This window comes from Triticum aestivum, chromosome 6D (genome assembly GCF_018294505.1).
Source record: "Triticum aestivum cultivar Chinese Spring chromosome 6D, IWGSC CS RefSeq v2.1, whole genome shotgun sequence".
Lineage (NCBI taxonomy): Eukaryota > Viridiplantae > Streptophyta > Magnoliopsida > Poales > Poaceae > Triticum > Triticum aestivum.
Genome location: NC_057811.1, coordinates 488456957 through 488527608, shown reverse-complemented (window position 1 = coordinate 488527608; position 70652 = coordinate 488456957). Strand labels below are relative to the sequence as shown.

General features: G+C 47.1%; 6 protein-coding genes and 1 pseudogene across 8 annotated transcripts; 2 read left to right on the top strand and 5 right to left on the bottom strand.

Moving 5' to 3' along the window:
- Nucleotides 1-14726: 14726 nt before the first annotated feature.
- LOC123146287 (uncharacterized) lies at nt 14727-17105 on the bottom strand. Of its 2 annotated transcripts, none has more exons than XM_044565912.1 (3): nt 16712-17105; nt 15531-16058; nt 14727-15254 (listed from the first exon to the last, which is right to left on the bottom strand). In XM_044565912.1, exons 2-3 carry the CDS (start codon nt 16044-16046, stop codon nt 15102-15104), a joined length of 669 nt encoding a protein of 222 aa, XP_044421847.1. In that variant the 5' UTR covers nt 16047-16058; nt 16712-17105; the 3' UTR covers nt 14727-15101. The 2 variants fall into 2 exon arrangements, with proteins under 2 accessions (XP_044421847.1, XP_044421848.1); XM_044565913.1 differs by having other exon boundaries at nt 16864-17104.
- Nucleotides 17106-22382: 5277 nt separating this feature from the next.
- On the bottom strand, nt 22383-28195 carry LOC123146285 (methionine adenosyltransferase 2 subunit beta-like). The gene is given in 10 exon segments (XM_044565909.1): nt 22383-22797; nt 23986-24087; nt 24222-24254; nt 24398-24559; nt 25210-25353; nt 25596-25726; nt 25942-26065; nt 26188-26375; nt 26732-26891; nt 27829-28195. Coding segments are annotated over 10 exon segments (1308 nt in total). The 5' UTR covers nt 28054-28195; the 3' UTR covers nt 22383-22758.
- A 5-nt stretch (nt 28196-28200) lies between these two features.
- LOC123146284 (DEAD-box ATP-dependent RNA helicase 48) lies at nt 28201-33588 on the top strand. Of its 2 annotated transcripts, XM_044565908.1 has the most exons (12): nt 28201-28524; nt 28694-28760; nt 28846-30032; nt 30489-30595; nt 30829-30884; nt 30984-31208; nt 31299-31505; nt 31632-31718; nt 32292-32387; nt 32485-32700; nt 32874-33056; nt 33150-33588. In XM_044565908.1, the coding sequence occupies exons 3-12, from the start codon at nt 28912-28914 to the stop codon at nt 33378-33380; spliced, it is 2529 nt and encodes an 842-aa protein (XP_044421843.1). In that variant the 5' UTR covers nt 28201-28524; nt 28694-28760; nt 28846-28911; the 3' UTR covers nt 33381-33588. The 2 variants fall into 2 exon arrangements, with proteins under 2 accessions (XP_044421843.1, XP_044421842.1); XM_044565907.1 differs by lacking the exon at nt 28694-28760.
- Nucleotides 33589-42650: 9062 nt separating this feature from the next.
- On the bottom strand, nt 42651-44732 carry LOC123146282 (G-type lectin S-receptor-like serine/threonine-protein kinase B120). Its single transcript, XM_044565906.1, has 7 exons — nt 44575-44732; nt 44365-44457; nt 44100-44281; nt 43765-43975; nt 43430-43667; nt 43186-43336; nt 42651-43107 (listed from the first exon to the last, which is right to left on the bottom strand). Exons 1-7 carry the CDS (start codon nt 44678-44680, stop codon nt 42937-42939), a joined length of 1152 nt encoding a protein of 383 aa, XP_044421841.1. The 5' UTR covers nt 44681-44732; the 3' UTR covers nt 42651-42936.
- A 7-nt stretch (nt 44733-44739) lies between these two features.
- On the bottom strand, nt 44740-45466 carry LOC123142797 (S-locus-specific glycoprotein S6-like; the record flags this gene model as incomplete). The annotated part of the gene is made up of 1 exon (XM_044561546.1): nt 44740-45466. A coding segment is annotated over exon 1 (603 nt), but the record flags the coding sequence as incomplete, so codon positions are not given.
- A 4851-nt stretch (nt 45467-50317) lies between these two features.
- Nucleotides 50318-52740, bottom strand: LOC123146281 (L-type lectin-domain containing receptor kinase SIT2-like; annotated as a pseudogene).
- Nucleotides 52741-53043: 303 nt separating this feature from the next.
- LOC123142230 (L-type lectin-domain containing receptor kinase SIT2-like) lies at nt 53044-55370 on the top strand. The gene has a single exon (XM_044561222.1). It carries the CDS (start codon nt 53082-53084, stop codon nt 55110-55112), a length of 2031 nt encoding a protein of 676 aa, XP_044417157.1. The 5' UTR covers nt 53044-53081; the 3' UTR covers nt 55113-55370.
- The last annotated feature ends 15282 nt before the right edge of the window (nt 55371-70652 follow it).

The window sequence follows — 70652 nt, the reverse complement described above, 5'->3', positions numbered from 1 at the left end:
TCTCATAATCATAGTATGCGGCAATTGCTAACATGATTCAGACGGACTTCAGCTTCGCTACGGGTGAGAAAGTCTCATCGTAGTCAACCCCTTGAACTTGTCGATAACCCTTAGCGACGAGTCGAGCCTTATAGATGGTCACATTACCATCCGCGTCCGTCTTCTTCTTAAAGATCCATTTGTTTTCTATGGCTCGCCGATCATCGGGCAAGTCAGTCAAAGTCCATACTTCGTTTTCATACATGGATCCTATCTCGGCTTTCATGGCTTCTAGCCATTTGTCGGAATCCGGGCCCGCCATCGCTTCTTCATAGTTCGAAGGTTCACCGTTGTCTAACAACATGATTTCCAGGACAGGGTTGCCGTACCACTCTGGTGCAGAACGTGTCCTTGTGGACCTACGAAGTTCAGTAACTTGATCCGAAGCTTCATGATCATCATCATTAACTTCCTCCCCAGCCGGTGTAGGCACCACAGGAACATTTTCTCGCGCTGCGCTACTTTCCGGTTCAGAAGGGGTGACTATCACCTCATCAAGTTCCACTTTCCTCCCACTCAATTCTTTCGAGAGAAACTCCTTCTCCAGAAAGGACCCGTTCTTGGCAACGAAGATCTTGCCTTCGGATCTGAGGTAGAAGGTATACCCAATGGTTTCCTTAGGGTATGCTATGAAGACGCATTTCTCCGACTTGGGTTCGAGCTTTTCAGGTTGAAGTTTCTTGACATAAGCATCGCATCCCCAAACTTTTAGAAACGACAGCTTAGGTTTCTTCCCAAACCATAATTCATACGGTGTCGTCTCAACGGATTTCGACGGAGCCCTATTTAAAGTGAATGCGGCAGTCTCTAAAGCATAGCCCCAAAATGAGAGTGGTAAATCGGTAAGAGACATCATAGATCGCACCATATCCAATAGAGTGCGATTACGACGTTCGGACACACCGTTTCTCTGAGGTGTTCCAGGCGGCGTGAGTTGTGAAACTATTCCACATTTCCTTAAGTGTGTACCAAACTCGTGACTTAAATATTCTCCACCACGATCTGATCGTAAGAATTTTATTTTCCTGTCACGTTGATTCTCAACTTCACTCTGAAATTCCTTGAACTTTTCAAAGGTTTCAGACTTGTGTTTCATTAGGTAGACATACCCATATCTACTTAAGTCATCAGTGAGAGTGAGAACATAACGATATCCTCCGCGAGCCTCAACACTCATTGGACCGCACACATCGGTATGTATGATTTCCAATAAGTTGGTTGCTCGCTCCATTGTTCCGGAGAACGGAGTCTTGGTCATCTTACCCATGAGGCATGGTTCGCATGTGTCAAATGATTCGTAATCAAGAGACTCCAAAAGTCCATCTGCATGGAGCTTCTTCATGCGCTTGACACCAATGTGACCAAGGCGGCAGTGCCACAAGTATGTGGGACTATCGTTATCAACTTTACATCTTTTGGTATTCACACTATGAATATGTGTAACATCACGTTCGAGATTCATCAAGAATAAACCATTAACCAGCGGGGCATGACCATAAAACATATCTCTCATATAATTAGAACAACCATTATTCTCGGATTTAAATGAGTAGCCATCTCGAATTAAACGAGATCTAGATACAATGTTCATGCTCAAAGCTGGCACTAAATAACAATTATTGAGGTTTAAAACTAATCCCGTAGGTAGATGCAGAGGTAGCGTGCCGACGGCGATCACATCAACCTTGGAACCATTCCCGACGCGCATCGTCACCTCGTCCTTCGCCAGTCTCCGTTTATTCCGTAGTTCCTGTTTTGAGTTACAAATATGAGCAACCGCACCGGTATCAAATACCCAGGAGCTACTACGAGTACTGGTAAGGTACACATCAATTACATGTATATCACATATACCTTTGGCGTTGCCGGCCTTCTTGTCCGCTAAGTATTTGGGGCAGTTCCGCTTCCAGTGACCACTTCCCTTGCAATAAAAGCACTCAGTTTCAGGCTTGGGTCCATTCTTTGACTTCTTCCCAGTAACTGGCTTACCGGGCGCGGCAACTCCCTTGCCGTCCTTCTTGAAGTTCTTCTTACCCTTGCCCTTCTTGAACTTAGTGGTTTTATTCACCATCAACACTTGATGTTCTTTTCTGATCTCCACCTCCGCTGATTTCAGCATTGAATATACCTCAGGAATGGTCTTTTCCATCCCCTGCATATTGAAGTTCATCACAAAGCTCTTGTAGCTTGGTGGAAGCGACTGGAGGATTCTGTCAATGACCGCGTCATCCGGGAGATTAACTCCCAGCTGAGTCAAGCGGTTGTGCAACCCAGACATTCTGAGTATGTGCTCACTAACAGAACTATTTTCCTCCATTTTACAGCTGAAGAACTTGTCGGAGACTTCATATCTCTCGACCCGGGCATGAGGTTGGAAAACCATTTTCAGCTCCTCGAACATCTCATATGCTCCATGTTTCTCAAAACGCTTTTGGAGACCCGGTTCTAAGCTGTAAAGCATGCCGCACTGAACGAGGGAGTAATCATCAGCACGCTGCTGCCAAGCGTTCATAACGTCTTGGTTCTCTGGGATTGGTGCTTCACCTAGCGGTGCTTCTAGGACATTATCTTTCTTGGCTGCTATGAGGTGATCCTCAGGTTCCGGACCCAGTCCGTATAGTTGCTGCCATCATCTTTCAGCTTGGTTTTCTCTAGGAACGCGTTGAAATTGAGGACAACGTGGGCCATTTGATCTACAAGACATAGTGTAAAGATTTTAGACTAAGTTCATGATAATTAAGTTCATATAATTAAATTATTTAATGAACTCCCACTCAGATAGACATCCCTCTAGTCATCTAAGTGAAACATGATCCGAGTTTAACTAGGCCATGTCCGATCATCACGTGAGACGGACTAGTCAAGATCGGTGAACATCTCCATGTTGATCGTATCTTCTATACGACTCATGCTCGACCTTTCGGTCCTCCTTGTTCCGAGGCCATGTCTGTACATGCTAGGCTCGTCAAGTTAACCTAAGTGTATTGCGTGTGTTCCGAGGCCATGTCTGTACATGCTAGGCTCGTCAACACCCGTTGTATGCGAACGTTAGAATCTATCACACCCGATCATCACGTGGTGCTTCGAAACAACAAACCTTCGCAACGGTGCACAGTTAGGGGGAACACTTTCTTGAAATTATCATAAGGGATCATCTTACTTACTACCGTCGTTCTAAGCAAATAAGATGCAAAAACATGATAAACATCACATGCAATCAAATAGTGACATGATATGGCCAATATCATTTGCTCCTTTGATCTCCATCTTCGGGGCACCATGATCATCTTCGTCACCGGCATGACACCATGATCTCCATCATTGTGTCTTCATGAAGTTGTCACGCCAACGGTTACTTCTACTTCTATGGCTAACGCGTTTAGCAATAAAGTAAAGTAATTTACATGGCGTTTATTCAATGACACGCAGGTCATACAAAATAATAAAGACAACTCCTATGGCTCCTGCCGGTTGTCATACTCATCGACATGCAAGTCATGATTTCTATTACAAGAATATGATCAATCTCATACATCACATATATCATTCATCACATCTTCTGGCCATATCACATCACATAGCACATGCTGCAAAAACAAGTTAGACGTCCTCTAATTGTTGTTGCAAGTTTTTACGTGGCTTGTAGGTTTCTAGCAAGAACGTTTCTTACCTACGTATGACCACAACGTGATTTGCCAATTTCTATTTACCCTTCATAAGGACCCTTTTCATCGAATCCGTTCCGACTAAAGTAGGAGAGACAGACACCCGCTAGCCACCTTATGCAACTAGTGCATGTCAGTCAGTGGAACCTGTCTCACGTAAGCGTACGTGTAAGGTCGGTCCGGGCCGCTTCATCCTACAATACCGCCGAAACAAGATACGACTAGTAGCGGCAAGAAGAATTGGCAACATCAACGCCCACAACTGCTTTGTGTTCTACTCGTGCATAGTAACTACGCATAAACCTGGCTCATGATGCCACTGTTGGAAATCGTAGCATAATTTTAAAATTTTCCTACGCTCACCAAGATGCATCTATGGAGTATACTAGCAACGAGGGGAAAGGAGTGCATCTACATACCCTTGTAGATCGCGAGCGGAAGCGTTCCAATGAACGTGGATGACGGAGTCGTACTCGCCGTGATCCAAATCATCGATGACCGAGTGCCGAACGGACGGCACCTCCGCGTTCAACACACGTACGGTGCAGCGACGTCTCCTCCTTCTTGATCCAGCAAGGGGGAAGGAGAGGTTGATGGAGATCCAGCAGCACGACGGCGTGGTGGTGGATGCAGCGGGATGTCGGCAGGGCTTCGCCGAGCTTCTACGAGAGAGAGAGGTGTAGCAGGGGAGGAGGGAGGCGCCCAAGGCTGTGATGTTGCTGCCCTCCCTCCCCCCCCTTTATATAGGCCCCCTGGGAGGGGGGCACCCGCCAGGATCCCATCTGGATGGGGGGCGGCGGCCGGGGGGGATACTTGCCCCCCAAGGCAAGTGGGGCGCCCCCCACCCTAGGGTTTCCAAACCTAGGCGCAGGGGGGAGGCCCATGGGGGGGCGCCCAGCCCACTAGGGGCTGGTTCCCTTCCTACTTCAGCCCACGGGGCCCTCCGGGATAGGTGGCCCCACCCGGTGGACCCCCGGGACCCTTCCGGTGGTCCCGGTACAATACCGGTAACCCCCGAAACTTTCCCGGTGACCGAAACTTGACTTCCTATATATAATTCTTCACCTCCGGACCATTCCAGAACTCCTCGTGACGTCCGGGATCTCATCCGGGACTCCGAACAACTTTCGGATTTCCGCATACACATATCTCTACAACCCTAGCGTCACTGAACCTTAAGTGTGTAGACCCTACGGGTTCGGGAGACATGCAGACATGACCGAGACGCCTCTCCGGTCAATAACCAACAGCGGGATCTGGATACCCATGTTGGCTCCCACATGTTCCACGACGATCTCATCGGATGAACCACGATGTCGAGGATTCAATCAATCCCGTATGCAATTCCCTTTGTCAATCGGTATGTTACTTGCCCGAGATTCGATCGTCGGTATCCCAATACCTTGTTCAATCTCGTTACCGGCAAGTCTCTTTACTCGTACCGCAATGCATGACCCGTGACTAACGCCTTAGTCACATTGAGCTCATTATGATGATGCATTACCGAGTGGGCCCAGAGATACCTCTCCGTCACACGGAGTGACAAATCCCAGTCTCGATCCGTGCCAACCCAACAGACACTTTCAGAGATACCCGTAGTGCACCTTTATAGTCACCCAGTTACGTTGTGACGTTTGGCACACCCAAAGCACTCCTACGGTATCCGGGAGTTGCACGATCTCATGGTCTAAGGAAAAGATACTTGACATTGGAAAAGCTCTAGCAAACGAAACTACACGATCTTTTATGCTATGCTTAGGATTGGGTCTTGTCCATCACATCATTCTCCTAATGATGTGATCCCGTTATCAATGACATCCAATGTCCATAGTCAGGAAACCATGACTATCTGTTGATCAACGAGCTAGTCAACTAGAGGCTTACTAGGGACACGTTGTGGTCTATGTATTCACACATGTATTACGATTTCCGGACAATACAATTATAGCATGAACAATAGACAATTACCATGAACAAAGAGATATAATAATAACCATTTATTATAGCCTCTAGGGCATATTTCCAACAGTCTCCCACTTGCACTAGAGTCAATAATCTAGTTACATTGTGATGAATCGAACACCCATTGCGTCCTGGTGTTGATCATGTTTTGCCCTAGGGAGGGGTTTAGTCAACGGATCTGCTACATTCAGGTCCGTATGTACTTTACAAATATCTATGTCTCCATTTTGAACACTTTCACGAATGGAGTTGAAGCGACGCTTGATATGCCTGGTCTTCCTGTGAAATCTGGGCTCCTTCGCAAGGGCAATAGCTCCAGTGTTGTCACAGAAGAGAGTCATCGGGCCCGACGCATTGGGAATCACCCCTAGGTCGGTAATGAACTCCTTCATCCAGACTGCTTCCTGTGCTGCCCCCGAGGCTGCCATGTACTCCGCTTCACATGTAGATCCCGCCACGACGCTTTGCTTGCAACTGCACCAGCTTACTGCTCCTCCATTCAAAATATACACGTATCCGGTTTGTGACTTCGAGTCATCCAGATCTTTGTCGAAGCTAGCGTCGACGTAACCCTTTACGACGAGCTCTTCGTCACCTCCATAAACGAGAAACATGTCCTTAGTCCTCTTCAGGTACTTCAGGATATTCTTGACCGCTGTCCAGTGTTTCATGCCAGGATTACTTTGGTACCTTCCTACCAAACTTACGGCAAGGTTTACATCAGGTCTGGTACATAGCATGGCATACATAATAGACCCTATGGCCGAGGCATAGGGGATGACACTCATCTTTTCTCTATCTTCTGCCGTGGTCGGGCATTGAGCCGTGCTCAACTGCACACCTTGCAATACAGGCAAGAACCCCTTCTTGGACTGATCCATATTGAACTTCTTCAATATCTTGTCAAGGTATGTACTCTGTGAAAGACCAATGAGGCGTCTCGATCTATCTCTATAGATCTTGATGCCTAATATATAAGCAGCTTCTCCAAGGTCCTTCATTGAAAAACACTTATTCAAATAGGCCTTCATACTTTCCAAGAATTCTATATCATTTCCCATCAATAGTATGTCATCCACATATAATATGAGAAATGCTACAGAGCTCCCACTCACTTTCTTGTAAACACAGGCTTCTCCATAAGTCTGTGTAAACCCAAACGCTTTGATCATCTCATCAAAGCGAATGTTCCAACTCCGAGATGCTTGCACCAGCCCATAGATTGAGCGCTGGAGCTTGCATACTTTGTTAGCATTCTTAGGATCGACAAAACCTTCCGGCTGCATCATATACAACTCTTCCTTAAGGAAGCCGTTAAATAATGCCGTTTTGACGTCCATCTGCCATATCTCATAATCATAGTATGCGGCAATTGCTAACATGATTCGGACGGACTTCAGCTTCGCTACGGGTGAGAAAGTCTCATCGTAGTCAACCCCTTGAACTTGTCGATAACCCTTAGCGACGAGTCGAGCCTTATAGATGGTCACATTACCATCCGCGTCCGTCTTCTTCTTAAAGATCCATTTGTTTTCTATGGCTCGCCGATCATCGGGCAAGTCAGTCAAAGTCCATACTTCGTTTTCATACATGGATCCTATCTCGGATTTCATGGCTTCTAGCCATTTGTCGGAATCCGGGCCCGCCATCGCTTCTTCATAGTTCGAAGGTTCACCGTTGTCTAACAACATGATTTCCAGGACAGGGTTGCCGTACCACTCTGGTGCGGAACGTGTCCTTGTGGACCTACGAAGTTCAGTAACTTGATCCGAAGCTTCATGATCATCATCATTAACTTCCTCCCCAGCCGGTGTAGGCACCACAGGAACATTTTCTCGCGCTGCGCTACTTTCCGGTTCAGAAGGGGTGACTATCACCTCATCAAGTTCCACTTTCCTCCCACTCAATTCTTTCGAGAGAAACTCCTTCTCCAGAAAGGACCCGTTCTTGGCAACGAAGATCTTGCCTTCGGATCTGAGGTAGAAGCTATACCCGTCCGGAAGCGCGGTACGCAAGCAATCCGGCGGGCGCTTTTGTAGACCCGAAGCCCCACTTGCCCGGGAGGGACCCCGTCAGGGCTCGCGGCGGGTATGGCACTACTAGAAAACAAGGCTTTGGTCACAGCGCAATATACACATTAGTCCCGGTTGCATTATGAACCGAGACTAATGTGAGCATTAGTCCCGGTTCGAGCCGCTAAAGGCATTAGTCCTGGTTCAAATGGGCCCTTTAGTCCCGGTTTGAGAAACGAACTGGAACTAAAGGGTGCGATGCCCTTTAGTCCCGGTTCGTGTCTCAAACCGGGACTAAAGATTAGACCTTTAGACCCGGTTTGAGATACGAACCGGGATTAAAGGATGCGATGCCCTTTAGTCCCGGTTCCTGTCTCAAACCAGGACTAAAGGGGTTCGTGTCTCAAACTCTACCCCCCCGTATCGTCATTTCAGTTTTGAAAAAACAAAAGAAAATGGTAAAAACTTCAAAAAATAAAATCCTTCGAGATTTAGTTATATTACTTCATCTACTAGTTAGGAAAATTTAAAAACTTAAATTTGGACATGTTTTGCAAAAAGTGTAGGGAAAAAGTAAAACGGCTATAACTTTTGCATACGATGTCGGAAAAAATGTATAGTATATCAAAATGTTCAGCATGAAAATCCGCATCCGATTTTGACAGTCATAGGCCTGTTTGCAAATTTTTAGAATCCTCAAATTCTTAAAGGAAAAAAAGATATGCTCAGATTTCATTTTTTTATTTTGGTTAAATCTGGTCAAACTGTGGTCAAACTACTTATTCAAGAAGTATTAGTGTTACTAAATAATTATTCAAGAATATTAGTGTTACTAAATAATTATTTCAGTTTTTTTGAAGTTTGGTCAAATCTGGTCAAATTATGGTCAAACTACTTATTCAAGAAGTATTAGTGTTACTAAATAATTATTCAAGAATATTAGTGTTACTAAATAATTATTTCAGTTTTTTTGAATTTTGGTCAAATCTGGTCAAACTATGGTCAATCTGTGGTCAAACAATGGTCAAACTACTTATTTGAGAAATATTAGTGTTACTAAATAATTACTGTTTTTTAGAATAATAGTTTCAAACTCAAACAGTGAAACGTGTGACTTCATGCTCAAGGTAAACTCTTGAGGGTTAATAGGATTGACATCTTACTATTGTCAGGAAAACAACAAGTGCAACTTGGAAACGAGGGGGAATAGAATCCGGAAGTTAAGCGTGCTCAGGCTGGAGTAGTGAGAGGATGGGGGACCGGCCGGGAAGTTAGATGATTTGGAATGATGAGGGGTGATTAGAGATTACAGGTTAAATTGAGCAGTGATGAGGGGTGATTAGAGATTAGAGGTTAAATTGGGCAGTGATGAGGGGTGATTAGAGATTAGAGGTTAAATTGAGCAGTGATGAGGGGTGAAGGCCCTATGGAACCGGGACTAATGGGCCTTTTTCTACTAGTGTGGGCTGCCCTAGGTCGACCTGATTGCCCCTAGGGCCTCGTAGATCGCCGCCCTGCAAACGAAGAACGAGCAAAGAACGAGAAGAAGAAGAACTAGGGTTAAGGAGAAAAGATAAAAGATAAAAAGTGGTAGATGAATTTGATCGATTGTGTGTTGTTCAATCGGCCGTCGCCCCTTAGGTACATAAGAGGCGGATGGATGATACGTCCATTTTGCATCATGCTTTTATATCGATATTTATTGCATTATGGGTTGTTACTACACATAATGTCACAATACTTATGCCTTTTCTCTCTTATTTTACAAGGTTTACATGAAGAGGGAGAATGCCGGCAGCTGGAATTCTGGGCTAGAAAAGGAGCAAATATTATAGACCTATTATGCACAACTCCAAAAGTCCTGAAACTCCACGAAAGTCTGTTTTGAAATATATTAAAAATATTAGGCGAAGAAAGCACCAGAGGGGGGCCACCCACCGTCCACGAGGGTGGAGGGCGCGCCCCCTGCCTCATGGGCCACCTGGAAGCCCCCCGATGCCCATCTTTTGGTATAAGGTGTCTTTTGCCCTAGAAAAAATCATAAGAAAGCTTTCGGGACGAAGCGCCGCCGCCACGAGGCGGAACCAATCTAGGGCTCCGAGGGAGCTGTTCTGCCGCCCTCCGGGAGGGGGAAATCATCACCATCGATCCTCTCATCGGGAGGGGGTCAATCTCCATCAACATCTTCACCAGCACCATCTCCTCTCAAACCCTAGTGAAAGGATCGATATAGTTGACTAGAGGGGGGGTGAATAGGCAACTAACAATTTTTAGCTTTTCTTTACCAATTTAAACTTTGCATCAAAGTAGGTTGTCTAGATATGCAACTAGATGAGCAACCTATATGATGCAACAATAACAAACACACAAGAAAGCAAGGGATATAACTCAAATAAGCTTGCACAAGTAAAGGCACGAGATAACCAAGAGTGGAGCCGGTGAAGACGAGGATGTGTTACCGAAGTTCCTTCCTTTTGAGGGGAAGTACGTCTCCGTTGGAGCGGTGTGGAGGCACAATGCTCCCCAAGAAGCCACTAGGGCCACCGTATTCTCCTCACGCCCTCACACAATGCGAGATGTCGTGATTCCACTATTGGTGCCCTTGGAGGCGGCGACCGGACCTTTACAAACAAGGTTGGGGCAATCTCCACAACTTAATTGGAGACTCCCAATGACACCACGAAGCTTCACCACAATGGAATATGGCTCCGCAGTGACCTCAACCGTCTAGGGTGCTCAAACACCCAAGAGTAACAAGATCCACAAGGGATTAGTGGGGGAATCAAATTTATCTTGGTGGAAGTGTAGATCGGGGCCTTCTCAACCAATCCCTAGAAAATCAACAAGTTTGATTGGCTATGGAGAGAGATCGGGCAAAAATGGAGCTTGGAGCAACAATGGACCTTGGGGATAGAAGAGGTAGTCAACTCGGAGAAGAAGACACCCCTTTTATAGTGGAGGGACAAATCCAACCGTTATCCACCAACTCAGCCCGCGTGGCACGGTACTACCGCGCCGGGGACACGGTACTACCCCAAGGGCACACGGTACTACCCAGGGCCCCGCGGTACTACTGCTCGTACAGCAGAAACCAGAACCGCTCCAGATGAACTGAAGCAGAGGGCGGTAGAACCGCTGGCGCGGTACTACCGCTCCCCCTTGCGGTACAACCGCAAGGCAGGGATGGTCCAGATTATGGGAAGGCTCAGATATAAAAAAATTACATCCGTGGCAACTTCCGCTGAGTTGGGATCTATGCAAAAATCCGGCATGGTAGTACCGTAAGCCAGGAGCGGTACTACCACGCAGGGTGCGGATGTAAAAAATTACATCCGCCCCTACTGCCGCGCATGCTGCTGAGCCTGGCCAGAGCGCACGGTACTACCGCGCCCCTGGCACGGTACTACCACGTAGGGCGCGGATGTAAAAAATTACATCCGCCCCTACTACTGCAATAGCAGCAGCGCCTGGCCTGAGGCCACGGTACTACCGCTTCAAGGAAGTGGTACTACCGTGGGCACTTGCGGTACTACCCCGCCCGGGGCCGGTACTACCGCGCCCGAGGCCGGTACTACCGCAAGGGCCTGTGGTACTACCGCTCCTAGGAGCAGTACTACCGCATGCCCCAGTTCAGCAAACACGACATTTTGCATAGACAAGAAAAGACGGAGGATTCTCCAAAGAGCCAAAGGAAAGGCGGTGCAAATGAGGAAGACGTGTACGTGATGATTCCACCCAAAACTTTCCAAAGTGGACCTCCTCTTAATAGTACGGCTTTCCTACGACTCAAATCCACCGAAAAGAAACGTAGAAAACACCGCCTTCAATAGTCTTCGAGGGGCACCAAACCGTCTTGTGCCTAGTGATGAAATGTCTCAAATACTCAATGCACACGATTAGTCCATAAAAGCATTGTCATCAATCACCAAAACAACTAAGGGATAAATATGCCCTCACGCCTAGTTCATCTCTTGTATCCGATCTTTGTCTCAAAACCTCAGATTGGTACCTGTGGGTTGATAGTAGTGTTGATTACTCCTTGTAGTTGATGCTAGTTGGTTTATTCTGTGGAAGATTATATGTTCAGATCCTTTATGCATATTAATCCCTCTCTGATTATGAACATGAATATGATTTGTGAGTAGTTACGTTTGTTCCTGAGGACATGGGAGAAGTCTTGTTATAAGTAGTCATGTGAATTTGGTATTCGTTCGATATTTTGATGAGATGTATGTTGTCTTTCCTCTAGTGGTGTTATGTGAACGTCGACTACATGACACTTCACCATTGTTTGGGCCTAGGGGAAGGCATTGGGAAGTAATAAGTAGATGATGGGTTGCTAGAGTGACAGAAGCTTAAACCCTAGTTTATGCGTTGCTTCGTAAAGGGCTGATTTGGATCCATATGTTTCATATTATGGTTAGGTTTATCTTAATTCTTCTTTCGTAGTTGCGGATGCTTGCGAGAGGGGTTAATCATAAGTGGGATGCTTGTCCAAGGAAGGACAGTACCCAAGCACCGGTCCATCCACATATCAAATTATCAAAGTAACGAACGCGAATCATATGAGCATGCTGAAAACTAGCTTGACGATAATTTCCATGTGTCCTCGGGAGTGCTTTCCTTTATATAAGAGTTTGTCCAGCCTTGCCCTCTGCTACAAAAAGGGTTGGGCCACCTTGCTGCACCTTGTTTACTTTTGTTACTTGTTACCTGTTACGAATTACCTTATCACAAAACTATCTGTTACCGATAGTTTCAGTGCTTGCAGAGAATACCTTACTGAAAACTGCTTATCATTTTCTTCTGCTCCTTGTTGGGTTCGACACTCTTACTTATCGAAAGGACTACGATAGATCCCCTATACTTATGGGTCATCAATGGACTTCCCGTACAAGAAAAGAACTTCAAATCACGTCCAAATCTTTCCAAAATTAACCGAACTCGGATTTAGATAAGTCTGGAACATCAGTTTGGTTTTTAGGTCCCACAGACCACAAACGACCTTAGATGAAGATGGGCCCAAAACCAATTTTGACCGTTTCGACGAGATGAACAACTCTCTTGTTGAACGTTTTTTGATTCGTGGCCATCTTCAGGGCTGAATCGCTCGCGCAAAATAGGATGTTACTCGCGCTACCCATTAGACACCGTGTCTGATGGGGCGCGCCACTTTTGCCCCGTGACAGGGCCGCACTCAGGTGGCTGTAACTTTTACATACGATCCTGAATTGATACGATTTTTATATCAAAATCGACCGTTTCGACGAGACGAAAACAATTCATGTAGAATGTTTTTTCATTTGAGGCCTCCCTTGAGCGGTAATTGGCCGAACAGTGCTCTGGATACAAAATCTCAGTATTTCGAACACAACTTCGGCCTTCGAGATGAGATCGGATGGCGATGGCCCAAACTTCAAAGATGTTCATATCGACAATACAAAACATTTTTATGTAGATCACTTCTCTATTTGAGGCCATATTAATTAAGTTCTTGACCGTGCCAAAATCTGGTGTCAACAGACCGCAGCAACTCCGGCTCTGGCGGCGACGAGAGCGATGTCGATGAGGTTGCTCTCCGTTGAGTCGCTCGCATCTAGATCAGGGCGGCAGCAGCTTGCATAGCGACACGCGGTTCCCCTTTGTCTGCCGTCGCAGTGCGGGCGACGTTGCAGGGCCCTCCCATCCGGTCACGCGGCACCGATGGCTTTGTGAGTTACTAGCTTGATTGGCTTTGTGAGTTTCTTCCGAATCGTTCTTGTTTCAAAAACTCGGTATTATTTTCTGTGAATTACATATGCATGTGTCATGTTGGATCGTTTAATTTTACTGATGTACTATATGATTTTACAAGTTAATGAAAATGAAGTCTGAAAACCCTGATACTTGTCATGGTGTCATGATATGACCTGATAATGCCGTGGTGAAATTTTGAGATGGTTTGGAAATGTTTGCCATGCACTCACTTTAGACACTAAACCATCTCAGACGAGGGATCGTGGTTTGGAGAGGGGGTTTGTCAAGTTTGATATTTGGAACATTTCGCCGCATCAACTTGAATTTTTCTACGCTCTTCATACACAATATAATCCTTCAGATGAGTCGTGTCGAGTTTGATATTTGGAGAGAGGGCTTATACTCAGCTCATTTCTTTTTTGAGTCGAGCCAAAAGACAAGTTGGTCTCAATTGGCTCACGAGCCTTGAGCTTTTCTTGCAGCCCTACGCGCGCCTCATAACCCCTGTCACAGCGATAAAAAGTATGTTTTTTTTCCTTCTGTTCAGTTAATATAAACTGCGGCATCCGGAGCATGTTCTTTGCATCTTCATGGATAGCACAAGTAATCTGACAAATAGACAACTTCAGACAAACAATTTATGGCATTTGGCAGTGTATGGTAGGACTTTCCATTGAGTTTCAGTTTGACTTGACCTGACAGAATTTGAAACAAGGTAGGTGTACACTGCATTTGAAACAGAGTGTAAGAAAAATCTGGGAAGATGGAGGTGGGACAAGCAAGCATGGATGGAGACCAACTTGGCTGGTGATGATTCCAAAGCATATCATTCTATTCTACTCCCTCCGTTCGGAATTACTTGTCTCGGAAATGGATGTATCTAGAACTAAAATACGTCTATACATCCATGTCTGCGACAAGTAATTCCGAACGGAGGGAGTAGTAGCAGTCAGAAAACCTGACACAATATTACTCCTAGCAACAGCAGAAAGTGAGAGGAGGTGAAGAAATTTCCTTGTGAAGAGCACCTGATAAGAAGCAGAGGCAGAATCCTCCTTGGCCCTGGGGACCTACCTACCCATTGCAGATTCAGGTGCAGCAACAGCAGTGAAAAAGCTCTGGTGTTCCTCTTGCCAGGCAGAACCTCCTTCTCCTGTGTTGCAAGGTTTGGGAACATGGCACTTGTGACTGACATTGTGTCCATTCCTGGCAACACAAGGCAGACATGATTCCCTCCTGCTCCAAGCAACAACCCGCCTTCAGGACCAACATAAAACATCTCAAGCTAGCAGCACAACTGCCAGACAGGACGGAACCGAGGGCACCGACATAATATCCGATATCAAGCAAGTTTCAAGCAATACAAGAGATGGTACCAGACATCGTTGGATCATCTTGCCAACATGCTAAGCTTGAAGGTCATACAAAGATTGATATTACACCAAGCGTACCATCAACGGATCGGATCATATTGTATCTGACAGTTGTTACACTAAGGAACTGCTGCTTTGCAGCTGGCTACAACTAGAGCGCGGCGGCACCAAACAAATCGATGCTTTATGACTAGCCAATGGATGATTACTATCACACCATCACATCTACGAGTGGGATGCCCTGGGCAGAACAAGAATCTGCTTGCACTGGTGATCGCAGTCTCCGAGGGAGGTGCTTGTACGTCGACAACTCATCAGTCGTCTCCCAGCTTGACCTTGTAATGCTGAGCGAGTTTAGTAATGTCCCCGTCAGTCATGAGTTTCTCGAGCATGTCGTACTTGCTATTGCTTGCTTCCAGGGTTTCCTGCTGCTGCGCCGCCAGCTCCTTCTCCTCTTCCAACTGATTCTGAAACAAAAAGGAGAACAAAGTTTAATGAAATTATGGCTCGTATGCAAAACAAACGAGGTTTAAAGCAACTGTATCACATTTTAAAGAACAGCATCATCATCAAAATTCTCAAAATATTTCTCAAAATATGTCTGACACTTCCTGTTCCCTGAGCAAGTGTTTTTCTCATTTTAGACAAGTAAAGGAAGGCAGAAAGATTTGCAGCTTTTCTTAGTAGTGGGCATACAAGTACATAATAAGAAGAGTAAAGAAGTAAAGAAACAACCACTTCACCTTGATAAGTGCCATATTTTCTGCTTCTTGCCTCCTGGCGAGGCCCTTGAGCTTATTCATCCCATCATACCCTGGATCTCCTTGCTTGACCCAGCTGAACTCAATCTTCAAGCCAGGCTTCCTAGGGCGATCCGGAAACATGTCGGGCTTTGCAAAGACGGCCCTCACAGGCCTGGGCATCCCGCCGAGCATGAAAGGGAAGTTGTTCATCAGGTCCACAGCAGCCTGGGCCTGCGACACGTTGTCCACCTCGACCAACGCAGCGGCGGGGATCTCGTACTGGATCGTGTAGTTCTGAATGAACTCGGTGCTGACGACGTTGGCGCACTGGGCGAGAGACGCCTTGATGACCTGGGCGGTGATCAGGGGGGAGAGGTGATCGATGTATATCGTCCTCCTGACCCTCGCCTCGAAATCGGCGTACTCCTTCTCAGCCTGTTCGTCGTCCTTGTGAGCCAGTTGTTCGTCCTTGATATCCTGTCGGTCCTCGCGAGCCTGTTCGTCGGATGTCGCCATATATAGGAGCTCCTGCAGGAAATAACAACGCCTAGCAACAGTCACTCGTGATGGCTGAGAGAGATTTCCTCCGAACAATTAAGAATAAGCAGCACCGTGCAAGACGCATCTACAGGTTTTACATTTATAAACAAACAGAGCTGGCAAGCATCAAAGGCATTTATAAAAAGAGCTGGCAAACATCAAAGATGTATAAACAGAGCTGGCAAACATGAAAAACAACATCGTACGGGCATCATCTGAATAAGAACAAGCATTGTGTAGCGAAGGCGTCCACAGGTTTTAGACTCATAAAACTATCAAACATAAAAGACAACTATCAGCAGTGGAGGGTTGTTCATCTATCTATCTATCTATCTATCTCCTGGGTGTGTGGGTAGGGATATGGCTCCCACCCAGAATTTCAAGGCCTCATCCAGAAACAGAAACAGGGGCCGGCATGCGGGTTCAGTTTAGGATTTCCCTTTTGATGAAAGGGCAGTTGCCCCAATCTCCATTAATAGGAACCTAGAATTGTACCACCACCTCAAACAGAGCAAGCAGCCACCAGGCCAGCCGCAACTACTCAAGCAGCATCGGCAGGGAAAGTTAACAAAGCCATGCAAAAGTTCAAGAACATGGCTCGGCACATCGCTCAGACCAAGCAGGCAAAAATAAAATCTTGCCTTCGCAATCTAGAGTAGCTAGCAAGCCGTTCCCAGGTCGCCACAGCGGCTGCTGTAAGGGCGGATCTAGACGGCGCGCGCCCGGAAGCCGTGAGGTTCAGCGGGATTTGTGTTGAGCCTGACCGCCGGATGAAGATGGAGAAACCTGGTACCTCGAACCCAATGGGCGTGGGCGGACGGGGTGGAGACGGCGGCAGCGCGGCGCCCAGGCGAGGAAGAACAGGGCCGGCGGCGGCGCCGACGCCCGTGGGAAGCGGGGCCGGGGCGGGGAGAGGGAGCGAGGGGCGTCCGGCGGGGCGGCGGGGCGGCGGCGGCGGCTGTAGGGACTGGGCACGGGAGATTGCGGCGGTTCTAGCCTTTTCCGGTAAAGGTCGGGACTTTTTGGGCAATTTCCAACCCGCCGACCTTGTTTCTGTTTAGGTAGGCTCGCCTGAATCGAAAGTCCGGCTTCTTTTTAGACACAAAGTCCGGTTTAGGTGTGCCCAAAATTTTTTTTTAGAGAACGTCGGCCTTTATTAATCAAGCACACAGATTACACAGAGTCTCCCGGATGCAATCCAGAGCAAAATGAAAAACACAAGGACTCACAGAGTTCAGACTAGATCTAGCTAGAACATGAACTAAAATATTACTCCCTCCGTCCCAAATTACTCGTCGCTGAAATGGATGTATCTAAAACTAAAATACATCTAGATACATCCATACGTGCGACAAGTAATTCGGAACGGAGGGAGTACAATGCCGACGGACATGCATAAAGGAGACCGAAGACAAAGCTCGACAGGCCATCTTGATATCAGCGATGATCGAACCCACCATGGACCTGTCCCGGATCGGAGAGTGAATCCTTTGAACCACCGAGAGGCAATCAGACTGAAAGATCACTCGATCATAATTCATCTCGCCCGCGAGCAGCACCGCCCGATGGAGCGCCAAGGCCTCAACCAACTCTGGGGACGAGACACCGGGCAAGGGATCGGAGGCAGCCGCCACACACTGGCCAGAATGATCCTGAACCACCACCCCCGCCGCAGAAGAAGCACTGTCGGCGGAAACCGCAGCATCCGACGATACCAACAGCGTACCATGCGGTGGCGGGGTCCAACGAAAACCAGTCCTCGAAGATGCCCGTCCAGGGCCAGTAGCAGGTTTGAAGAGGTGCTGGAAAATCATATCCACATAAGCTCTCGACCTCGCAGCCGTCCGCTTTGGATGAGGGGGATCCGGATCATTGCGAGCAGCATTACGGGCTTCCCAGATGTGCCATAATGTGACCATGATGACGGAGATCTCCCTGTCAGAACACCAGCCAATCAGCTCGAAAAACCACTGCTTAGGAGAAGTGAATGAGGAGCAACACAGTTTGAGACCAAAAACCTCCTTGATCTCCTCCCGGACTAATCTTGCATGGCCACAAAAGAGCATCGCGTGCTCGATACCTTCAGCCCGGCCACAGAACACACAATCCGTCCTCGTTGGGACATGGCGCACTGCAGTTGTTCTCCCGTTGGCAAGCAATTGTGAACAAATCTCCACAGCAAGATTTTCATTTTGTTCGGGACCTTGAAGTTCCATATCTTCTTCCACAGCTTATCCTCCAAAGGCCAACCCGAGTGCTGACCCTCACCATTTCCACTTCGCGCCAGCAAAAACCTGTTCGTCCTGACCATATTGTATGCTGAGCGAACGGAATATTGACCATATTTTGTGAACGGCAAGCGCACAAAGTCCGGACCTCCTTCCAGACTCACATTAATATTGAGAATGTCCTAAGCCACATCATCAGGGAAGAAAGCACGCACAGATTCCTCGTTCCAGCCTCCGCTCTCCTCATCAAGCAAACAATGGACTGTAGCCGAGCTTGGGATGGGTGATAGAGTTCGAAGCATAGCCGGAGGAGTGGAAGGGATCCAGTGATCTTTGACAATGAGAGTACTCCTGCCATCCCCAATCCCCCATTGCACACCCTTCTTGAGCAGGTCCCGCCCATGCAGAATAGCACGCCAAGTGGCCGAGGCAGAACTAGGAGCATAAGCATTCCAAAAGTCACCAAACGGAAAATACCTTCCCTTTAGAACCCGAGCACACAAAGATCCAGGGTCAGTCAGAAGCCTCCAACCTTGTTTGCCCAACATAGCTTGGTTGAAGAGCGCCATATCCCTGAAGCCCATGCCCCCGAGGGATTTCGGTGTAGAAAGCCATTCCCAAGAGCACCAATGCATTTTCTTTTTGCCATCCTCGCGACCCCACCATTGATCAGACACGATTTGCCTGAACTTCTCGCAGATAGCCACAGGCAGATGGAAACAGCTTGAGATGAAGGTGGGGATAGCTTGAGTCTTTGATTTCAGTAAAGTTTCAGTGCCAGCCCTAGACATAGTCCGATCAGACCAACCAAATATGTTCTGCCACGCCTTATCAACAAGAAACTTGAAAGTACTAGTAGGAGAGTTACCAACCTCCGTCGACATAGCCAGATATGAGTCCTTAAAGGATTCGTTGCTAATGCCCAACTGAGCCTTAACCCTGTCCTTGACACTTGTGGGGCAGTGTCTGCCAAAGAAGAGCGCCGACTTGTCTTTGTTAATAGCTTGGCCTGATCCCGAACAATAGGAGTTGAGGGTAGATTCCAATGATGCCACACTCTGATAATCACTCTTCGCAAAGAAGATACTATCGTCCGCGAACAGGAGGTGTGAGATAGACAGGCCATGACAGCCGTTGCGAATCCCATGTAGCTCGCCACGAGCCTCTTTTTGAAATAGCAGACTAGACAAACCTTCAGAGCATAAGAGGAATAGATACGGGCTTATTGGATCCCCTTGACGAATCCCACAAGAAGGAACCACCGGTTCAGTTAACTCACCATTAACATGCACGGCATACCGGACATTAGTCACACACCTCATGACAGTCTCAATCCATGAGTTTGCAAAACCAAGCTTGGTCAGGCACTCATGCAGATAGCTCCACTCCACACGATCATAAGCCTTCATCATATCGATGTTTAGGGCAAAGAAGGGTTTCTTCACGCGTTGATTCCGGATGGTGTGAAGGCACTCATAAGCAATAAGGGTGTTATCCATGATCAATCTGCCAGGAACAAAGGCACTCTGACTCTCTGAAACCACCACAGGCAGAATAGATTTCAGACGGTTGGCTAGGACCTTGAAAGCAATCTTGTAGAGCACATTGCACAGACTGATAGGACGAAAGTTCTTCAACAGCTTCGGTTTGGTAGTCTTTGGAATCAAGACAATAACCGAATCACATAAACCTTCAGGAATTGGTCTTCCCTCCAAGAAACCACGAACCACATGACAAATGTCCTCGCCCAGGAACTCCCAGTTAATTGTGCAAGAAAGAAGCGGAAAAAGCTCCGTGGCTGAATGTTTAAGGCGCCCAACTCATCATATCTGTGAAACTAAATCTCATCATAGGGCTCATCATAGGGGAACTCCATCTTTATCAGCTCTCCTCGCTTACTTTTTAAAGTAAAAGCGGTCGAGATGCGAGCGAAAAACTGATAAATATTGGCTAGTAATTGTGAAGCCTCATTTCTTGATAGAAAGGGACACCGCGTCGTGAGGTATTTCAAAATTTGAACATCTTCTGAATTTAAAATATATACATTAATTAAAATAAGAAAAACATAATAAAACCTAGATCTAGTGGCCGTCGCCGTCCTCGTCGCTGAGGTCGATGAAGAACATAACTGTCTATGGAAACGACCATCATCAGATAAGCATCACCAGCTCGCAGCTCCCGGCCACCGCCACCACCACCACCACTCCTCCCGCTACTCGCAGATGGCGGCGCCCAACCACCATCACCGGGATTTGCGTGCTGCGCCGCCGCACTTGGACCGGAATCGCTGGATAGCGTGGAGAGCTGGAGCTCGCCAGAGAAGCGGATGAAGAGGAGCCGCTCGAGACGGCCGCGACAGAGATAAGTTGATGAAGGGAAGGGGTATTGGCTTGAGGCAGTTTCATATCGAGCCATTTTCCCCCTGACGTGGCAAAGCAACTGAGCAAGGTCCAACATTCGTGCGGTTAATCTAATGAAGACGTTGGCTCCAACCTGCTAGAAATCTGTCATCAGATTTCCTTTTTAGCTTCACATCATATTTACGTGCACAAACAAAACAAATATACCCTGGATTAATCGGAGCAAATTTCTGAAAATTATAAGAAGACAGTCAGCTCAGTCCAGTCCAGAGTTGAGACACCGCACTGCCTGACAATTTTAGGTAGTAGTATCTGGCTCGGATCTCGAGATGAGTTTGACCAGCAAAATCGCCTGCCCAGCTGCTCCGCTCCTCCACCCACCCACCCCAACTCACAGCATCAACCCGGAGACCGGCCGGAGCTTTGACCACCACTCCAGCTGCTAATCGCATGTGTCTGCGAGTCCACCACCGACCACCGTCACCTAATCACCTGTACGTCCTGCGGCTCCGGCTCCGGGGACATCGCTGACACGGCGACCCAACCCACGTACAGCCAGCCCAGCTGAATCACCCAAAAATTAAATATAAAATAAAATCGTACAGCCAGCTGCAGACATTTTATTTATTTATTTACTCTGCTTTGCTTCAGCCAGTCCATCTCTCGAAAAAGATTGCTCCCAAAATATTTACAAGAAAAAGGAGAGGAGGCGCCTTAATCAGCCCGTGATTAAGTAATTAACACCTGCTCCGCTCACGGGGTTGATTAAGCATTCACATGCGCCTCATGACTCTGCTTTATAGATCAGCAGATACCACTCTACTACTCCTAGATGGGAGCCCTCCAACAACCACAAGATATCACTGGCCAAAAAACAGCTTACTTAATTTCTTCAGATAAGGCAAAAAAGAAAAAGAAGAACAGCAACAACATCTCAGCATTTTAGATCCTACTCAACTACACGATTGTAAAGACACTGCTATTTAGTACTCCGTCCCTTCGATCCAAAATAAGTGTCGCGGTTCTGAACTAAGCTTAATCCAACCTTAGTTCAAAACCACGACACTTATTATGGATCGGAGGGAGTACGTACGTAAATGCTTAACCAACAAACTATCACGCCTTGGCCACATCAATCACTGCATATGTACACGAGGGCTGTAGCTAATCATGCAAGGAAGCAGGAATGGAGGGAGGGAGCCACACACACACACAGCCCACAGGTATTGATGAGCATACATACATACATCAATGGTGGTACTACGGCCTGTCTGTACCGTATTATCATCTTTCTAGGCTAGCCAGCTAAAAAAATAATGGGGGGAGGACAAAAAAAAAGGGTATAGTATATGTATCTGGTGGCCATGGTGCCTGCTGCAGAGATCCACCGGAGCTGATGCCGACGATCCTCGTGACCCTGCGTTGATCCTCGTCAGTTGTGCAGAGGGTTGGGCCCCTGAGGAACCGCTCTCCTCGAGACGGTGAACTTCCCGGCGCCGATGTCGTCGGCGGCGGCAACGTCGTCGCCGCCTGCTTCTTGAGTAGGGGAGATGGTCGGGGGGAGCTCATGCTGGCCTTTGATGAGCTCGCCGACCGCTTCTTCTTCCTCCCTCAGCGTTCTCAAGCCATGGCTCGAGCTCGGCAGGTGTGACATGGCGAGGAGCATGAGGAGGAGGATGCAGGGGAGCAAGGAGTGCTGCTGGGAGGATCTCCTCATGGCATGAGAGAGGGAGAGAGAGAGGAGCAGGGGAGGAGGAGGGTATTAATATGGATTTAGCTGGGGGAGAGAGGCCACTAATAAGAGGAGACACAGGTAACAAGAAATAGACACTGAGCGATCCTCCATCCTCCATCCTATATATGGCCTATAGTAGTAGTAGTACTCCACTGACTCTGACTACATGGTATGGTAATGTGTTCGGTTCACTAAAAGTTTGGCATGTGGGGCCCACCGATTCCCCCCAGCAAAGAAAATCCATGTTTCCTGAATTTCTTGGATATGGAGACCAGAGCCTGGGCATGGGACCTGCCTGCCATGGTTAGGAGAAAAGCATGCATGGGCATGGCTAATCCTACTGACCAGATATGGGATATCTCTCTTTAGTATCTTCCAAGTGTCTCGTCCATGGACTTGGTGATCTAGTAAGGGGAGCAGGTGCTAAGATTTCTGAGAATAAAAGCACTTTAGGCTACATGCATATATATAGAAAGTAAAGATATGTACATGAAACTCATGGTGCATAGAAAAATGGCTGGGCTGAGCAGGGGCCATTGACAACCTTGGCTGCTTGTGGCAGCAAGTCCTCCGTGCCGTCATGTTAGCCTGCTCAGCCAAGCAACCAAAGGAAACCAATGGCCCTGACAACAGGAACCCCATGCCCTTGGCCATAGGCACAAGTCATCTGTAGGGTGAATGGAGATGTCTCCCACCATTAGACTTTCAGAGCATGGCAGTAGCTCAAGGCTCAAGCTTGATTTCTTAATTAGCAGGAGCCCCATGCCTTAGGTTATAGACACAAGTTATCTGTTCATCCATCTATCTAATAGGGTGAAAGGAAATGTCCCCTACCATTGGACTCTCAGTGCATGCATGGTGGTAGCTCAAGCTTAATTAGCAGCAGCAGCAGATTCCCCAACAGCGTAGACCCCACACCTGGTGGGAATCCAGACACAAACAGGGTAGGTGCCCAGTAATCTAAATCTAAATAGTGCAAGGCTGGATCGAACAAGACACAAATGTCAATGTAAAGCACAGTCCCCCCTTCCCTCGATTAAACAAACAAATCATGCAAAGCGCAGTCTCCAAGTTTAGGAAGCATCCAGCAGCGTTAATGAAGAAGTAAAGGCGGTCATTTTCCTTGCACAAATCTTGCAGTCTACACGCGTCTTCCTTGCCAGCTTAGCACTTTTGGCAAGTCTGACAGATTCTAAGCTCCCAGCCAACCACCCTGGCTAAATTACCATCACAAATCTCACCGACAGTAGTGCTACTGCTTGATAGATTTTACTACTAGATCACAAATCTCACTGCCACTAGATCACAAATCTCACTGACAGTAGTACTACTGCTTGATAGATTTTGCGATGGACATGTTTACTAAATTGTTAATTGATGTGTGTCGGCGCCAGTGAGTGTTAACTGTGTGAGTGCCCTGGTTCATCAATGCTGCCCGCTCACTGCAAGCAGATCTGGCAGCGATTCAAAATCAAGCAACCAGACCACTGCGAGCAATGTTTGCCCTCCCACTTAATGCTGCTCTAGCTGGAGAATTGATGGAGTCGTACGAGCGATACACTGAGTTAGTACTGATATGCATGCATGCTTACCTGTGGAGAGGGCATCCAGTGGTGCTCGCTGCTCGGTGTTGACAGTGAATGAACGCCCATGAGCTGACTCACACAGATTGCCACAGGGGCAGGCAGGCTAATCTGGCATGATTAGCATAGTTGCAAAGCATAAGAATGCAGACATTCACTAACTGGCATGCTTTTTTTTTTTTTTTTGCTTCATATGAATGAGTGATACATATGGATCTAGCATCGCAGGAGCACATGAGTGTTACCTTGGAGGTGGGACCCCTGCCATCTGTGTTCCCCTGCAGTGTGGTCAAAAGCAACAGGGATTAGGGATAACACTCATGCTACAGCCTTCAGTAACAGGGCATTCCTTAAATTCATAGCTACTCTATATGACTTTCAATGCTTGATTAGCACTGGAGCAGCAGCAGTACTAGTTTACCTTTGTCCCCAGGCCACTCTGCAAGACAAGGGCATGAGTCAAATCATGTTGCTTCTGCCACAAGGCTACTGCCTCACGGTCTCCCCTCGTGGCCGCGTGAATCCCGCATCCAGTGTCTGCTTGGGTTTGATTGACAGACTTGCACACCAAGAACCTGCACTTCTGTTCAGTTTAATTTAGATGTATGCAAAACAGAGTGACTCACCGAGACTGCAAAAAAAAATTACCATTCACACAGAACAGGGTCAGTAAGATATCCTCCAGAGGAACAAAATTTCGGCCAACCTAACTTGGTCAGTAAGATATCCTACTTAAAATTATCAAACAGAGTATCATTCATCGGAGTGAAAAGATTCTTCATCGGTGATATATGGTAACGGTATATGTCGCAGACCAGAAGTACAGACTTCTGAAGAGCACACATGGATGCCATTTTTATTCAGAATGGTACAGACAGTAAAACCAAGGGCAAGTTGTTCGATGGTAGCAAAGTTACGTCTTTCACACATACAGATCCAACAAAATCTACCTCTGCTGCAATTTCGGCAAACTAGTACAGGTTCTTTGTCAGGTAAAAGAAAGGGGGTTCTTTGTGTCACACTTGGATATTTTGTGGAGGACTTGAACAAACAATTTATGAATATCATGTACTGGCTTCTTGAAACTTTTTTCAAATCCAAAAGTTCAGTACCTTCCTACAAATTAGTGAATTAGGAGAGGGGCTCTTTTGTGTAGAAAAATCGTCAAGTGTAGCTCTGACTCCATCCAGAAATTGTCACACTTCGATATTTTGTGGAGGAACTTGAACAAACAATTTATGAATATCATGTAGTGGCTTCTGCGTCAAGTGTGGCTCTGACTCCATCCAGGAATGTAATCGGCTGGATACCGAGTGTCTGAGTTAGCTTGGTGATATCCATGGATATGTCTGACGGTGAAGCTACACCCCGGTTAACCTGGATAATAATAAATGGATGGGGCCATTAGCCACTGATAAAGGGTCATATGACTACACAATACTTGACATGAACTCATTTCAGGCAGACAGGCTGGAAACCTAAGACATAAAGGAAGAGCAAAGAAGCTATCACAACTGCAAAATTTATTCAACCTGTAAAGTTCGTGACTGTTCTATAGTGCATTGTGAACTGCGACTATCACTGAAAACAGTTCACATGAGCAGAGGTAGAGTTCATACCGATGATGCAGGCACAGATTTGATCATCGACTTGCTATATCCACGAACTTCAGCAACAGACTCAGCCATCTGCAGTCTTGAAACCCTATCTGGTCCACCGACATTCAGAAGTAACTGAACTTTTTTGCCATCTGCAATATGTACTTTAGTGTCAGTGCAACTGATAAACGAATAATAAAGAATAAAACCACTTAAGATGCAGAGAACAATATTGAAGTTATTAAATGAAAAATGGAGTGCATTCTAGAAAGAGCAGATTTCATATAGTTAACCATTACGCCATGTACAAGGAGCATTCCTAATGACTGCACTCCATAAAATCACATTGAATTCACCTTTTTCATACCTGATAACCAACTTTTTGTCAAAGACAATATTACATCCACCATATCTTTTACATAAACTGGGCAGCGGTACTCATCATTAAAAAAATCAACTTGCTGGCCTTGTGAAAGGACAGCGTTCATCCACTGCAACCAAAGAGGCACGCAGTTTCTAATTAGATACTATATTCTGCAAGGGTTGTGCAGTCAAACAATTTTATTTTGTTTTAAATTTAGCAACAATGCTTTGGAGCGGTTGGTTATCTTACCTGGATAGGGAGCGATTTTTCAACAGGAGAGATTGTTTGTGGCCCGTAAATGATGCTGCTTCTCAAGATTGCATAGTTTGAGCATTTCTCAGTAATGAACTTCTCTGCAGCAACTTTTGATTTGCCATACATGTTCACCGGCAGTGTCTCATCCTCCTCTTTGTAGAAGGATTTCACCCCCTGATAAACTGTTGCACATGAGTTCTAGATTAGGTTTGGAGTTGGCACAGAAGATGGCATCTTAGTAAAAAATAACGTAAATATATAGTTACATACTACGTGCACCAGGCTTCCCTTTATACAGTTCTATAGTACTACGGATCAGGCAATCAGCAAGGTATAACTTTGGTAAGCTCTTCATTTGCCCTTGGCATTAAGCTCACCAAGATGATAAAGTAAACCTAAAGTAGGTCAAGTAGTAGTGCTAATTACCAACAAATATAAATGCAAGTGGACGCATGCTTGCTTGTAGATTCGGGCAAACGGCGGATGCCAAATATAACAGTACGAATGTATCACACATCAATTCACAAGAGTGCTCTACCTTGATCTGTGGAGAGATGGATCAAAAGAGTCTTGTCATTCCCAAAGCTCAGTGACCAATCGACAAGTGAAGAAGGCACATTAGTAGCCATGGCAGCAGCTGGGTCCGTTTCGCACGCCCGAGGAACCGAGATTGCAGCACAGTTCACAATCACATGTGGCTGAACAGGACAAGCATTAACACTCCCAGTTAGAGGACAGCAATGGGAGTTTACGAACTCGTGGATGAAAAGAGCAAGAGATGAGTAATACACAAGTGCGGATTCTGCCAGACTGGATAGTCCAAAGTGTTTCAACACTTTACAGTAAATAAATACACTGCATTCAAGTATGAAAGAAACAAGGAAAAATTATGCGAGCACAGAAATGATCTCCGGATATTACGCTCTGATGGTTGAGTACTAAACGGCGCGGGCATGTAAGAAGGAATCACTGTTGGCAGAGAAATCCACTGTGGAAGATTAACAGTGGCACCGTAGCTGGCACTGCAAGAAGCCATGTTCTTGGCATTCTGAATGCGCGGTTTACTCCCCTGAAAACCCAGGCGAAGTAGGGCAAATTTCAATCGTGCATCACAGTCAAACCGTTTCTCCCAGCTGCAGAATAGGCAACTACTCCTGTTTATATTAGGAACCTAAAGGCAACGTTTCTACAAGCTTAGCAAAGACAGAAGAATTCATGGCAACTGACTTTGGCATCCATGGTACAACGTTGTTTGTGTTGGTTGTTTGCAACCCTGCACCAGAGGTGCCGAGAAGTTGAGCCGTTGCTGGTCCGGGTCGAGATAACGCTGACAGTGCCAGACTGAATGTTAGTGCGCAGCTGAAGCGCGAAGAAGTGTGAATCAACAGCAGTGGATGCCAGCAGGCGCCGTCTCTAGCTACGGATTTGCTGAGGCGCCGTCTGGGCATGGACTGCACGCGCACTGACCGACGTGTTGAGAAACCAAGTGAGCAAGCACTCGCAGTGCCGGCCGGCTGCAGCTTGGCGGAAAAGGTGTTCGACGAAATGCCATTCATGGTCAGGCAGCACGCACGGCGGCAGCGCTGACCAGGACAGAATGGTGCGCTCGCGGAATGGGGAGGGGCCTGCGCGTACCTGGCCGAAGGACGCGGAGACGGCCTCGAGCCCGTCGCCGGAGCGGAGGTCGGCGCGGAAGGCGCGGACGCCAGGGAGCGCGTCGAGCAGCGCCCGCGGCCCGGTTCCGCGGTGGTGGGTGAAGGCCACGTCGACGCCGCCGCCGTCGGCGAGCGCGGCGAGGAGGTGCTGGCCGAGGTAGCCGCTCCCGCCCACCACCAGCACCCGCCCCCTCTCCCCCTCCATCTCCGATCTGCCAACCGCCGACGGCCAGCGAGGGAAGCGAAGTCAGCAGCTGGCGAGGAGCGGGGTGGGGTGGGGGTGGGCCCCGCCTGTCAGCCACCGCTCGTCCCGCTGGCCCGCGCAGAGCGCTGGACTCCGCGACCTGAATGCGGAGGCGTCATCAACTTGTTCGAAGGCGGAAACCTTTCTGCTCATCTACACCATCAGTAAAAACCTTTGGCCGTCAACTCTTAACCCTACACACCCTGCCCGACGCACCGCCGCCGGCCGCCCCGTCCCCGCCTTTGCCCGCCTCGCCGCCCTTGCTCGTCGCCGGCGGCCCATCCTCCCAGGAGGCTCCTCCGCACCTGCCTCTCCGTCGCGCCCTCGGCCTACCCCGGCCGTGACCCTGCTGCCCTGCCGCGGCCCTGCAAGCCGGCGGCAGCCACCCACCGCCCAGTCTGCACTCCGGCACTCGGCTCAGCCTGATCTGAGGTACCATTTTTCAATCCCCCAATTTTCGATTTAGGGTTAGCTTCACTGCTTGCTGATTCCTTGTGCTGCGCACGGTACACTACAATGCATGAACATGAACCGGTTAACTTAGGGCATCATTTCTGTTCAATTGTGCCACTGATTGATGAACGGTAAATTCTTATTGCAGAATTATTGAAGAAATGTAGGCTTCTTTTATGCAAAGCTGAGACTTGAATGAGAATTCTAGTGTGTTTGTAAGACCATGTTAATCTATTTCTATGTGGTATTTGCAATTAATTACAATGTTTACATGTCATATTTGTTGTCGATTTTTTTTAGGTGGATCACCCTGTTGTAAATTAATTGCTAGCTCCGCCACTGCTCGTCGCCGGAGAAGAACCAGAGATGGGGGGCGGGCCGCGGACGTTCCCTGGGGGGCTGTCCAAGTGGCAGCACAAGCGGATGCACGAGAAGCTGGCGCGGGGGAAGGAGCGGGGCCTGCTCCGCCATGAGAAGCAGCTCTACCTCGCCCGCCTCCGCTCCGAGATCCGCGCCTCCCACCTCCCCGGCGCCCCCGCCTCCCCCGCCGACCATGCCGGCCCCACCTCCTCGCGCGCCCACATCCGCGCCCTCGCCGACCGCTTCCTCCGCCCCGGCGCCGAGGACCTCTGGAACGACGACGACGGCCCGCTACGCCGTGCGCGGCTCCCCCCGCATCAGCAGCAGCCAGCGAGGAGCCTGCCGTCTGGCGCCCGGATGGTCGACTGGAAGCAGGTGGAGTCCGGGGAGAAGCTGAAGCCGCCCCGGGGAGGAGGGGACTGGAAGGACTGGGAGGAGCTGGATTCTGGGGAGCCGACGGCGGGAAGGGGAGCCGGAAATGAGCAGCGATTGCCTGCCGCGTTCAACCAGAGGAGAGGGTACGGGACGGCCGCTCCCTGGTGGTGGCAATGGAGCCCGGGCTCCGGCACGCCTTCGCAGAGGAAGGAGGCGTCCTTCGGCTTCTTCGGTCCGAAGAGATGCTACTCGGTGATGCCTCCATGCTCGCCGTGCCGGGAATCGGGTGCTGCGCTGATGCCGTTGGTTGCTAGACAGCTCGCCGAGGCTGGAGATGGCAGGAATGCGACACCGTTGGCTCTGTTTTATACTCAGGAGAGGTTGTACTCTGTAGCAGCCCCACGGCGGTTTGGCCAGAAATGGAGGCCGGATTCATCGGACGAGGATGGGGAGGTTATGCCGGCTGCTAGGGATCTGAGGTTGGCAAAATTCGTGGCTTCGAGGGAAGATGAGTCGGAAGATGATGAACCGGGGGAGACGAGCGCCATCAGGAGGAAATGGAGCACTGCTGCTCTGAGGAACTGTGATATGAAGAGAGATAGGAGACCGCTCAAGTCCTACGAGGAGGAAAGCGATGATGATATCACTGGTAGAATCCAAGAGCTGCGAGAGGAGATAAGAAACAGGGAGGTGCTGGGTGCTGAGAGGAGGCGGTACGAGTCAAGGGGTGAATCTGTGTTTACCAATAAAAGGTTACACTCTCACCATTATCTCTGATGTTGTTTATTTTCCTCGTAACCGATTGCCTCATTTGTTGTGTGGCCTGCTAACTTTGTCAGAAGTAGTGTCTGCATGGTTGAATTAGGAAAAATCAACTAAGAAGACTTGACATGTGTGGCTCTTGATGTATGAGTCACCGAAGTTGCCCCCTTATGAAGTTTCTTTTTGTTAGTCAGGCACTGGTCTATAAACAAGAATTGGCCACCCGCAATGCAAATGATAGACATAATGTTTGTAGCACATCCTGCTTTTTTACATGCCTTCTAACTCAAGATTAATGAATGATCGGTGAATTAACTTCTTCAAATCACACTCCATCCTACACTGCAATAGTGATTATGCCCATCTTATTGACAAGTTATGATATTTCTTTTTTCCTTAGATTTGATGAGTTGGCATCACAAGTCATGTTCTTGTTTTATCTTCAGATTCGATGAGTGTGGCATCTCCCCACTTACTGTCAAAGCACTCACTGATGCTGGATATATACAGACAACTGTTGTCCAGGAAGCAACTCTTCCAGTTTGTCTCGAAGGTATTATATCTTATTTCACTTTCCTCGTGAACGAATTTCCTGAATCACGGGGAAAGAATCACAACCTTTTGGCGGTAATATTATGGGACGTGTTGCTTGACTTCAGTAGTTTGTATTTAGCACTTGACTCCAGTAGTACCATTTTGGCTGTGCATGAACTATCTGAAGATGCTATCACCGAAACCTTGCAACGATCAGGGGATTGCTCCTCACTCATCAATGTCTAAATGCAGGTAAAGATGTTCTTGTCAAGGCCAAAACTGGAACCGGCAAAAGTGTAGCTTTTCTGGTAATGTTCATTTGCAAGAAGTTAGTTACTTTGGGATTTGTTCCTTTCGGTTTTGTTGCCCTTCAACCAATTTATTAAAAGCAGTGAATTGATAAACAGCTTCCTGCAATTGAATCAGTCTTGAATGCCATGAAGAGCCATACAAATCATCGAGTGTCTCCAATATTTGCCCTTGTTCTATGCCCTACAAGAGAGCTTGCCGTCCAGGTTACAGCTGAGGCGAATGTTTTGGTGAAGTACCATCATGGAGTGGGTGTTCAGTCTCTTATTGGTGGCACTAGATTCAAGCTTGATCAAAGACGGTTAGAGTCCGATCCATGCCAGGTTTGTAGCATTTACTGAGCTACTAAAGATCAAGTCTAAACTCCTAACTGCTGGGTAGACTTATATATGGTGGGAGTTTTCCCTTTGCAGATTTTAGTGGCAACACCTGGTAGGCTGCTGGATCATATTGAAAACAGATCTTCATTCTCTGTCCGCTTGATGGGATTGAAATTGCTTGTGTTGGATGAAGCTGACCACTTGCTAGATTTGGGTTTTCGCAAAGACATAGAGAAGATTGCTGATAGCTTGCCACGCCAAAGACAGACACTACTATTTTCAGCTACTGTTCCAAAAGAGGTAATGTAGTCAGCATAGCCTGTAGCATGAGTGCCTTTCTTGTATCATATAATCTGTAGTTTACCTTCTTTATGGACACCCACTGGTCTGAAAATGGGAATGATGGTTCTCATTCTTTATTGGCAGGTTCGAAGGGTTTCACAGATGGTTTTAAACAAGGATCATGTTTTTGTTGATACAGTGGGCTTGGGGGCTGTTGAAACTCCTACTAAGGTTTCTATTTCTACTCCTACTCAAGTAATATTTGGCACCAATGACAAACAGAATAATCTTCCATTAGTGGCTGCAAAGCACTTGTTTCATTCTGGCTTCTGCAAGTAAAGAGTGTTACGGTTGACATTCTCACTTTGCATTTCCCTTACCAGATGTAGGCAGTCGATGTGTTTTTATTTTATTTTTGGATAAGGCAGTTGATGTGCTGATGCCATGGTGTTCTATTGCATCATTCTACTTAAGAAAAGGACCCCATTTAGCTGTTTAGAGCTTTACACGTTGTTCAGCTTTCATTGGAAGTTTGTCATGCAAAAGATGTCGACATTCACATAAACATTTATACCAAATGTCACGTTGTATGATAACACAAGCAGCACTTCTGAACGAATTTGATCTGAAAGTAAAATATTTGTCCCTCCGATCCATATTAATTGTTGCTGATTTAGTACAATTGTTGCTGATTTAGTTTATATGGATTGGAGGGAGTATGATTCTGTAATAGCCTTTCTGTTATGGATTGTTTTGTGTGTGGTAGAATATTGATCCCTTAATGTCTTCTGTTCTTGAGCTTAGGTACAACAGCAATATCTTGTGGTACCACATGAACTGCACTTTCATATGGTTCACCACCTTCTTCGAGAGCATATTGATCAGGAAGTGGACTATAAGGTCCTCCCTCCTCTGCCCACATCGCTTGATCAAGCAGTATGATTTGCTGGTAAATTTGCAATTTCTTAAATCACTAATGTCTTTCCATTGCATGCAGGTGATAGTTTTCTGCACAACTGCCATGGTGACTGAATTTATGTATATAATGCTTCGAGTTCTGAAGCTAAACGTCAGAGAGATACATTCAAGAAAGCCCCAGCTTTATAGAACACGTATTTCTGAAGAGTTCCGGGATTCCAATCGCCTGATTCTGGTAACATCAGATGTTTCAACACGTGGAGTGAATTATCCAGACGTTACCCTAGTGATTCAGGTAGAATTTCTTTTCCTTTTGATGGTTAATACAGCTGAGGAAGTTTCTGAGCAAGAACATTTATCTGCCTAGACTAAAGCAACTGCAGGAGTGGCAGCTATCTCTTTAATGGCATTACTTTGCATGGTTGTCTTCACCATTGCTGCTCTAACCGCACATTGTGATTGTATTAGGCTGGTGTTCCTCCTGGTAGAGAGCATTATATTCATCGTCTTGGAAGGACTGGAAGGGAAGGTAAATCCGGGAAAGGAATTCTGTTGATTGCGCCATGGGAAGAGTATTTCTTGAAGGAGATACATGATCTTCCAATACAGAAGGCTCCTGTGCCACAGATTGACCAGGAGATGAAACAAAAGGTTTGACTCGGCGTACTTGTTCATATTTTGTATTTCGGCGTTATATGCATACATTCTCGCCTGATTATTTTCCTGAATTTTCTGGTACTGCAGGTTGATGATTCGATCAAGATTGTTGACATGAGCATCAAGGAAGCCGCATACCATGCATGGCTTGGTTACTATAACTCGATAGCTGATATTAGCAGAGACAAAGTCATGCTTGCTGACCTGGCTAGTAGGTTCGGCGTCTCTATCGGCATGGAAAAGCCTCCGTCGTTGTTTAGGAAAACCGCCTTGAAGATGGGGTTAAAGGGTGTACCAGGAATTCGGATAAGAAAATGAATAACCAAGCTACATTTTATCTCCCATTCTGTAATTCGTCTTATTTCTAATTTTCACTACATCAAGTCTGAAACTGATCGATGTCTTGTTGGCTGGCTCAAACGTAGAACGATTCTCACATTTTTCTTACGGCCTTACACTCATCTGAATGAGCTTTGGTTGACTGTGACAGATGTATTTACCCTTGGCATTATTCCCTTATTGTCCAGCCTCTTACTCTTGGGGGTGTACTTGCTTGCAGCCAAAGTGCCTCTTTTAGGGTTTACATAGGTAATATCATGCTTGTCTCTCATGTGAGATGGACACTGTAAATCAATGTCTCTTCAGGAGTTAGCTTGACGAAAGCTAAATAGGTCATTTCTCTGTTTATGGCAAGCCTATCTGTGAGAGCTTAAGGTCAGTTTGTTTTCAGATGAAATATGAGACTATCATCTTGTTTCTGTTCCTACCATATCTTGCTTTAATTCCTGAAGCAGTTGGGTTGCTAATGCGAACGTCAAAGGCCACTGCTTTACAACATTTAAGATGGAAGAAATACTGGAAGCTGTTTGTAGCTACTTGTCTCAGCTGACTTCTGGTTTTTGTTCTTACAGACAAGAGGCCTGGGGATTGTAATCAATGGTGTAAGTAGAAAGAGGACTGAAGAATAATTATTCCTCTCAAAGCCCATGCGGAACCAGTTGTTATTTCGCAGGTTATTTACCTTTTCCAATCTCACCAGTTAACCTCCTGATTTCTCCTGACGTTTTATCACATTGCAAAGTGGTTGGTCTTCTTTCTCTAATCCTGAATTGAACTGAATAAACAGATCGATGCACTAAGCAGCTCTCGGATGCACGTGCCAAAGGCCTGTAGAAAGCTCAAGAGCTTTCAAGGTTTTCTAAAGATGGGGATCCTCCATTGGATTCAGAAGAAGGTGAGCCCGCCCAAGGTCCGAAAAGGAGTTCTTCATAGGCTGGGTAACACAACCTTTTTGACACCCAAAACGATGCTACTCTTTGGAGTGGTTGCTCCTCAGGAACTCACAAAATGAACACTGTTGATTGAGTCAAATAAGAATCGCGGTATTTTCAGTCCCTTTTGCTGCCCTGCACAGCAGCAAACTGTATGTGGAATCTTTCTGCTTTGGGCACCTAGTGAAGTGAAACCAAACACATAGCACGACCAGTTTTTTCTAAACTGAATGATGCATTGACTGGCTGACTTCGATGATGCTAACGACGCAAGCTCATTGTTCGGAAGTTATAGATGGTACCTCGAATGTTTCCCATCTGTTGCATCGATGTGTTTCGTGAACTCTTACCAGGGTATCTTGTGTTGTTCTTTTCCAGATACATCACTCACCGGCACTTGGTCAAGTGGCACATGAGATGAGCCTGATGAGGAGGACATGTACACCTCTTGCTGGCGACCCGCGTGTGTGGCCTAGGCTTGGTCACTGAGCACAGGAGCTCATGGCGGATGCAGTTTTGTTGCTCTGTGGCCTGTAGAAGCAAGTCCTTAGTGTGTGTGTGTTTTTTGGCGGGGGAAAGAACAAGACAAGTAGAGAAACTATATACATACCGATGCACTTGGTACCTGTGGAGCTGAAGTGAGAGATATATATTTTCAGATTGGATGGATCTGTTTGTGTCACGAGTCATGGGCTTGTGCAACGTCGTTAGAGACCCGCATCTAAGGCCTTTGTATAATGTGCGAGGTGCTTATAGTCAAATGACCCAAGCCGGTGCTTATTTTTATAAGAGGAGTGGCCAATTAAGATCTCTACAAATAAATGTCGATGCTTAAAGAAATACTGGTTTATTTCTATAAGCACCATGTGCTGTCCAAGGTCTAACGACCGGCTCTGATGCTCAAATTCGTCGTGGTGACCTATGCTGGCCCACACCCGTCGAACTCGGCCGCTTACACACAGAAAGATGCAGCATGATATATTTTTTAAAGCATCTAATAATCTTATTATGATTATACTTGGTTCCTATTGTCGTTTCAGTGTTCTGACGGGCCTTCAACTTTCATTGGGGATCACACATACTATACGGTAGGAATTTTTCTCTGGGTGTTGATGGCCATGGAAAACAACTCCATCTGGTAGATACTGGCTAGCTAGGGACAACTGCAGAATGAAACGAAGAACGTAATTAGGCCGGCATTTTTTTTCTTCTAAAGTCGAGTCGTCGACGACCAACGATAGTGCCACTTCTGGCTCCAGCTCCCATGTGATCCCGGATAGGATCAGGTTTCACTATCATAGAGATGATGGGACATATTTTCTTTCGAATTAAGGAGCATGGCTTCCAATTTCATCATTTCATAGAAAACTAGATGATACCCCGCGCGTTGCTGCGGGGTCTCTTTGCTGACAATAGAAGGAACATAGAAAACTTAATAGAACAGCAAATCAGCACTTCAAATTCTAAGGTAAACAATGTAACAACAAAGAGAACGGTTTCTCCACTAGTAGTAGACTGTGTCTTGTGGATGTATGGCCAGAGTATAGATATCACAATTTGATCCTATTGTATGACCAATGCTTGAGTGTCAATAGGAATTCTGTGAATTGCACTAAAGTAGTGTACCAAAGTATCAAAACATGGAACAGTGCCTTGATACTAAGAAAGACTTATTATACTCTTTTTTTCCTTTGAGTTATGGGAGTAGATTTTCAATCCCCATTGACTAAGAATAACAACCTGTTTGGCTTCATAACTTCTCACGGTATAAACTCAAGCAAAAGTGGACTTTGTCTGAATCGATTAGCAAAATATGGACCAACGAGTGGCGACCTAATAAATAGTAGATTGGGATTAAACATGCTCACAGACATAGCCTCTCTGGAGGTGAAAAGATTAAATAAGGCGAGTGACTATACAATTCTGAAGATATTTGACACACACGAACAGGAGGATGCCAGCCTATGTCCATTGTTATCCATCCAGTACAATTGTTATTTTTTCATGGGAATGTGCGGTGGTTTTTGGAATAGAGACAGTTTGAGGATACATTGGTTGGTTGAAAACACAAATAAGAAAACATGTGTTAAATATTGTAGTTTTCACAACCGATGAAGAAACCTCTCTGTTGAAAAATATCAATTTTGTCAAATCTCCCTTTTGTATCATAATGCATAGCCTGCAAAGGTATATTTGAGACTAATTTAGGAATACAAAATATCATTACTAATCGTAGGTAAATGCATCAAATATACGAAGGGCATACAGCCACAAGTCATCATTCAACGATATATGTATTGTAAATAAAAAAGACATCACTCCAGCTAATGCCCATAGAACTTTTCTATCTTCGAAAATGTGGAGAGCATACCTCATACTTCCATCAACCATATCTGGAGCTTACGCTTGTGTACTAAGAACTACATGTGTCATAAACATTCATACGATCAAACAGTTAGGAAATCAAAAAGAATTCCAAGCCACGTACAACGAAAAGCAATTTCATAGGGAACATGTGTAGAACAAAAATGGTAGTAATTTATTTTTTGATGGATCTCTAACAATGTCTGCCTGAAACAACATGCAGAGAAGTATAGGTCCACGAAAGCATAGTTATCCTGTCTGGGTCTGTAACAATTGCTATCCTGCAAATTCGCCGTGCAGGTTGGGGGGAAGATCAACGTGCGTCCTGCAGTTACAAATTCTTGCAAAAAACAAATTCAATTTGAAATTTTAGTCAAATAGGTGTGTACAGGAAAAACTGACCGCTTCCACGTAGCTAGGGGCGATGTACACCAGCCTGGGTGGTTCCTTCTCGTGGCTCACTTTAAAGAGATAATGAACCTAAAGCTAAAACGATGGACCTGTAGAGCAGTTTCAATAGCGGGATTTAATTGTGGTGTAGAACCGTTTCCGATCAAGGTAGGAGGGAGAAGAAGGGAAAAGATCTGTAACTTGTTAATAATTGCCGTTGCTATTTACTCGGATTCCTATATGCACTTGTGTTTATTAAAAACCATAATGAAAAGCTAAGTGGGGGAGATGAAAAACTGGTGTAGGATGCACTGCAGTAGGATTATTTTTGGCTCGATCAGTCAATGGGTTATGGCTGGAACGGAAGGCAAGCGAGGGCTGATTCGATCGGTTATGTACAGTTAGTATGACATTTTTCATGAGACCAAAATACTGAAGACAGAAAAATCCTGAAGAACGGAGTACAGAACCTGTCGGCGTACCCAGGAAGTTCATGACCCTTGACACGGATACACAGGAACAGGACTTCTTACTAATATGCAGAAGCTCAGCTGGAGAATGGCTACCATTAGTCCATTACGGCAGGTGCAGGTGGCTCAGTATCCGCAGATACATCACCTCCGCCTGTTCGACCAAACAAAAAATCAATCAGTCATCACAAAATCAATGAATCAACCAACAATCTGTGGTTGATGACTGGACTCTAAATGGCACCGAATAACTGCGACGTACCAGCAACTTGGGGTGCCACTGGATGTCGTTATTGTCGAAGCTGAGCTACTTGACGGCGACCTGCTGCTGGCGAGGCCGGGGCAGAGGCCGCCCTCGATGGATACCATGTCGATGGGGCCGAAGCCGACCTCACCGAAGAAGTTGGAGGTAGATTTGTGACGGACTTGAGCTCGTCCAGGTGATGGCTTACATGTTGGAAATATGCCCTAGAGGCAATAATAAATGGTTATTATTATATTTCTTTGTTCATGGTAATTGTCTATTGTTCATGCTATAATTGTATTGTCCGGAAATCGTAATACATGTGTGAATACATAGACCCCAAAGTGTCCCTAGTAAGCCTCTAGTTGACTAGCTCGTTGATCAACAGATAGTCATGGTTTCCTGACTATGGACATTGGATGTCATTGATAACAGGATCACATCATTAGGAGAATGATGTGATGGACAAGACCCAATCCTAAGCATAGCATAAAAGATCGTGTAGTTTCGTTTGCTAGAGCTTTTCCAATGTCAAGTATCTTTTCCTTAGACCATGAGATCGTGCAACTCCCGGATACCGTAGGAGTGCTTTGGGTGTGCCAAACGTCACAACGTAACTGGGTGACTATAAAGGTGCATTACGGGTATCTCCGAAAGTGTCTGTTGGGTTGGCACGGATCGAGACTGGGATTTGTCACTCCGTGTGACGGAGAGGTATCTCTGGGCCCACTCGGTAATGCATCATCATAATGAGCTCAATGTGACTAAGGCGTTAGTCACGGGATCATGCATTGCGGTACGAGTAAAGAGACTTGCCGGTAACGAGATTGAACAAGGTATTGGGATACCGACGATCGAATCTCGGGCAAGTAACATACCGATTGCCAAAGGGAATAGCATACGGATTGATTGAATCCTCGACACCGTGGTTCATCCGATGATATCATCGTGGAACATGTGGGAGCCAACATGGGTATCCAGATCCCGCTGTTGGTTATTGACCGGAGAGGCGTCTCGGTCATCTCTGCATGTCTCCCGAACCCGTAGGGTCTACACACTTAAGGTCCGGTGACGCTAGGGTTGTAGAGATATATGTATGCGGAAACCCGAAATTTGTTCGGAGTCCCGGATGAGATCCCGGACGTCACGAGAGGTTCCGGAATGGTCCGGAGGTAAAGATTTATATATGGGAAGTCTTATTTTGGTCGCCGGAAAAGTTTCGCACTTTATCGGTATTGTACCGGGAGTGCCGAAAGGGGTCCGGGGGTCCACCAAGGGGGCCCACCAGCCCCGGGGGGCCACATGGGCTGTAAGGGGTGCGCCTTGGCCTATATGGGCCAAGGGCACCAGCCCCAAGAGGCCCATGCGCAAGAGATAAGAAAAAAGGGAGAGTCCTAAAGGGGGAAGGCACCTCCGAGGTGCCTTGGGGGGAAAGGACTCCCCCCTGGCCACACCCTTCCTTGGAGGAAGGGGCAAGGCTGCGCCCCCCCCTCTCCCTTGGCCCTATATATAGTGGGGGGAAGGGAGGGCAGCAACATCTAAGCCTTGGGCGCCTCCCTCCTCCCCTGCAACACCTCTCTCTCTCTCTCTCTCTCGCAGAAGCTCGGCGAAGCCCTGCCGGAGACCCGCTACATCCATCACCACGCCGTCGTGCTGCTGGATCTCCATCAACCTCTCCTTCCCCCTTGCTGGATCAAGAAGGAGGAGACGTCCGTGCACCGTACGTGTGTTGAACGCGGAGATGCCGTCCGTTCGGCACTCAGTCATCGGTGATTTGGATCACGGCGAATACGACTCCGTCATCCACGTTCATTGGAACGCTTCCGCTCGCGATCTACAAGGGTATGTAGATGCACTCCCTTCCCCTCGTTGCTAGTACACTCCATAGATGCATCTTGGTGAGCGTAGGAAAATTTTAAATTATGCTACGATTCCCAACATTACAGCCTTGTCATAGCCAGCATCTGCGAAAGGTCCTTCAAAGACAGCAACCGCATGTTCTTCCCCGAGCGCCGCTGCCGCACCGGCCCAGGCCTAGGCCGCACCTCCTGCTCCATCATAGCGGCGACCGCCGCCCTGTCCGATGCACGCGATGAGGCCCATGAATACGGACCGACAGCTCAGGAGGACCTTCAAGCCACGGACTCAGGAACCACAGACAGGGAACATACCCCGAGCGAACCCCGGGGAATTGCAGAGGGGAGCCAAGTCGGTAGTCCTACCGGAGAGGAGTGAGATGGGATCTCGACCACGCCGGACTGTACATAGGGGAAAGGAGGTCGATGGGCTCAGCTGAATCGAGGGAGAGAGACGGCTATTTACGCTGGGCAACCTTGGGTGGGTCTCTGCCTTGATTGAACCGTTAGTTACGGGACGCAAAAGAGGAAGGGGCCGCTCTTTTCGGTGGCCATGGGATCAGCCGCGTGCAGCAGAAGAGATGAAGCACAAGGATGAGAAGACATTAGATGGCTGTAGTTGGCTAGGCTATATTGAATCAATGCCTAGAACAATTATGATGACCCACTCAGATTGGAAACGATTTGTTGATTTTTTTTTCTGCTGAGGTGGAAGCTGCATGTTGAGAGAAAGCTGATGTGGCATCATGCTGATGTGGATGGTGTGCATGTAGAGAGAATTGCTAATAGTGGGGATCAACTTCTTAAGAATGTAAGATGAGAACTGATAATACAGAGCAACCGTCTCAGCTGAACCATCAGAGAATAGGTTCAGTGAAGCAGTAAAACCTTTTAGAAACAATATGCATGTATGAGAGGGAGTTTTGTGATGCCCTGTAACCTTCGACGAACAAGCTATTCAGATTAATTCAGTCTTCTACCATTTCTATCTAAAATTATGAATCTGATCTGGTGCAAAAAGAACCGCGGGTCTGACATTATCATCAGTACTACTAGTGTCCAATTTGTTTCTGAGTTGTGCCAACAAATTTCATTCTAATTGTTGCAAATTGCAACTAGAGCTTTTCGGCCCTTGGACAAGTAACATTGTGACACAAGTCCACCAGAGCTCCCGGTGATTTATTTTTCCTCTTTTCGAGCAACTGGCAAGAGGTCTGCATTTTCATATAGGAGTAGAAGAAAAGAATTGACTAGTTAATAAGAAAAACCGGCCGAAGACCGATACAACGAGCCATACAAACACGCCAGCCCCGAGGCTGCGCCCCAACGGCCCGACGACTCTGCCACCCAAGCGACCGGCCCCAAGGCCGCGCATCAAGCAGGTTAACTTGCAGAGATCCAAAATAAACATTGGTGATAAGCCTGCATGATGATGTGAAGTTGTGAACACCACAACAAAAGTATCACCTTCCAGATAGAATGGTCATTGTTGTAGCTGAAGATGTACATGCCGCCTGATCGTTCATCCTCATGTCCATCAGTGACCAGAGAAGCCAGCTGGAAGTCTGGAAGTCTTGCACCTCCTTCCAAGTACAGCATGACTAGATGCATACATGGCCGCGACCTGGACAATGAATGAGAGCACAGCAGCCCAAGCTTCAACACAAGCTCAACCTCCACCGCATCGTAATATTTCAGCTCAGGGTCCACGCCCGTCGATGATCGAGCCACCCTGCCATGTGCCACGTACCCAATCTGCCGGCGCAAGGCCGCCGCAACTGTTGGCCGGGCCAATTGATTTTCTCCCACAAACCACCTCTTTTCACATAAGCGGTAATAGTATATAACAGATCTAAGCCGTTTATTTCATTAAGTAGTCCGTCTGAGTAAGTCTTTCTTACCTCCCATGTGAAAACATGAGGTAAGAGGGACCATGTTAAAATTTGCCTTTATTGGTTGCATGTATGACACAAAGTAAGTTAATGTATATGCATGCCTTGGTCCTAGAACAATATTCCTCAGGCTTTTTAATCTTAGATCAAGGGAGTAATCAATAATTTATCTTGGATGGAGGGAGTAATCAGTAATATATCATTCTGCACTATTGACGGGAACATCGCCATTTTCTCTGCAAAAGGTCACGATGAACAAATAGTACATAATGAAGTATATTTTCTTTGTCTATACTCTAAGGCGCTAACCATCTAACGCCCCTCTAGTTTTGTCGTGCTAACCGTATTGATAGAAGTGCCTATGTTTTCCCTTGTTTCTCCAGCTTTGCACTTCATTAGAGCAAAAAAATCAGGTTGCTTTGGTGCTGGAAGTAGTGCGACATCGTTCTCTAACATAAAAATAAGGACGCCGATAAATGCCACACGTGTGGGCGTTAGGGGGGGGGCTGCCCACACATTTTGTGTGGTGTATAAGAGGAACAGCCCACACACCTCTTTTTCCCCCTCCCGATCCCTCTCACACGCGTGCGTGTGGGCGAACGTACCACACGCCCCGTACGTCAGGCCTCGTACCTCGTGGCCCTGCACGCCCGCGTGACAGTCACCGCGCGTCCCGCAGTTGCCATGGTCCAGACCCTCGTCCATGTTCGTTTAACTGCAGTTGCCATGTCGCTGAACTTCGGTTGCCATGGTTGCTCAACTGCAGTTGCCATGTATGGTTTGATCTACTGCAGTTGTCATGATTTCAAAACTTTAGGAGTTGCCACCCACTAAACACTAGGCAGTTGCCATGTAGCACTACAAGAAGGCATGGCAAAAAAACATGTTCGGGTAAAAGAGAGAGTTGCCATGTGCTCACAAGCACGCTAGGGCAGTTGCCATGTAAAAGAAAGAGTTGCCATATGCTTACGTGCACGCTACGGCAGTTGCCATGTACCATGCAAAAACACATGGCAACTCGGGTAAAAAGAGTTGCCATCTGCTTACAAGCAAAACTAGGGCAGTTTCCATATACCTGCAGAAACACATGGCAACTGCCAGCTTTGGGTGTGGGCTATGAGACGGGCGTGTGGGCGAAGTGATAAACGCCCATACACCAGCCCCCTATGCGTGCGTGAAACTAGTGTGTGGGCGAATTGCTAAACGTCCACACACCAGCCCCTGTGTGGTGAAAAAAGGATGTGTGGGCGACCGGATGAATGCCCACACACCAGCTTAGTCCTACGTGGCACACAAAACTGCTAGAACGCGCCAAGATTCGTGCAGAATTGGTTGGACGAGGATCCATGCGTGTGGGCGAGTTGCCAGACGCCCACACGTGTGGACGTTAAACTTTTCGAAATATAATGGATGACATAAATGGCCTGTCATCTGGAAGATTTTGAATACACAGTAGTCCTACATGAATACACCGTACAACTTCATGAAGTGGACAACTCTCAATAAGACAAGGGTCCACCAATTCTATTGCTTTTCCATCTTTCCATAAACTCCATGCCTAAATCAATATAATGAAGTTTTAGTTAAGTAATATATTTTTGGGCTATTGAAATTATGTGCATTACTCAATACTCACGTAAGTTGTAAGACTAGAAGAGTGCACTTCAAGTTGTGATGAGCTGATCTTCAATCCACTTACAATCTCCAAGAGAAGAACACCAAAGCTATAAATATCCGATTTTACAGAAAAGACACCGTCCATCACATATTCCGGCGACGTGTAACCACTGTTTAAACCATTTTGACAAAGAAATTGCAAGATAAGTTAAATTGGGGCATAAAAACTAATGCCAAGGTTGGCAAGTACACTAGTTACTTACTATGTCCCAACAACCCGGGTAGTGTTTGCATGTTGCTGATTTCCATCAAATATCCTTGCCATACCAAAATCCGATATTTTAGCATTCATTTCCACATCCAGCAAGATGTTGCTTGCTTTGAGATCTCTATGGATTATTTTCAATCTTGAGTCTTGGTGGAGATAAAGAAGTCCTCTTGCTACTCCTTTGATTATTTTGAACCGTGTGAACCAATCAAGCACATATTTCCTTGAAGCATCTTGCAAAATCAATATGAAATGAAGCTAGTCGTCATGAATATCCTTTTGGTTAATCTAGTAATTCTTTGCAACATATGAGAAAAACTTGGAACATACCAAAAAGGGAGGCATCTAAACTTTTGTTAGGTAAGTATCCATAGATCAGTAACCTCTCATCACCATGAATACAACAACCAAGAAGTCTAACTAGATTTCTGTGCTGCAGTTTTGCAAATAGAACTAATTCATTTTTAAACTCCTCTACACCTTGCCACGAACCCTCACTGAGCCTTTTGATAGCAACTTCCTTGCCGCCTTCTAGCATTCCCTACACGATTGTGTCACTCAGATTGCGAAATGATGAAGGCAACTAATTTTTACTAATATAATCAGAGTCCTTAGAAAACCATGTGCTACTACTATGATCACGGATGCAGAACTTATGTTATTACCTTGTAAAATTTGCCAAAACCTCCTCTTCCGATTTGCTTGGAATCGCAGAAATTATCTGTTGCGGCGCCGATCTTGTCAAAACTAACAAATGGGAATTCTATATTTTCTTCTCCAAATTCATTGGAAGAGCTAAAGTATCCTAGCACCCGTCTCCTCTGGATTTCTTCCTTTCTTTGTTTTCCTGCTAAAGATCAATACATATTTTTCTTAGCAGTGGACAGTTAATCCGAATTTCGAAAACAAGGACTTTTTTTATTGTTCAACCTCTTAATTTGAATATGCTGAAAAGTGCTACGCATATGAGTATCAACAAGCATGCTATAGTAGGCAGGACAATATTTAGCATATTGTTTTGACCTGCAAAAATGTACGTGGTCAGGATTACTGCATCAAAACATTGCTAACGTGACAAGCTTTCTCGTGTCGAAAGAAACAAAATCTAGAAGCCTAAAATTGAAACAGCGTGAATGTTACCAGGAGAGTGGGCAAGCCGGAGGTACAGGTTCTCGCTGTAGTTGATGGGCTTCCCCATGTCGACAAGCTCACCAGTCCAGATCAAGCACCTTGACGGATCAGCCATAGCACCGTCATTGCTCAAGTTAGCGTAAGCATATGCAGTACACGAGCAGTTTCTCGTGTCGGCGAGCTGGGGTCGCTGCTGAAGGAGAAATCGCCGGAGGACGGGTCGTCCGGGCCCTTCCATGCGACGAGACGACCGACGGCCCGCGTCTTGGAGCTCATCAGGAACTTCATGGACGGGAGGAGGGTGTCTGTCGGGTGGTCGAAGCTCTCCCGTATGCATGTGCCGTTTGGGTACCGGAGGACCAGGTTCCCCGAGCTGAGCAGCACCGCGTATGCTCTCACGGCGTCGTCTCGGGCGCCGGTGGTTATGTTGCTCGACGTCGTCCAGATGGTGTGGCCTTCGGAGTTGAACAACGCCATGTCGCAACCTTCGTTGGTGATGGCGAGCTTCGTGGATGGTGAGGTAGTGACGATTGGGTTATCGCGATTGGCGACCCAGACGACGGGGTGCTCAGGGATGTTGTTGTACCATATACCAATGTATGTGCTTGTGTTTGAGCTTGGTGGGGAGAAGAAGCCGAGGGCAAAGTCCCCGCCCTTGGAGACGAGCTTGTCGCCAGAAAATAGTGGCTTTGTGTGTGTAAGAGTATCATCGGGTTTGCAGAATGAACTCAAGAAGAGGAGGAGGAAGAAAATGGGAATGGAGGAGGGCATACCCATTAGTCCCCTTCTTCGTCTGCCTGTGCCAAGTGACGAGAGTACCACGCAGCTATATGGAAACTGACCGAGGTGAATGCTCTTTGGAATATCTTAGGAGTGATTGAAATTTGGAACAAGTGTAGGATGGCAAAGTCTTGAAATACTAAGACTGGTATAACGACTTAGAGCATCTCCAACAGCGACGCCAAAAGACGCGCGTACGGTAAGCTGTCACTTTAGCGCGCGCGGGACATTTTCGCGCACTCCAGCGGTGGCGGGAAAGTAGCGCACGTGGGAAAAGGCGGCAACTTGCGCGCTAGATTTGGCGCACCGCTTCCGGCGCGCCTGTAAATTGCGGTGCTTGTCACGGGCCTCCACGCTGCAACGCGCGCTCTCCCCGCTCCCTCTGCCGCTTGCTCGCCCCGCCACCACCGCGCCACCATGCTGCCGCGCCGCCGGGGATCGACTGGCTATCGCGGCGTCCGCGAGCGCCCCGGCGGCACCTACTACGCCGAGATCCGGTCCGGCGACATCCGGCTCAGCCTCGGCACGTTCGGGACAACGCACGAGGCCGCCCGCGCATACGACGCGGCGGCGTGACGCCTAGAGAGGCCTCCGTCGCAGATGAACTTCCGCGACGTCCACACGCGCGAGCAGGCGCAGGCCGTCGCCCCTCCGCCTCGTCTTATCACGGACGAGGACCGTGCGGAGCACCGTCGGCGGCAGTGCCGCCTCCTCATCGCCGAGGAGGACAAGCGAGCCATGGCAGAGTGGCGCCGGCGCTACCCGGAGGACGTCGCCAATGAGCGCACCTACTGGGCGGAAAGGACAGCAAGGCGCCGCGCGGAGCGGGCAGACAGGCGTCGGCGGAAGGCACTGGCGATATCGTAGTGCGATATCGTTGAAGCAAGTGGGGAGTTGATCTTTGGGGATAATGATCTTCGTTGGGAGGACATTTGGCTCGATACCTCGGACAACATCAGCGAGGATGATGATGATGATGAGGACGACTCAGAGTAGATTGTAGTTGCACCATAGTTTCTAGTTGCACCGTAGTATGTAGTTGCACTGTAGTTTTTATGTAGTTGCACCATAGTTTTATCTATCTATGCTATGAACTATGTAAAATATCTATGTATCGTTTTATCTATGCTATGAGATGAACTATGTATCATTTTTATCTATAAAAAATATATATGCAACTTAGTCCAGAGTCACTAGTAGAAAAAGAGGCTTCCATACGCCCCCATTAGTCCCCAAAATAATCGAACCGGGACTAAAGGGGTCTTTAGTCGCGGTTCGGGAGGAGACCCGCGACCAACTATCTGGCCCAACGCGCTCGGTCGACAGCTGGCCAACCGGGACTAAAGGTCCTCAGGCTGGCCCGAAGGCCTTTAGTCGCGGTTGGCCAGACCAACCGGGACTAAAGGTTAGTCCTTTAGTCGCGGTTGGCCAGACCAAACGGTACTAAAGGGCCCATCAAACTCCCCCCCCCCCCCCCCCCCCCCCCCGTGGACCGCCTTTTCAGTTTTAGAAAAACCAAAAGAAAATAATGGAAATGTCAAAAAAATAAAATAAAATAAGTTTCTCATGTGATATGTGGTCTAGTTGTTGGGAAAATTAACAAATATGAATTTCGACTTTATTTGCAAAATCTCGCTGGAATTTCTTAAAATGGGCATAACTTTTGCATACGAACTCGGATGAAAAAGTTTTTTGTATGAAAAATCATCTACTCGAAAAGTTACATCCAAATTTAACCGGGGGAACCCCGTTAAACATTTTCAAAATCCTCAAAAACCTAACAGAAAAAAAGATACGGGGCTTTTATTCTAGAATATTAGTGGTCAAACAATTCAAAAAAATTCAAATTGTGGTCAAACAATGGTCAAACTAATTATTCTAGAATATTAGTGTTACTAAATAATTATTTCAGTTTTTTTTTAAATTTTGGTCAAATCTGGTCAAACTGTGGTCAAACAATGGTCAAACTAATTATTCCAGAAATATTAGTGTTAATAAATAATTATTGTTTTTTTAAAACAATAGTTTCAAACTCAAACAGTGAAATGTGTCACTTCATGCTCAAGCTAAATTCCTGAGGGTTAATAGAATTGACATCCTACTATTGTCAGGAAAACAACAAGTGCAGACTTGGAAACGAGGGAGAATAGAACCCGGAAGTTAAGCGTGCTCAGGCTGGAGTAGTGAGAGGATGGGTGACCGTCCGGGAAGTTAGATGATTTGGAATGATGAGGGGTGATTAGAGATTAGAGGATAAATTGAGCAGTGATGAGGGGTGGTGATTAGAGATTAGAGGTTAAAATAATTCAGAAATTTGAAAATAAAAAAATTTCGCAAAAATACCAGGTTTAAACCTGCGGAGGAGGCCTTTAGTCCCGGTTAGCCATGAGAACCGGGACTAAAGCCTTTAGTCGCGGTTCGTAAGAGGCGCGACTAAAGGGGGGGTCTTTAGTCGCGCATATTTAGTCCCGGTTGCACAGCCGGGACTAAAGGCCTTTGCGAACCGGGACTAAAGGCCTTTTTTCTACCAGTGAGTGTTCGTGCGAGAGCACGCGCTACATTTTAGCGCGCCTGCTGGAGCTACACGCGCACGCTAAATTTTAGCGCGGCTGCTGGAGCCAGCGCTGTCCGCCACTCCAAACTAAACGATGGGCGCACTGCAAAATACTTTTTAACGCCCGCGCGTTGGGCGATTGTTGAAGATGCTCTTAGACCATAGCAAAGATGGCCATACGACTGACCAGAGAGCAGAGTCAAAGTCTCCATTGGCGCTGCACGTGCCAAGAAAATTCATACGAGTCCAGATCGAAGAAATGGAGAGGGCGACAAGTAGGGGTTCACAAGGCATGCTTGTCGCGGCACAACGCGGGCGGCATACTAATCGACATCCCTGGGGAGCCACAGAAAACGGGGGTGGCCGCGTCCGCAGCCGCGTGGTGACTTTTCCACGCTTCCCGACAAGTCAAATGCAGGCGCCCGGATCCTCCACGAAACATATTACGCCTCGTTTTATATGTAAAGTATAAAAAGACCGAGCCGATACAAGGTGAAAGAAAACTCCAATACAATTAAATCAAAAAATAGAAAAGACTTCAGGGAGGCGATGCCCTCTCTCAACCTCACTCTCAAGGCCTGCCGTGAGACGTGACTATGCTCTTCTCTGGCGGGGGTGGTTCAAGAACGACCAGCGTGCACATATCGATGCATTGGTAACTTTGCGGAGCTAAAGTGTAAAGTATATAGATGTATATTTTCAGATTGGATGGATCTGTCCGTGTCACGAGTCAGGGGTTTGTGCAATGCTATTAAAAACCCGCCTGCAAGGCCTTTGTACAATGCAAGGTGCTTAGGCAATTTCTCAAGTGTCAATGCTTATTTTAACAAGAGTGCCTAATTAAGCTTCTACCTTCTACAAATAACTACCCGTGCTTAAAGAAACACCGCTTTTGTTTGTCTATAAGCATCTTACATTGTATATGGCCTAAGAGAAACTCCAATAGCTTCTGTATCCTTAGGGCATCTTCAGCCGTTGGAGCCCCCCCAGGACAATCGCCGGACCGAAAATAGCTCGTCCTGGGGGGCAAAACGCTTCCGCCGGCGCCTTCATGAACCCTTGTTTTCAGTCGTTGGCGTCCTCAGAAAAATCGCTAGGCACAAAGTGATTGAGTGGGCCAGGAAAAAGAATGCGTGGAGGAGTAGGATTGGCCGTTGCCTCCGCCGGCGCCCCCAGGAGCCCCCCAGCGCGCTGGGTTTGGGCTGGATTTGCCGGCGCTAATATGAGGTCTTGGGGGCGCTTGGGGGGCATGGCTGGGCTGTTTTTTGCCCCTTTTACGATGTCGGCGCATAGAAAGTGGCCTTGGGGGTGGCACTTGGGGGGGGGGGGGGGGTGGGGGGAGGGGGGGCGGCTGGAGATGCTCTTAAAGAAAACTACTATTTACGGAAAGTTGAGGCGAAAATAGCTCTCCAACAGCTCCCGTAAACCTAATTGTTTTACAGGATCTTCTCATACAATTTTGGCGCCCTGAAACTGCGTAGACATTCACACCGGACACCCTCGCGCCGCCACTGCCGCGGTCCCGGGCCACTGCCATGCCATGACACCACCACCGCTGCGGTCCTGCCGCCGCCAATGACGCTGGCCACATGCGCTACATGTCACTGACTTGCAGGCTGTAGGTTATGGTGAAATATTTACGGGAACTGAGAAAAGCAGGTGTCATACAACTTTCCTAAATTATACAGTCATCCCGTAAAACGACTTCTATGATAAGTTTCTAGGGAGCTATTGGAGTTTCGTAGCGGTGACCCACGCTGGCCCACACACATTGAACCCGGGCACTTACACAGAGAAAGATTGGGCCGGCCATAGAAAACAACTCCCATCTGGTAGCTACTAGGGACAACTGCACAATGAAACGAACAGTGTAATTAGGCCGGCATTTTCCCCCCGAAGTCGAGTCGTCGACGACCAACGATAGTGCCACTTCTGGCTCCAGCTCCCATGGGATCCCGGATAGGATCAGGTTCTGCTATCATAAAGACAACGGAACATAACGCTTCTGGCTCCAGCTGTGGTGGAAAATCTTTCAAAACAGTATGTATGACAGGGAGTTCTGTGATGCCCTGTTGCCTTCCACCGACAATCTATACACATTAATCCAGTTTTCTGGTGGAAAAAGAAACTGCAAATCTGACATTATCAGTACTACGAATGTCCAGTTTGTTTCTGAGTGTGCCAACAAATTTCGTTCTAATTGTTGCAACTTGCAACTAGAGCTTTTCGGCCCTTGGACAAGTAACATTGTGACACAAGTCCACCAGAGCTCCCGGTGATTTTTTTTCTTTTTGAGTAACCAGCAGGAGCTCTAACTTTTCATATAGAAGAAGAAAATTGATTGGCCAATAAGGGAAACCAGCCGAAAACCAATACAACGAGCCCACGCCAGCCTCGAGGCTGTGCCCCAACGACTCTACCACTCAAGCAACCCTAGTTGACACCCTACCACTCCCTCCGTTCCTAAATATAAGTCTTTGTAGAGATTCTACTATGAACCACATACGGATGTATATAGATGCATTTGAAGTGTAGATTCATCCATTTTGCTCCGTATGTAGTCTATCTAGTGGAATCTCTACAAAGGCTTATATTTAGGAACGGAGGGAGTACATGCTTACAAACATCAGCAACACACCACACCGGCCCCGAGGCCGCGCATCCAGCAGGTTAACTTGCAAAGATCTAAAATAAACATTGGTGATAAGCTTGCATGATGATATGAACTCCCCAATAGAAGTATCACCTTCCAGACAGAATGGTCACAGTCGTAGCTGCAGATGTACACAAAGCCTGATCAATCTCTTCATCCTCATGTCCATCAGTGACCAGAGAAGCCGGCTGGAAGTCTGGAAGTCTTGCACCTCCTTCCAAGTACAGCATGACTAGACGCATACATGGCCGCGACTTGGACAGCGAATGGGAGCACAGCAATCCAAGCTTCAGCACAAGCTCAACCTCCACCATGTCGTAATCTTTCAGCTCAGGGTCCACGGCGTCGACGATCGAGCCACCCTGCCATGTGCCACGTACCCAATCCGCCAGCGCAAGAAGGCCGCCACTGGTGTTGGCCGGGCCGATTGGTTTTCTCCCGCACACCACCTCTATGGTAAACACTCCAAATGAAAAACGTCGGTCGCCTTGGTCGCCTTGCCAAGCCGGGCCAGCTCAGGGGCAATGTATCCCCAGGTGCCTGCTACATGTGTGGTGTGGGCATCGACTCCATGGTCATGCAACCTTGCGAGGCCAAAGTCACCAAGCCTCCCATTCATGTCGTCGTCGAGGAGAACGTTGCTCGCCTTGATGTCCCGATGGATGATGACTTGCTCCCAATCCTCGTGCAGGTAGTAGAGGCCGGAAGCTACGCCTTTGATGATGCGAAGCCTCTGAGCCCAATCCAGGGTCGGCGTAGTCTTGTCATACAAGTACCTATCAAGGCTGCCATTGGGCATGTAGTCATAGACCAAGAGCAGCTCCTGCTTGTACCGGCAATAGCCTAGCAGTTGGACAAGGTTTCGGTGGCGGACATGGCCAAGGATGGCGATCTCCGCCATGAACTCCTTCTTCCCCTGCTTTGATTCCGGCGACACCCGCTTGATGGCCACATGCTGTGTGGTGGTAGGGAGCACCCCTTTGTACACCCTTCCAAAGCCCCCTTTCCCGAGGAGGGTGCAATTGCTGAAGCCTTCGGTGGCGGTCACTAGTTCCTTGTACGTGAAAGACATCATCCCAGACTTGATCTCCCACTCATCATCTTCCTTTGCCTTTCTCAGGCGCCGACAGATCAGAATAGCAAGAACTATTAATATGACTGCTGGCACAATTGATGGCGCTCCTAAAATGTTCATATGGCTGGGAAGTTGGAATTTGGCCCGATGTTGAAGTTCATCTTCAGTGACAAAAGGGAGAACAGAGTAGTCAAGTGGTCCAGCCACCCCATCTAGCTTCAGACTCCAGCCTAGAACATAATGGCTGGAGGAGACTTTTCTGCTGGATGCAGAGAACCCAGCGTAAACTGGACCCAGTGACAACAAAGAGGATAAATTGACAGTGGTCGACAGCAACGGAAGTTGGGGTTTAATAAAGGAATGACAAGGTGCTAAGGTAACATTCAGTTGGTATGATTTGCTATCATAGTCCACCCACGCCTGAATTCGTTCACTGCTTCTGAGTACAACAGTTTGGAACTCACCGTAGAAGTTATAGAAGCCAGCAGTTTGGGATTCAACTGAGGCCAAGCTGTTGACATCAATCCCAACATGGTTGTCATCGATGTCCCCGATCTCAGGATTCAAGACGGTGTCGAACTCGACGGCGAAGAAAGCATGGCCATCTAAGTTAGAATGCGGGAGGCCAAGGTACTCGCCTGGCGAATCATCTGGTAAGTCACTGGTGGATGAAAGTATGAAGGCCATCCCATTACCTTTATACTGCTTGAAGCCCATGACGAACACAAACGTAGTTGAGAAGGAGGAGATAGCACCACCGGGATTATCTTGAAAGCTTAGGGGATATCTGCAGAAAGCATGGCCGCTTGTACCACCTGGGCCATTGGTTACACTCAACAGGTCATCTATCCACAAAGCTTTGCCGTCAAGCTTCAGATCAGCTGAAAAGCCATTATAGACCAGCTCATTTGTACCAGCGATAACACCAGAGGTGTGGAGGTGGTCGGCAAGACAGAGGAAGAAGAGAACAGGGAGGTAGGGGTGCCAAGAGACAGGAAACATTCTGCCAAAGAGGTAAACTAACTAGCTTGAGCTGTAGGGCAGTGAGTGAAGGAAACACTAAAGCAGTCAGGTATATATAGTGCAAAATCTGTGCTAGAGTAAACATGATGGAGGTTAAGTCGTGCTGGTAAGTTTAGGTGATTTTCCGGGTGGGTGGCAAATTCATACCACCACAGAGAACAAATATCTGTTCACAACCCCGACGACTTGAAGTATAGGTGACAACCTGGAGTCTGGGTTTCACTGTCAACTGATTGGAAAAATCTGTTCACAACCCCATCCAAGACGCAACAGGAAGAAGTCCAAGATTCTTGTTTCCAACCACACACTTGGTCCCTGCGGCCAGCTCTAGTCTTCTGTTATCTTGAGCATTCTTGGGCCGCACAATTTCTGGGCTCCTGCCACCTCCATTAATTAGCAGGCATATACTTCAGTGTCCATGTAACTCAGCTATGGACATGGGTAACCATCTCCTCCTCCTCCTCCTCCTCACCATTGTTGTTAACCTCCATGCATTTAAGCACACTGCCAGCAGCGACAAACTCACCTTCAACGGCTTCTCCGAGGCAAATCTGAAGCTGAGTGGCCAAGCGTCTATGGTAGGCCGTGCTATAAGGCTCACCGGTGGCGTCACCTTGACAGAAGGGGATGCTTTCTACAGCAGGCCCCTTGATTTCAGTAGCAACCCCAGCGGTGGTGGGACCTCCTTCTCGACAACCTTCGTGTTTGCCATCAACTCTGACACTACAGAAAGCCCCTCAGGGGCTCCTGGCATGGCCTTCGTGCTCTCTTCCACCATGGAGCTGCAACATCTGCACAACAACTCAGTGGTTCAGGGCCAGCTGGGTTTCAGTGATGCAGGAGGTAACAGCTCCAATTCAGGTGACCGATTCTCCTTTACAATCGAGCTCACCTACATCAACGACTACCTTGTTGATATCGATGTCAAAAACTTAGTCTCCGTTAACCATACCACCGGCTCCCACAGGGCTAACAGCATGTTCGAAAGCACCAAACTTAGCAGTGGCAAACCGATGCAAGTGTGGATACACTATAATGGCACGGAGCAAAAGCTAAATGTCACCTTAGAAGAATTCCATGATCAGGTCAAACGGTCTAAACCGCTGAGCCTGCCACAGTTATCGTCCACTGTCAATCTCTCACCTTTGCTGTCAAACTCTGAGCATGTATATGCTGGGTTCTCTGCTGCAAATGGGCAAACAAATTACAACCAATATGTTCTAGGATGGAGTTTCATGAAAAATGGACAAGCTCCACCACTAAACCCCTTTGATCTCCCCCGAATCCTGCCAAATCCTCCTGTAGAAGAGCATCCGAAAAAGGACAGCCCACTCCTACTGATGGTTCCCATTGTCACTTTGGTTCCCATTGTCTTGGTTCTTCTTGTGCTTATTTTTTCCTACAATGTTAAGTTGTGGTTGAAGAAAGCCCCTGCACACGAAAAATGGGAAATTGACTGTGGGGTGTTGCAATCTTTCACGTACAAATATCTATTTATTGCCACCAGCGGGTTCAACAAAAAGGCACTCCTAGGGAAAGGAGGATTTGGGAAGGTCTACAAGGGTGTGCTGGGTGTCCCTAAGGAGACTATTGCAATCAAGAGGGTGTCTCCAGAATCAAAGCAGGGGATGAAAGAATTCATGGCTGAAATCGCCATTCTTGGTCACCTCCGCCATCGTAACCTTGTCCAACTGATTGGCTACTGCCGCCACAGGCATGAACTTCTTTTGGTTTATGATTATATGCCCAACGGTAGCCTTGATACATATTTGCATAAAAAGGATAAGCCAACTCTGGGCTGGGATCAAAGGCTTCACATCATCAAAGGGGTTGCGGCTGGCCTTGTCTACTTGCATGAGGACTGGGAACAGGTTGTTATCCATCGAGATATCAAGGTGAGCAACGTGCTCCTTGATGATGGAATGAATGGAAGGCTAGGTGATTTCGGCCTTGCAAGGTTGCACGGACATGAAGCCGACGCCCATACCACGCGTGTGGCAGGCACCTGGGGTTACATTGCTCCTGAGCTGGCTAGGCTCGGGAAGGCGACCAAGGCAACAGATGTGTATGCATTTGGCATATTCCTGATGGAAGTTGCATGTGGAAGACGGCCAATTGAGGCGAATGCCCATGGTGAACCTATGGTGCTAGCAGACTGGGTGCTCAATACATGGCAAACTGGTTCACTCATTGATGCCATGGACACAAGGTTAGAACAAGACCATGTCACTGAAGAGGTAGAGTTAGTGCTAAAACTTGGACTCCTATGCTCCCACTCGCTCCCCAAGGAAAGGCCATGTATGCGGCTCGTTATGCAGTACCTGGAAAGCGATGCAACGCTCCCAGATTTCCCACCAAGTTTTTTCACTGCCAATTCAAGCAAAGATGAAGGATTTGAAGACCAGGTTGCGCCCCCTCCCTCAGTGGCAACATCTATTACATGCCTTTCTGGAGGAAGATGAAAGAGGTGGTGCCTGGTGAGAATAGTGATCAGAGATTCAGTGTATCGCAATCGGACCTCCCTACTACTACAAGAATTTGATGACAAAGGAGGATGCCATTTATGAGACTCAACATCACCACTCATCATAATGTACTTCTACAATGAGGTTCAATGTAGGGAATTATAATTAGAGACAATATGTACCATAAATCCATATATAAAGCAAGCTTGTGATGCTCTGCAAGGGTTTGGACAAGTTTCTGGCTGTAGCTGTGTGTTGCTGAACTGTAACAAGATTGTCATATGTTTTGAATTTCAGGCCAAACCCGTGGGGGGCGGCACCCCTGCGTTATCAATTTCATGTTGAATGAAATTGGGATCTCTGCTCCTTAATAGAAGTTCAATGTTGTCGTCCCCTCCATGACACAACCCCTTGAGTAAAAAATCCATGCACTTGGCAAGAAACCGAGGTCTGCGCACGCAGACATCAACCGCCAGCATCAGGCTGGAAATCCATAATGTTGACATAAATATGTTTTAAACGTGTTTTGAAATGTCAAAAAAGATTCAAACAAAAATTTGGCGCGTGCATCTCGAAGTTATGTGTTCATGCTCAGAAAGTCGTTTCGCCAAAAACCGATAAGTTATGTGTGGTGTGTGAAAAAGATAAAATCCGGTGTTAAAAAATGCTTATCACAACACATCTTTTTGTCTTTTTTACACAAGCCAAAAAAAGTTGGTTTTCTCCAAAACTTGACGTGCACACATATAATGACGCGCCAAATTTTTGTTTGCAATTTTTCACACTTTAAAAACAAATACTCGGTGGCTGGAGCACGCGCTCCCATGTGCCAAAGCGAATTTCTGATGTTCACTGGATTTCATAGGTGTGAGGTAATCCATTTGGATGATAGATTCAATACGTAAGATTAAATATCTATACCGGCCAAAAACAAAGAAAAATAAACCGCGCAACAACAACAACAACAACAACAACAACAACAACAACAACAACAACAACAACAACAACAACAACGGACCAGACAAACAATATTTGAGGCTAATGGCTAGTTAGATATCAAGACTGGGCAAGGGGCATGCTGCGAAAAATACTGCAATGATTATACATAAATTGAGCAGGCATGAATATATGCAGCTATGCACTAGTAAGACTACTATATGATTCTCATACACCTCAACATGCATGAAACATGATATTTGGTTCAATTATTATACAAACCATTTTAGAATTTATTCATTCCTTTATTCTACGAATCATAGCATGAATTGATAATTTGTTTTTTTCTAGCTCTAACTCAAACCATGTTGTGCAGGATAAATAATAGTAATGTCATGGGTATATTAGAAAAAAATGCTACATTTTTTCTTTTCCCGAAGAAGGGACACACACCCATACTTTTATTAAAAAAAATCACGAGAAAATAGAACACTGATGACCCATTGGTTAGGGAAGCAGAAATAATGGCATAACAAACATAAATGAAACTAGCCAGGACCAAAGAATGTTTACCAAGATCCTAAACATCTCAAACAATTGTGCCACACAAGTATTGGAACAAAACACTAGAAAACATCACTGCGTGTTTGAGAAATCATCAAGCAGTTAAAAGAACCAACTTACATATGTTTATTATACCACTAAAAGGTCACCGCAAAATAGAAAAGACTTAAAGGTGTGAAATACATTTATATCAACCATTATAGGAAGATTTTTATACCTGTGTCATGAAGTTGTGCTATTATCTGCGGTGTAGACACTTGTGAATTAATGGATGAAACACATGTATGATGTCGGTTTCGGAAAGTTCCTTGCACCTCGATGACCAGAGTGACTCAAGATGCACCATAAAGTGGCCGATAGCTGTTCTGAGGAACACCACATTACGGTCCTCAACAAGCCCTTCTATCGACATGTAGGAGATATGCCCTAGAGGCAGTAATAACAGTTATTTTGTATCTCCAAGTTTGTAATGAATGTTTATGATCCATGCTATAACTGCAATGATTCTCGAGTCTACAATATCCACGAGGCTCGGAGGGAACTCATATGCACGTGTGGTATTATAAACGGTAAAATATATTCCTAGTCTTGCCTCTAAGACTAGCTCAAGTATTGCATGATGATCCTGTTTCCTGATCATGGGCATGACTATGCCGGCAATTTTGAGGGCACAAGTTTGGTAGAACGCTTGTGTTGAATCAACCCGGATTGATGTTGTGCTATGAGATACCTTCGTCACAAGTTTATGGTTAATATCATTGAGATAGTTAATGTTTGCATAATTCCTTAGACCATGAGAGTATCAAGTTCCTTCGTGCTTGCTTCGTGAACTTTGGGGTTTGTTAAACGTCATCCGTAACTGGGTGGCTATTACGGCAGCTTTCGGGTTCACGGAAAAGTATAGGAAGTAACAAGATAGCTCAAGATTGGGATTTGCTCCTCCGACGATGGAGAGATATACTCGGGCCCTCTCGGTGTAACGGTATCCATCATCGTCTGGCCAGACACATTGTGATTTGATCACTGGGATGCCGGAACACGGAAACGAGAAAAGAGAACAAAACCGGTAACGAGGTAACTTGCATGGTGGACAAATTGTTCGTCCATGGGCATGCAATAAATCTCACCTCGGGTGTTTGTGACATATCGCGAAGCAACAGGAATAGCTCACTGCAACTGGAGGTTCACTCGAATATTCATTCGTGTGGGTATAGGGGTCAATATGGGTGTCCACGGCTCCGATGTTGATCATTGATCGGAAGGGGTTCCGGGTCATGTCTATACTTCACCGAACCTATAGGGTCACACGCTTAAGGGTCATCTATCTGCTGAATACTAGACAGGGAGTCTGAGAGAAAATCACCGAAAAGTTTCGGACACCGAAAAGTTTCGGACAGCGGAATCGTACCGCAGAGAGAGGTCATCGGATAAGTTTCGATGATACCGAAAAGTTGTTTCGGGATACACCATTAAGTCAAATTGGTTTCGGCACATGCCTGATAATTCTTGGAGGATGCCAGAATCATTCTGGAAGCTTTTTGGAATTTTCTGAGATAAAAACCGGCAATGTTCCGGAGCTGCCGGAGCCACTTCAGATGCTTTTCGCAGATGAAACTCACTAAACCAGAATTGTTTTGGAACGCGTTGAAAATAATTTTGGTGGGTACTGGAAATGTTCTAAGCCCACATAAATATTTTCAGTTCGAACAGACGCTGAAAAATGTCGTCGTGAATAGTGAAAGTGCTTTTTGGGATATTTTATGGTGAGTCACCTTTTGGGATATCTCCAAAAGGCTTCTAGAAGGGCTTGGGGGCCAAGCATGCTCCTCATGGGGGTCCCCCGAGGGGGTTGGCCGGCCACATGTGTGGGGCTCCATGGAGCTCCACTTCCCTCCCCATTATGCCCTTCATGTGTGTCATTTGCATGGGCATTTTGGGTTTTTGTGAGCCATCCCTACCCCTTGGCTTTCCTATAAATAGAGGAGGAGTGGGCAGCCCAAAGCTCATCCCTTGCTCTCATACACATGCCATGCATTATCTGGCTTCTTCTCTCCCTCCTACGAAAAGAGTTTCGTAGAGCCGTAAAGCTGTCTGGGTTCCGGCAGGAACTAGTTCTGGACGGCGAAGCCCTGCCGGATAGCTGACACCGTATGTGTGCAACCCCGTAGAGAGATTGTAGTTTCGATCTTTTGCCCGAGGGGCTGTTCGAGTGTCCTCCCGAAGGGCTGTCCGAGTCTCCGTCCGAGTTTCGAGGGTCCTCCCGAAGGGCTGTCCGCGACATTGTCCGGGGGACTGTCCGACCGCCTCCCGAAGGGCTGTCCGGAGAGGGAGTACATCCTCGCGGTTGGGAGGTTGTAAATCCTAGCTGCGGGGATCTGCACCGACGATCTACACCGACTCTTCTTCCGCTGCGCTTCGAGTCGGTACGGATCAGATCAAACCTTGTATGCAGTCTCCATAGTGGTCCTGGGTGTGCTCGCTATACCGAAAATTTTCGTTTTCTGTCGCGTTCCCCTACACGACAGGCTCCTCTTCTCCTCCTCCGTGCTCAAGGAAAGTAGCTCGTCCATTTGAATAGTCTTTGTGATCACCCATGAATTAGCAGCACCATCACCGATCCTTTGGGTTCGGCTCCTCTGACGTCACGTTATTACTGCACGGGTACTGTACCAACTCACATTAGCCGTCCATTTAAATCTGACGACTCTCACTACCCCCACTTGATTCTGTTAATAAATGGAAACAAACAGCTAATTATGTGGTACAAAATCTCCTACGGCTGCAGGATTGCCGCCAAACAGAACCACGAAGATAGTCACATTGGCGCCAAACAAAACACACCCTGATAATCGCCTTGGCGCCAAACAGCGACCTCTTTGCATTTGTCCCGCTCATCTTGCTCGTTCCTCCTTTTGCCCTATCTTTCTTCTGATCGTCCTCCATGTTCAGAGCGCAACCAAGGCAAGCTAAGGAGCCGAACCCTGGCGCAGATCAACTCCCTTTTGCCCTATCTTTCTTCTGATCATCCTTCGTGTTCAGAGCGCAACCAAGGCAAGATAAGGAGCCGAACCCTGGCGCAGGTCAACTCCCTTTTGCCCTATCTTTCTTCTGATCATCCTCCATGTTCAGAGCGAAACCAAGGCAAGCTGATCCGTAGGCGATGAAGATTATCTCCCTTTTGCCTTCCTTCTTCTAGCAACAAAAAAGAAGACAATTAATCTCAAGGTATGTGACATATGCTCTAACTGTATTCATATTCTCAAGGCACACAATTTGTAGATTGAGTTTACTATGGTACTATTTTCTTAAATGGAGGATGATAAGGGCAAGATGCAAAACTTATTTTCTGCACCTTTTAGATTATGTTAGAGTGAAAAAATAATTTTAATAGAAGTGATCTCTATTGTTTTGGACAAGCTCAAGATAAAATGCATGAATATATTCAAATATTTACTTGTAAGATAGATGATTTGCTCATCAAGTACCTGGGATTTCCAAAACATTACAGGAGATTAATGCATATGATCTCCCTTTTGTTGTCCTTCTCCTAGCAACAAAAAAGAAGAGAAAGTCTAATAAGGAATATGACTAGCTCTAATGAGGATGCTAACAGGTACCGACAGTTTTGTTAAATTCTCAGGTCATATCACCTTATGATTGTAGTGTAAACATACAAACAAATAATTTATGTGTAATTTTTATAGGAAAAATGTGGTTCCTAGTTGGATGCCTCAGATTGGTATGAAATTCAATTCCACAAAAGAGGCTTGGAACTTTTGGACATGTTATGGAGGTCATATTGGTTTTGATGTAACGATAAATTATGAAAACAAGAGCAAACTCGATGGAGTAATCACTTCAGCAAGATATGTTTGTTCCAATGAGGGCTACAGAAGAAAAGACAAAAGGGATAATAGTACAAAGCGTCGTCGTGCAGAAACAAGGACCGGCTGCAATGTTCGAATGGGAATTACTATAGATCGAGAAGCAGGAAATTATGAGGTGCATGAGTTAGTTGTTGAACACAACCATGTCTTGCAATTACCTGGGACAAGCCACTTGATGCCATCACAGAGGAAGATTTCGGCCTTGCAAGCATTTGAAATTGAAACAACAGATGATTCAGGGATTGTACCTAGAAAAGCCCATGAGCTAGCAAGTCGACAAGTTGGTGGTCCACTGAACCTTGGCTACACATGTCGTGATCGCAAGAACCACTTGTGAACCAAGCGACAAAGGGACCTGATGTATGGTGAAGCTGGAAGTATGCTCAAGTATTTTAGAGATAAAAAGAATGAGAATCCTGCATTTGAATATGACATGCAACTAGATTGCGATGAAAATATAGCAAATATCTTCTGGGCTGATGCAAGGATGATAATTGACTATGCTCATTTCGGTGATGTTGTTACCTTCGATACAACATTTGGGACAAACAAAGAGTACAAACCCTTTGGTGTGTTTGTTGGCTTCAACCATTTCAGAGAAATGGTCATTTTTGGTGCTGCACTATTATATGATGAGACATTTGAATCATTCAAATGGTTGTTCAACACGTTCCTATCAGTGCATAACAAAAAACAACCAAGGACAATCTTTACTGATCAAGATGTAGCAACGGGTAATGCAATTCAGGCAGTATTTACCGAAGCATGGCATGGGTTGTGCACTTTTCACATAATGCAAAATGCCATCCGGCACTTACCTCATAAGAAAAAAGATGAGGATGGACCAAATGTACTTGCTGATTTCAGTGCTTGCATGTACAAGTATGAGGAAGAGGAAGCCTTTGAAGACGCTTTCAATTCCATAAGAAGCAATGTGGAAATACAAACTTGGTTAGACAACATCTACAAAGTAAAAGAGAAATGGGCAAGATGTTACATGAGGAATGCTTACACTATAGGCATGAGAAGCACACAATTAAGTGAGAGCTTGAACAGTGACTTGAAAGACCATCTAAAGTCTGCTCTTGACATCCTTCGGTTTTTCAAGCACGTAGAGAGGGTTGTGCAAGGAAAAAGAGATAATGAGGTAAATGAGGAATATGAGTCTAGGAAAAAATTACCTAGAGTCAGAATGAGGACTCCTATGGTAATACAAGCGAGCAAAGTTTACACACCATGCATATTTGAAGATTTTCAGAATGAATATGAAAGATCCATCTCAGCATACATCAAGCCATCGGTACAACACAATGTTTATACTGTTGCGATTGCAAGTCTTGACCCAGAATTTTCATATGAAGAAGAATGCAAAGTTCTAGTAGACTATGGAGAGCAAAAGGTTCTATGCAATTGTGGGCAATTTGAAAGAGTTGGTATATTGTGTAGTCATGCTTTGAAAGCCCTTGATGTCATGAATATTAAATATCTTCCAGGCCACTATATTTTGAAGCGATGGACTCGAGAAGCACGAAGTGGAACTATTCAAAACAGTCATGGAAACATTGTTTTGGAAGACCCTAGATCGGAAGATAGGCAACAGTTGAAGTTTTTCATGCATGATTTCCATGGCATAGCTTCCCAAGCAGTTGCATCAAAAGAGTGCATCAAACTAGTAGATGATGCTTTGAGGATTCTTAGGAAGCAAGTTGAAGAAAAAGCTCCTACTACTACATGCACAACTGAAGATATATCTAAAGAACCAGAGGATTGTCTACAGGCCGCTTGCCTAAAGAAAAAAGAAATTCCGAAGAAGAATTCGAGACGAAAGAAATCATGGCTTGACAACCAGCACCCCAATAAAAAGAAGAAGGAGACAAATAAAGTTGTGCCAAAAAATCAAACTCATCCGGTAAATCTCTTCCACCTATCTAACCAGAGTACTTGCTAAAAAGACTAACATTTGCTCGGTTTTCTTTTCATAGAGAAGAGAGAATGACATTCCACTAGCACAATACCAATCACCTATAGGGCAAATGGCTGGAACAAGTGCAAATGGGTTGCAAGAGTATGGGTACTATGCTCGTTTATTGACGGTATTCCACTTATCATGTCTAAAATTCCTTGAATTCAGTGTTAAGCAATATGATTTCTTGTGTAATCAGTTATGTCTCCCTTTAATTTCAGAGTGAAGCCGGTGATCGTTGGGACTTACAAAACTATCATGGGATATGACAATAGGTTGATGCATGTGTGTTGTGCTGTCTTGTTAGATCGATAGATGATGCATCGGTGCCCCACAGGAAGAGGAATCCAAGGCCACCATCCTGTGCCCGCATCACCCAGAGGCTATGATTCCCCTGTCCATACATATTCACCGGGAGCTGTATCGCGGCGAGGCTCTGAGTACCCAAATTGAACTCAAGAATGGGAGTCGGGTGATCCGGGTTCCTAGAAGACAACCAGTAAATGGAATCCCCAACCAGGACACCTGGAATTTCGGTCACTATAGAAACAACGGGTGGAATTGGTGCGGAGATGACACTGCCCCATTGACGGGTCCACGATGAGTAAACGCAGGCGAGGGCCTGTGTGTGATGCTCGTCGTGGCCCACCAAGACGACCCGGAAATGGTCCTCTCCGATACGTAGCACGGCCCCGTTCATCGCGTCGAGGCCCGGAGGTTCTTCCAGGCGGTGCTAGTCGCCGGTGACGGGGTCACAAACCAGGAACCCTTGCCGATGCTCGGAGGTGGCGAGCACGAGGCCGTGGCGGCAGCTGAATAGTATGCATGGGAAGTCGGCGACCGGGAAGGGGAAGCGGACGCGGTTGGGGGCATCCAGCGTCGGGATGAAGGAGACGAAGTTGTTGCGGTGCGCGGGGGTGGGGTAGTCGGTGAAGAAGCCGCCGAGGAGGGGCGCGTGGGGGCGGTGGTGGGCGCGGAAGCGGCGGAGGAAGGCCGGGTCGCGGGAGGGGCCGCGCCAGCGCGTGGAGGCGAGGGAGGTGCGCGGGAGGGAAGATGGTTCCGGCGGGAGGCGGAGGAGGGTCTCGGAGATGAGGTCGTCGATCTCCATCCCCTCGCCCTCCTCACTCCTGTGGGAAGCGGCCGCGGCGGCGTCCGGGCGGCTGGCTTGGGAACCTACCAGATCAGGCTTCGGTTTAAACTCGAGTTATACTCGTGATACGCATGTGATTTGTCCGTTCTGTTGCCAGACTCGCTATTCTGTAGCCAGCCTTATCTCATGCGTGCATGCGGCATGCATGGAGCATCACTCACGTAAGAATAGGATCAGGTGGCGTGTATCACCAATAACACGAAGTGAATTACACTAGAAGAAAGTCTTTAGACAACTTGCAAACAAAGGCCATAAATCGCATTTAAGTGAATTCTGATAATGTTCAGGTGATTCAGACGATGATAACTATCATATTCCTTGAATAGTCTTTGATGATAACTATCATATTCCTTGTGATTTCCCACACATTATTTTTGAGCATATTCCTAGCGAGGCAAACTTGTTCCCTATGATCTAGCTAGTCTAGCTATGAGTAAGGTGTGTTCTGGATGGATGGATGAACCACCCAACGACATTACTGCTTCTCTTGTAAATGACGCTACTTTGATCACCTTGCAATAAAGAGTTATTATATGTCAAATAAAAAGGTCATAAATCGTTTGTATGCTCATATTCACGGTAAAACAGTAAAGAATAACCCAGCGTCAGCTACTCAACACACAATTTCAGTCAAAATATCGGCGACAATTAATATGAATAGGATGGAGTATATATTTCAATAGACAACTTTTTTTAAGAACGAAGACGCTAGAAGCGTCCGGCTTTAAATTAATAAAACCCACAACATAGGCAACGTACCAACCAAGTCACCTTACATGACACCGAAATGCTTAAGCCAAACAGACGCGGAAAGTTTACGGTTTAGCGGCCAAAAGAGTGCGAGCCGAGAGTTACATGGCGCGTAGGCCAGATCACCGAGCACGCAGGCTCGCACACGAACAAAAGGGCCACTTCAAGTCGAAGAAGTGGCGGCTGGCTCCCTAGCCAAAACATACACCTGGCGCAGACGGACTTGAGCTTGCTTCATCTTCTCAGCATCCTTGCGCCTCCCCAACGGACTCCACTGCTGCAAGAATAAGTTGCATTTGTAGATGATATTAGCCGGGTGAGTCGGGAAGATCCCCTCGATAGCTATTTTGTTCCTAGTTAACCACAGCGCCCAGAACAGTGCCCCGACACAGCTCCATAGCACACGATTGTTGCTCCTCTGGACGGAGTCAAGGATAGTCGTAAGATCGTTGGATGACCTCGGGTCCCAGGAGACGCCAGCCGCGGTCCGGACCGTGCTCCAGGCGAACCGGGCCAGCGGGCACCGAAAGAAAACATGGTTCGCGTCCTCGGCCACGTTACAGATCGCACACATGCTGATTGCCGGTCCTTGCCTTTTAGCCACATTTTCAGAGGTGGGCAATCCGTTTCTGAACAGCTGCGAGAAAAACACCTTGATTTTGAGCGGGGACGCGCTTTCCATATCCCCTTTGCCATTGGGAGGGTCGGTCCTTGGCAGAGTTTACGGTATAGGGATTTGACCGAGAACTTGCCGGACGCGGTGAGAGCCCAAGTCACCGAGTCCACAGTTGTGGACAGCACAACCGGGCTGATTAGCGCAAGCAGCGTCGCTAAGTTCGCTTGTTCTTGACCGTTAAGCTCCAGACGGAAGTAGATCGCCGGGGGGGACGAGGCAAGGGCCGAGGCCACGGACTGGTCCGGGTCAAGGGCGAGAGCGTATAAGTCCTGGAATTCCGACCAGAGAGGTTGGGAGCCGACCCAAAAATCGAGCCAGACCTAGCCGACCTGCCGTCTCCGATGATGAACTTAGCCCCCATGGCAAAAGCAGAATGGATGGCTTGGAGGTCGTTCCAGAAAGGTGAACCCCTAGCTGCACCTTCGAAGAAGTTCCCATTCGGGAAGTACTTGGCCTGCAACAGGTCGACCCACAGGCCGGTCGCCCCTTGGGATATCTTCCAAATCCATTTGCACATTAGTGCAATGTTGAGGATTCTAGTGTTTGTGATACCGAGGCCCCCCAAGTCTTTGGGGCGACAAACCGCGGCCCATTTTACCATGTGGTATTTGCGCTTCGGGCCTGAACCTTCCCAGAAGAAACGCGATCGGGGCGTGTCCAGTTTGGCATGAACACCCTCCGCCAGGAGGAAGAGGCCCATCGCAAACTGGGGCAGGGAGGAAAGACTCGAGTTCATGAGCACTAACCTGGCTGCGGAGGAGAGAAACTTGCCCCTCCACGGACAAACCCGCCCCCCACCTTGGTCCAAAGCGGTGCCCAGCCATCTATCGTGATGCATTTGGCGTCTAATGGCAAACCAAGGTATGTAAACGGAAGCTTGCCAACTTTACAGTTGAGCAAGTCCACGATGCACCTGCCTTCTTCCGCTTCCAAACCCATGGGCAGAACTTCACATTTGTGAAAATTAATTTTGAGCCCTGACACGAGCTCAAAGCTAAGAAGAAGGGCTTTGACCGTGGCCACGCTGTGAAGATCTGGTTGGAACAGCAGTAGTGTGTCGTCCGCGTACTGCAGGTGGGATATCCCCCCTGGGATGAGGTGTCCCATAACACCTTTGATGTGACCAGCTTCGGTAGCTATCCGCAACATTGCAGCCAACACATCGACTACGAAGTGGAACAAGATCGAGGACATGGGGTCACCCTGACGGAGTCCACGCTTGTTCCGGAAGAAGTGCCCTACTTCTCCGTTGACCGAGATCGCAGTTTGGCCCCCCGAGACCAGCTGCATTACTCGATGAACCCAAACAGGTGAGAAACCTCGGCTGATGAGAACTTGGCGCAAAAATTCCCAGTTGACCCGGTCGTACGCTTTTTCGAAATCTAGTTTGAGAAGGATGGCCAGTTCGTTCGTGCTTTGAGTTCGTGTAAGATTTCTTGAAGGGCCGGCGGGCCCTCCAGGATGTGGCGTCCATGAATGAAGGCCGATTGCGATCGGCTGATGGTACGATGAGCGATCGGAACGAGGCGTGTGGTACAAGCTTTAGCACAGATCTTGAAGGGAAAGATGATTAGCGCAATGGGTTTGTACTGACGAATGTTGTCCGCCCCGGCCACTTTGGGGATAAGCGTAAGCACGTCGTAATTAAGCCTAGCTATGTCAACCGAGCCACGCATAAAGCCGTTGCACACCTCAAAGACGGGCTCGCGCAGCAGAGGCCAAAAGTGCTTGAGCATCGCCACCGGCCACCCGTCCGGGCTCAGCGCTGTGTCAGATTTCATGCTAAGGAGCGCGTCGTCGATCTCCTTAGGGAGAAACACGAGCCCCAACTCGTCGTTCTCACTGTCAAGGACCCGTTGGGAGGGTAACCAGACGTCAGCACGAAGACCAGCCCTCTGGTCCTGTCTGGTCCCCATCAGATTGATGTAGAACTCGTAGACATGGTTCATAATCTCTGATTGGCGCAGCAGCAGCCCCTGCTCCGATTGCAACCGCAGGATCGCCATTTCCGTTGTCTTCCGTTCGCGTACGCGTGGAAGTACTTGGTGTTGGTGTCCCCCTTGAGCGTCCACTTGAGGCCGCCCCTGCACCTCCAATATTCCTCCTCAGTACGAAGCAAAGCTTCGACTTGCCCTTCCAGGGTGTAGCGGTGAGCCCATTCTTGCTCAGAGAATGGTCTCGAGTCGGCTTGGGCGTCGAGGCGCGCGATCTCGTTGATGAGACTCGCCCTGAGTAACTTATCGTCGCGCCCTTGGTTCGCACCCCACCCCTTGAGGCTCGCACGAAGACGGCCCCCTGCCGCATTCCAGAACTCCATTGGACCTCGCTGAGGGCCAATGAGTTGCACCCAACTCAACCATTTCTCCCTGAAAATGGTGCCGAATCCTGGTATCTCAAACCAGGCCGTTTCAAAAAAGAAACGGGGGTTGCGACGAATCCTGTCCTCCCATGAGGACAGGATCAAGGGTACGTGGTCAGACCCTATATGCGTTTCTGCGAGGAGCGAGCACAACGGGTACAACACCTCCCAATCCGGCGACATGAACACACGGTCCAGCACGGAGCGCACCGGGGCGAGCTGCTTGTTGGTCCAAGTAAACTGAGCCCCAGTCTTGGTCACTTCCCTAAGCGCCATAGACGCAATTGCGTTGTTAAACATGGCCACCCTTGGCCAGTCGATGGTGTCATTGTTCTTGTCAGCTCCCGAGTGGATCAGATTAAAGTCACCCCCACCATCAAGGGAATCTGGGCTGCAGAGACCGCGAGCACCTTGGCTTGGAGTTCTCCCAAGAACTCAGCCGAGCGGGAATGATCCGCAGGTCGATAGACTTGGACGACCATGAGCTCGTGTAGCGACGCGCAAACTCTGATGTTAGCCGCGATGAAAAAGGTACCGACCTCCCAGGTCAAGACCTCGTACGTAGAAATGCAAAAGCCGAGCAGCATGCCACCAGAGTGGCCTGCCGCCGGGCCGTGATTTCATGCGAAACGTTTCAGGGGATCGACTGAGAGAATATCCTAGTGGCGAAAATCGGCCTTGATCGTTTTCTGAAGCCCTACAATATCGACAGCCTCTTTCCTAATGTATTCTTTCAGTTGGGTGCGACGTCCCACGTGGCCAAAGCCACGAATATTCCAGAATAATGCACGCATCTAGATAATACAATTTCAATAGACAACTCACACAACAATAATCTTATACTGCAGCAGTTGAAGAAAACTAGACTACAGTTTCTCCATGGATTCTGGACACAACTAATTCCTTGGACAATTTCTATGATTGACTTCATTCCGACGTACGACTCGCCTCTTGGATAACACTGATTGTAGCTTAGCCCGCACCCTGATGCATAGTTCCGGTAAATTTTTGCGGGTCGTTGTTGCTTGGTGGGTGTTTAGTTATTCTACTCGGTCAACCCTGGTTCATGGCAACTGATGTTTATCCTGTAACGAGCCATAAGCACTGTGCTGGTTTTCTAACACACATGGACACTTTTTTGTAATATACTTTTCTGAAGCCTGTTGGGAAATAAATTTGTGTATCTCGCAATGAAAGACCGGCCGGTTAATCATGCCAAAATCCGCATTAATTCGTTCATGGACCACAACCTACAAAAAACCGGTGGAGAAGGAATCCTTTTGCTGGTGGTAACTCGGCCGGTGCATAGCGCATACCCACGCAGTTTCCTCACCTCCTATTCTACGAAGCTCTCCCAGCCGCCCGCCACCGGCGACCACCACTCTCCTCAACCGCTTGGATTCTAAGGACCATGGAACCGAACGAAGAATCGCGTTATGTCTTGCTGGGTTTTGGGCGAGGTAATCTAAAGGGAGCCGGAGGCGAAAAAAGAGTTGATTTCCTTGTGCAATTCGGACAGTCACTTCTTCTTCGGTACACCCCCTCTTCGGACTGTAAGGAGATTGATTTCAGTTAGTATTCCAAGAGGGCTCGGAAAAGGAGCAACATTCATTAGCATGTGCACCGTCAAGTTGTAATTGGCATCCTTCTCTCCTAAAACTGGCAAAACTAGAGAATACCCCGCGCGTTGCTGCGGGAATCGATAGCAATATATTTGAGTGATTTGATTTATGAGCCTTTCATTGTTGAATTAATAATATATGAACCAAAGCTAAAAATAAATATTATATATTGTCTTTGATTATTGTGTAGTCGGAAAATATTTTGAATCTTAGTGGCATAACGTAATGGAAAAAAAAATCATGCATGTTGAATGGACCTTTGATGAGGTGGCATGTGTGGTGAGATGAAATGTGTGCATGAGATCAACTAATAATGAAAAACTTTTTCTCATGCATGTAGTGGCGGGCCTTTGATGATGTGGCATGTGTGCATGTTGAGATAAATAGGATAGTGGAGATCAACTTCTTATGTATATAAGACAAGTTGAGGAGGAGAGGAAGCGTTGGTGTCCCCGATTTGATTTTCGTAGCAAGCTGACGACTTTTTTTTTTACATCAAAGTATCTTTTATTTCAAGGTGATCACAATATTATCTTTTACAAGAGTATCAACAATCTCTACAGATGGATTTTCCATCCACCCTTGCGCCGACCTGAATAAACAAAGGAGGGATGAGGATGGGGAAACAAATAAGGCATTTTATTAAATTAATAGGGCCAGACCCAGCAAGCTAGATCCGATTAGCTCAAGCGGCAGGCCATTGGGACATCAATAGGGCCAGTTGGTGATTCGATTAGTCATGAAGAGCAAAAACGGCCATCCCAGACGCAATGTAAGTGTTGCTTCTTTTGCACCTGATGTTTATCCTTCACGTAACGTCCATCCTAAAAAGGCCGATTGTTTGTTGTTCCAGCAAAATACAATGAAGGAAGCAACTCGCATGGAAGTGCGATGGAGATAGACTTAGCATGCTTCCCAATGACCTTCTGCTCAACACTCTAGAGAGGGTGGACATGCTCAACGCAATACCTCTCGAAGCTAATGCTGGAGCTCCCCACCATGTTCTCGCAGTTCTTCCTTAGTGTTAGTTCCATTCCAGCTTATACCATGATAAAGCTCGTATTTTCAGCCTCACCCTCCGTGATGTGCTCCGATTCAAAAGTGCTATGGCTCATGTAACAGATAGCAGAGCCCAGAGATCGCCATCAGCAGACTCACAATAAGATTCATCTTAATGCAACATGACTCGCTCATCATTGGAAAATCTGTCACCCGCGCCATAGCAACCCAAAAGGTTAGCGCAGCTGAGTTTGAGGTCGTAACGGAGAAGGCTTATGTGATCTGCTCGCCGTAGCAACCCAAAAGGTTAGCACAGCTGAGTTTGAGATCGTAACGGGGAAGGCTTATGTGATCTGCTCTCCTGAGGATCTCCTCGACAATGGGAAGCAGTTCAATTAATTTTTTAGTGTTGTTCCAGATGCATTTGCTGGCCTTAGGCGCCTGTGGCTACACTAAACACTTGCAAACGTTTGGAGTCTTTGCGTTTAACCCATTGTGACTCAGGGATCCATTCTGCGCTGGGGGCGACCTAGGGTTCCCTCGCGCCGCCACCTCCCCCTTCCCCTCCTCCTCGCCGCTGCCGGAGGCGGTCGTCGGGGCCCCCGGGCGGCTGCCTGTGAGGGCGGCAGCG

Coding starts and splice junctions, on each gene's coding strand:
- LOC123146284 (XM_044565907.1), top strand. CDS start 28,912: ATGGGGGGCGGGCCGCGGACGTTCCCTGGGGGGCTGTCCAAGTGGCAG. Junction 31,209..31,298: donor TAGAGTCCGATCCATGCCAG/GTTTGTAGCATT, acceptor TTCCCTTTGCAG/ATTTTAGTGGCAACACCTGG. Junction 32,388..32,484: donor ATCAGGAAGTGGACTATAAG/GTCCTCCCTCCT, acceptor CATTGCATGCAG/GTGATAGTTTTCTGCACAAC.
- LOC123146282 (XM_044565906.1), bottom strand. CDS start 44,680: ATGGCTGATCCGTCAAGGTGCTTGATCTGGACTGGTGAGCTTGTCGAC. Junction 44,458..44,574: donor CCGGCTTGCCCACTCTCCTG/GTAACATTCACG, acceptor ACATTTTTGCAG/GTCAAAACAATATGCTAAAT. Junction 44,282..44,364: donor CAGCATATTCAAATTAAGAG/GTTGAACAATAA, acceptor GATCTTTAGCAG/GAAAACAAAGAAAGGAAGAA.
- LOC123142230 (XM_044561222.1), top strand. CDS start 53,082: ATGGACATGGGTAACCATCTCCTCCTCCTCCTCCTCCTCACCATTGTT.
- LOC123146287 (XM_044565912.1), bottom strand. CDS start 16,046: ATGGCGACATCCGACGAACAGGCTCGCGAGGACCGACAGGATATCAAG. Junction 15,255..15,530: donor AAAATATGGCACTTATCAAG/GTGAAGTGGTTG, acceptor TTTTTGTTTCAG/AATCAGTTGGAAGAGGAGAA.